The sequence below is a fragment of the Pseudopodoces humilis genome, chromosome 9 (assembly GCF_049639895.1).
Source record: "Pseudopodoces humilis isolate 2021_Gansu_Grassland_sample_001 chromosome 9, ASM4963989v1, whole genome shotgun sequence".
Lineage (NCBI taxonomy): Eukaryota > Metazoa > Chordata > Aves > Passeriformes > Paridae > Pseudopodoces > Pseudopodoces humilis.
In genome coordinates this window covers 31,305,843-31,377,931 of record NC_142208.1, presented here as the reverse complement: position 1 = coordinate 31,377,931, position 72,089 = coordinate 31,305,843, and the positions used below count along the sequence as shown (strand labels likewise).

The following is a 72,089-nucleotide window of genomic DNA, read 5'->3' as shown; positions in this document are numbered from 1 at the left end:
GCTGCAATTCTGGATTTTAGCATGGAAAACCTCTGTCAGTGTCCTTTGGTGGGTCCCAATTAACAGCTAGGAGAATCAAATCTCATTAACAAAAACACTGTGAGTAGAAAACTGTAGAAGTAGCAAAATGGTAGTTAAAGCCTTGGAAGAATGGGAGAAAAGAGGATGTAATGTTTTCTTCCATTTCACCAATCAAAGTGAATGGAAAAAAAAAAAATCTTACAACACTGGTTAAGCAAGTCCTTTCTGGGACCTTACTATGGTGAGAAAAAAGTTTCCCACCATCATCACATCACAGAAATGCAGCTGGTCCAGAATTAGCCCCTAAGAAAGGGATCAGCACCTGCAAGGCAAAAGGGACACAGACTTCACAGACCAAGGACGAGAAATACAATGAGAAAATTGAAATTACTCAGTGAGGAGGTCTAAGCTGGACACATAATGGAAATTTCACTAATACAGCAGAAGGGAAAATGAACAAACAAAGGCTGAAACTGGGCAGCACTCTAAGGGCAGAAATCCAAGAAATTGATAAGAAATTCAGGCAAAGCACAAACCCCCAACAGGAAAACTGCAGCACAGTGGGTTACCAAAGGGGTTAATGACAACACTGCCTTCTTCCACCAGTTTTTGGAAAGCTTCAAGGCAAAAAGCATCTGCTTTAGTGTAAAGCAGTAGAGAGCTAGACTGGGGTTGCAAGCACTTATTTCTGAGGAAACCAATAAAACAGAGAGACTGCTCTGCAACGAATATGACATATTTGATGAAAAGCAGCAAACATTCCTGCGAGTGATCAGGAGTTCAAGAGCAGTGGCCTGTCTGTGTGATGGTTTGGATGCTGGGGAATGTGCCAGGGTGGTAGAGATGCCTCAGGCAATAGAAAGCAAACAGCCAGAGCACTGAGAGCAAGCTGTTGCTGAAACTTGGGAAATAAATGCTTATTGAGGTTTTGTGAAATATGGTGGCTGCCACAGAGAGGGAAAGGGTTCATTAGAACCCTTACAGTTCATTAGAAAAGCAGGGGAATAAAACTTCCCATGCAGAGAGTAAGGACGGAATCTGAGAGCAGGCAGAGATCAGAGCTGAAGGGATCTCTGCGGTCCCTGAACCCCTTAATTCACCTGCTCATAAAGAAAAAGAACCTAATCCACACCCAGTTGGATCTGTGTGTCAGGAATGGAGGAACACATTCTGCTGCCTCCAAAGGCAAAAATTCTGAGAGGGAATGAAAATGTCTAAAAGTTGCACACCACTGGGGTTATGGATGGTACCCCTAAAAACAATTTAAAAAAAAAATCAAATTCGTAGTAGCTATTTTGAGCTATGCTTGGTGCCCCAGACACCCCAGAAAGCAACATGGCAAGTGGTATAAGAACAGGCAGGAGACAAAGACTCCAATAATGTAAAGTTGGGAAGAGCAGCTTTAGAAAATGCCTGAGCCGTGACACTTCAGCAGCCATGGAAAATTCTCTTGCCAGTTGTCAAATTGCTCTTAAGGCAGGGCCACAGCCCCCAGCAGAGCTGGCAGCAGCCTCAGGGCCCAGCGATGAGCCGGTGTGTGTGTGAGGAGCTCACCTGGCTGCCCCAGGGGCACAGCACACACGGCTGGCACCGCTCATCCTGGCACTCCCCAGGGACCCAGCAACGGAGCCGGCCTGGCCGAGCCGAGCCGAGCCGGCCTCTGGCCTGAGTGAGCCGAGCTGGCTGAGCTGAGCTGACCTGGCCGAGCCGGCCTCTGGCCTGAGTGAGCCGAGCTCTGGCCTGGCCGAGCCGAGCTCTGGCCTGAGTGAGCCGAGCTCTGGCCTGAGTGAGCCGAGCTCTGGCCTGGCCGAGCCGAGCTCTGGCCTGGCCGAGCCGAGCTCTGGCCTGAGTGAGCCGAGCTCTGGCCTGAGTGAGCCGAGCTCTGGCCTGAGTGAGCCGAGCTCTGGCCTGAGTGAGCCGAGCTCTGGCCTGAGTGAGCCGAGCTCTGGCCTGAGTGAGCCGAGCTCTGGCCTGAGTGAGCCGAGCTCTGGCCTGAGTGAGCCCTGCAGGAGCCAAGGCGGCAGCACCAAGTTCCAGGCTCTGCCTGGGCTAGGAGGGCTCTGACACAGCTGGTGCTGGGAGCACTGAGGGCTGACAGAGTCACACAATGGTTTGGGTTGGGAGGGACCTTAAAGCCCATCCAGTGCCACCCCTGCCATGGCAGGGACACCTCAAACTGTCCCAGGCTGCTCCAAGCCCCATCCAACCCAGCCTTGGGCACTGCCAGGGATCCAGGGACAGCCACAGCTGCTCTGGGCACCTGTGCCAGGGCCTGCCCACCCTCCCAGGGAACAATTCCTCCCATTATCCAGTCCAAACCTTCTCAACACAGAACTGACACAGGACACTTAAAAATTAGGCAGTTGTGCTCCTAAGTGGTGGCAGGAAAACTCATTCAAACTTGTCCGACACCTACATGAAGTTGCTTCTCATGACACACGTACAGGGTATTAGCCGAGGTCACCTGCAGTCCCCAGGGAGGCCACAGAAAATGCTAAATTGGGTTTTTCAGCAAGATCTCAGAGACACAAGCTTCAAGAAGCAGGGACAGCTACAGTGCAGGTGTCACAGCCAAAGCAAACGGAGTTTATCTCCCAGCTGCAGCACTGCTGATACAGAACACTCAAGTCATATTAGCAAGGATTTGCAGGCACCAGCCTTCTGTACTTTGTAAATGCTGGGTTTTATGAAGGCTCTTGATGTGTTTTACCTGAAGAAGGAGATAAAGGACTGCACCTCCTGAAAGGATTGAGCCCTGAGCCCGGTGAAAGATGGTTGGCATGTCCTGCAGGGATTCGTGCAGGGGAACAACAATCACTGGCAACATGCACACTGCTCAGAGTGCCTGCTAATCAGCTTAAGAGACACCCAAATGTTTATGATGTCTTCATTGCCACAGAGCTGATGGGATGAGGACACATCCCATGTTGAAAATGTAGTTTCTTACTCTGTAAAACACAGCTGACCTGTACCTCTGCTAAAGAAACCCTCCTCCAGGTTTCCCAAGTATAGTTTAAGCTGGTTTTTAATTATTTTTCATTATTTATCCAGATAAGAACATTTATTTTGGTAACAGCATCTTCCCACAAGGAAAACAACTCAGAATAACGCTGTGTAGGGTATCACCTGTGCAAGGCTGAAGGTCTAAACCTAAATCCATCCAAGTCCATCTCTGCTAGCCCTCATCTTCTATTTATGTGGAGGTTTTGCTTAATTCTCCATCAACCCCAGGCACAAACATGACTGAAAGTATGAGTATAAATACATGTCAGAATATGCAAGGCTTTAGGCAGCTGGTGTGTGTGTGTGTGCATTAAAAGCTCCTCTAAAAGGCAAAGAGAAACCTCCGGCACAAACATCCCCAGCAGCACAGGAAATGCTGATAACCACTGTCCCTGTGAGAGATGGATCCTTCCCCAGAGCATGCTGAGCTACCGGAACAGAGCAGGAATAATGACTCTGGCAGGGGCTCAGGATTCATCCTTACCAAAAAAAAAAAGGTACAATTTCCTATTTTTGGGGTGTTTGAGAATTTATAGGCGTTGTTTAATCAGAAAATTGTGGTAAGAACCGTAATGATGCAGTATTTTTATTAGTATCAAATATAAACCAATAAAAATTTAGTAATTTAACTCAGTTTTGATCCCCAATTTGGAGATGGGCTCACAGATGTTACGGGAAAAAGTTAACTTAGAATGTTAATTCTTCAGTGCATTGTGCAGATCTTCCTTGGTAGCTCATGAATCCAGAGCCAAAAGCCATTTTTTTTTCTGATTAAATTACTACATAAGATACATACCTGTTTTCTTATGTACATTACCAGGTTAATATTGATGAATTATAGTGTAAAAGACCTGCAAAAAACCACCCTCTCCTAGCAGATAAAAATAGCTAGGAAAAAATACAAAAAGAATTCTTCCCGATAGCTTTTGGAATTGGTATTTAGAAAATTAAACATGTATTTCTCAGCCATAAGAAAATCTGTGGGGTGAGAAATCCAGGGTCCAAATCCTAAAGCCAAAGATTGTCTCTTGGTTGACAGTTTAATCATCAACCTATCCAGAGTAATGTATTTTTGATATGAAAAAATGTGATAATTATGCTCTAGTCTGATTTCCCATCAACTTGAGATTTAATTAGAGCATACATTTTAGAAAGAAACACAGACCTGATGTCTTCAAATAGTGATGGCATTACTTACAATAATAATAATTAACAATGAGAAAATAGTAGGAATACTTCTTTTCACCTTATTTCCTGTTCAATTATTTGGATCAGACCTTCTACCAGGAATTCTTGGTCCAAGTTGGATTTTTATTTTAGAGATGCTTCAGTGTAATATCAGATTGTAGGACCTTCAGCCAGGTGCTACATAGTAAGGGTTAAAGATTCATGGTTAAATATTCAGAGTTAATATTTAACCTCAAACACCTTTCTAAAAACTTTATTATTTTTTTTTAAGCCTGTAGCCAGGTAAGTCTGTCTCTCTCCCAGCACTGAGGGAGGTGACAATGTGTGGCGTGCCAAACGTGCTATCTCTGGCAGGAAAGATTTTTGAAAGATTTTCCTGCCAGCAATAACTGAGCTGAGATGCTGCTTAAGCTGCTCTGGGATGCAAGAGCTGCCCTATTACAGTGATTGCTCTGCCACTGGTCATTAAAATTCATCAGTAAATATTAATGCAGGCTACTTAGCCACCTTTCCAAGTAACTGATGCATATTCTTTCTTGGGTGTTTCCAGACTTGTCACTCTGGGGACTTCATTTTCAGTATATAATCTGTGCTGGATAATTCAGGACAAATTAATGTAGAGGAAATAAAAGCTGATTGTACATTAACTGTTGGTAAAAACTCCAGAGGTACAGAAGCCAAAATTTACAGCTCCTGCCAAAACCCATCTGGTGCTTTTGCTGCCCAGGAGGCAGAATCCTCTCGAGCACAGGATGTCTGTGCTCAGTCTGCCCAGGGCTGCTCCTCAGCTCTGTGTTCCTCAGGGTCTTTGCTTTTACCTTCCTTCTCCAGAGACACGGGAATGATCTATTTTCATAGCACCATTCAGGCTTTCTCTGAGTAGGACTTACATAAGCAGGCTACAAAATGTGCAGTCATGAAAATGTCAGTCCTTGATTCTGTTTTTATGAAGTAATATTCCCTTTGAAACACTCTGTTCTGATGGTCATGTGAGAAATACCGATGGCACCTGCTAGGGCTGACTGGAGAAATGGAACATGCTTGGTTCTATGAAATTTAACATACAAGAAAAAAATGAATTAGAGATGTCTCTTTCCTAGTGCAGAGGTATTCAGACAGGTAGTTCCATTCTGCACTGCCTCAGTTCCTGGTATTTTATTTTCTCTTCATTTCAGGCTTTGCCAGGTATTTTACAGGTTCAGGGTCAGATTTCTTGCTGCAGTCACATTGTATAACAATATTGTACTTTACACGTTGCTCAGATTGTAATTTTGGCCAACATCTAGAGAGACAAAAAGAAGCCAACTTAACCATATTCTAAATGGCCTGGAGCTGGGAGCCAAGGAGTCATTACAGGACATCCATCCTGCCAGGGAGAGACAGATCCATTTGCAAATGAGCAACCCAAATTCAGTCTGCATGGTTTGAGGGATGGAAAAAGTTTGCAGGATAATTTATTAGTGTCATTGTCTGCAGCTTTCCAGATGTTCTTGTCCTGGAGCATACACAGAGGAGAAGCTCCCAAACACATCAATAAAATAGAGATGTTTTTCTGCTAGGAGGAATGAAGCTGGAAAAATTAAAGGTGTTCTTCCAGAAGCGATTTAAATTAATGAATGACTTCAGATCAAGGCCAGAGGGAGGGAAAATATCAGCACAGTCCTTCCTGCTTGTATCAAGGTAAAGTAGGTCTCTAAGCACTGCTGCATGTAAGGAAATAACAGAGGCTTTCCCATGGGATGGGGGATACTTCCCTGAATGTCCAGAGAGTATTCCAGGGATAGTTCTGTAATGCTCAGTGCAAATAAATTCTCTCTAAGTTGATGATATTCATGCAAACATTGTGTGAAATACTGCCACGCATCAGCATGACTCAAGTACTTTCCTTAGAATACACCACGTGAAGGAGGAAGGCATTTTCACTGGACTCCTTTAAACAAATAATTGAGTAAAGAACAAACCAAAAACCAGCTTCTGCCTGTTGAGGTTTAATGCCAGAAGAGTGAAAGGAAAGATGAGAGCTATTTTCACCCCTCAAGCCTTTTCATGTACTTTGGATGGTATCAGGAATCAATAAATATCAGAAAACATAGGTTTTAAAGGTGATTCAAGCCATGTTCAACCCAGATGAACATCCATCCCCACATGCATTTACCAGGTAGCAGAAAGGAGTGAAAGCCTATATTAGACCTTGAGTACCAGTTTGAATAATTGACATTAAGATTTGTTGAAATGGAGCAATTTGACTGACCTACTTTTGGACTGCAGGCTAGTTTACATCATGTAAAGAACTATTTTGAGTTTATGATGATGGTTTTAGGAGCTCTGTCATGCCTGCCAGCTCACCTTCCCACAGACAAATTCACAGAAAATAATGCACAGTATTAATGCCAGGATCTCTCATCTTGGCCTCCACTGATTTCAGCTGTGATCAAAGGATGCTCTTTATCCTAATCATCACATTAATTTTAATATAAACTTTCCATTGTCAGGTTTGTAGGCAGATAGCTGCATTTGTCCTAATCAGGGATTCACTTGCAGCTGTAGGTTTTAAACTTCCCTAGAGTAGTCTAAGTACAGAGTTGTCTGTTGGCCATAAAGGAGCCCAAAGCCCCTAAAACTCATTTAAGGGCCTGATGTTGATAGAAACCTGGCTCAGACCCCACTCACATGAGCCAGTTCCAGCCTCTCTGGATAGAACCTGAACTGCTCAGCTGTGTGCCCTGCACTGCTGAAAGCAAAAAAGAAACCATCATTTAACTGAAACAGTGAGAGCTTTGCAGGAGAATCTCACTTTCTCAAATAACCACCTTGGGGGAATCACTGTTTAATAACAGAGAGCAGTCACTGCATGCTACAGATACCGAAAGACCATTTAAAAAAAGCCTCACACCTAAAAGCTCAGCTTCTAGACCTTTTTCCTGTGTCATAGCCCTAGCTCACAGAAGTTCCTGGGGGCACTAATGCAAGGGTTTAGAAATGACCCAAAGCACAAACACACAATTTAGCCTGAAGAAAATACGGTGTGTTTCCTGAAAGCACATCACTGGACCAGAAAATATGAGTTGTGATGCTACACTGAGGGCAGGGATAGAAAAGAAAAGTGCCTGTGAATGTCTCTCTACTTCCCTGAACGTTGTGTGATTAGCTGCCCCCTTTGAACCTAACCTTTATTCCTTTAACAAACCCAGGGAGTCAATTACACCTCTTGTCTTCCTTTGAAACCAAGTGAAAATTCACCAGGACAGGGAAGTGGCAGAAAAGCTTCTAGTCTACTTCAGCTGACAACAAGATGTATTTTTGTCCCACTCTCTCAGCAGAGCCATTGAAATTCATGTCACGGGATGGTTTTAGATCCTATTGCACCTGTTAGTTCTGGTGTTTAAACAAATTCTTCACGATGCTGATGTACCTGGGTGAATATCAGCAAAGACAGAGCAGAGGAAAACAAACTCACAGCCCCTCATGTAGGATTGACCCCCCCAGGTTTGGAGGGGGTTGCAGATCACACAAAATTCTGAACAGTAATATTAATTATTGCACTGACTATGGCTATTTAGCATATTATCACAACCTAACAAGGCACTCCTGCTATGATTTACCTTGTAAGCACCTTTCTTCATAGCTGAATTTCCTGCTTTATAAATGCTTCTAATTGCATAGCCATTACCAGTGCCATTAAACTCATTAACCATGCTCTCACCACTGTAATTTTACAGAAAGATGACAGAAAAAATAGTGTAACTTTTCCTCTTTATTTCTGCAAAGACAGCATTATGGAAAAACATGTATTTACTTGCATAACCATTCTCTATAATTCCTGGGAAGTGTAGGTATTAAATACTATAAATATTAAATAAATACATGTTCAGTTGGCTTCTTCAGTATAACTACCCAATAAAAGTAAGGATGGAAGAGATTAATAATACTGATTGGTTACAAGCCAGTCCACCCTGAGTTAAAATCTAGCCTTTTTTAATGGCAGATAGGAGAACACAGACACTGGTTAAAAGAAAAAAAGAAAAAGCTGAAAAAGTTTCCTAGGTGATAATTCTGCTTCCCTCTGCTGCAGAAACCTCTGACAAAGCAAGGGCCATACAGAAACAAGGTCAATGTCTCTGCTTCCACCTTTATCCACAGCACATAAGCTACTCCACATTAAACCATGCAGTGCTCAAACTTCACAAATTCCCAGCAGGAACACACTCACAGCTGATTTATTTCCATTTACTTTGGGAAATCCCAAATACAGCAGAGGCTGCTTTTGTCACCTCATGGAAAATGTAAATCAACTTACTGTTAATGAATTCCTGTGGCACCTCTTCCTGCAGCATCCAGCAGCTCTCTGTGCCTCCCCTGCCAGCTCCCACTCAAAATAATGCAGCAGAGGCTGGGTTTTTATGGGAGAATCCTTCTTCCCCCATTAGCCTGAACTGAATACTTATATCAGCTGTGCTCACCCCTTTTGGGGTCAGTAGCACAGGAGTTTTCTTTCAGTATTTAAAAAGAGGAGACTCCAGCTGATGCTGAAAATAAACTGGTCAAAGATTAAAATGAAGCTATTTCCCATCAGGACAATTCACAGAAGCAGAGGTGTTGCATTGAAATTCCAAGGGAGGTTATTCAGACCAGAATGGAATTAGAAAAGAAGCAAATTAGGAAGGAACAATTCACCTACTCAAGAATAACCCTGTTACTCTGGGCATTTCTTGACATGAGAACGTTGGAAGCTTCAACAGAGCAAGGGTGGAAATCATTCTCCCACAGGCTGGCTAAAGTCTTTACATACTGAGATGTAACAAGAAATTATGTCTTATTCCATTAGCATATTCTTAAAATGATGAATTTTGTTAACACATGAAATTAAAAATATTTCTCAACCTTTATGAAATGGAATTCCTGTTTCCCAAACAAGCCTCAGAAATATGATCTCTATCCTTTTACTCGGTGCAATGATTTGTTTGAAGAAGCCAGCCCTGGTCTTTTCCATGCTCAGTGATACAGAGGATGTTTAAGTTGCTTTATCTTTGTTGAACAATGCTGCAGATATGAATTCCATCACATTCACTCCCTAGACAAGTTTGCACCTCTTAGATTAGAGTGACATTGCTGTAATGTTCTTTTCCCCTTCCTTTTTTACAGTGTTATATTGGTTTCAGCAGGAACCATATCTGAAACTTTCATTGTGCCTTCAATCTGCAGGACTGGGAATGAAGATTAAATGGGCTTTTGTATACACAAATGCTCTCTAATGCTGATAAGGGCTGATGTGAATAGAATACAGACTAACACAACAGAATTGTGAATTTAGCTTGCCTGGTGAAGGAGGTATTTTTCAACAGTCTGCTAAGTAGCAATAAATGATTTGTAAATATCCCCCTCAACAGAGTGGGGACTTCTTTCTCCTACTAACTCTGACACACACAAAAACAATTAATAAAAAGCTCAAGGAGATTTTTGACAATAATCTGACTCTTGGGAGCCTTCAGAGCCAACTACACTGTGTGTCCAGCAAGGGTCACTGGGCAAGGCCTTTGGAATAAATCAAATTTTCTCTGGCTTAGATCTCTTAGATCTCTTCCAACAATCATGTGATGGGCTTGGCTCTTAATTAGCAGCTCCTCTCAATCTGAATGATGTCAGGTCACTTTGAGAGTGATGACAACTAGAATGTTTTGAATTGTTGTCTCCAAACCAGGTGTGTGACAGGGCACTCACCAGCCCCTCACAGCATCTCCCACATCAGGTGTGAGTTTGCTCAGCCTAAAACCTGAGAAATGGGAAGAACAGAAATCTTCTTTTGCTCCAGCAGTGAATCAGGGGCAGAATTCACTTGAATTTGACAGTGAAAGTGCATTTGGAAACTTCCCTTTACTGGCTACCCTTTCTCATTGCAACACTTAAGAATTCTAAAAGCCTTAAAATTCTTTAAAACTCCCTTTGGCTTAAAAAGTGAGAAGTTGTGTGTATTGGACAATGGCAACCTGAGCCCTCCTGCTGGAGCCTGTCTGGACTCAGGTGGGCAATTCTGCAATGACATCTGGTCCTTTTTAGAGCTGCACTCCGTGTTGTGGGTGAGTGTTGCTCATATATGAATGCATTAATTAAACTTGGAAAGTCTAAGATGAAAAGGAGGAAAGACAGCCACCATCCAGAAGGAGGTGTGTGCATGTCACCGTCAATTCTCTTCCCCCTCTCATCACCTTGAGAGAGGCAGATGGAAAGAACCAGGGACTCAGAGGAGCTCAGAGAACACAGTGGTGTGGATTGGAATTAAAATGCACAATTACATCTGTGAACAAGAGGCCAAATAAAAGCCATAGATAATTACTGGAATAAAAACCAGAGTGTCCTTGTGCCCAGGCCCATCTACTCCTAGAAATTAACTTGTTTTAGACCACGTTAAAATCTGGTTGCTTGACAGAATGGCTGCTGCAAATCTGCCAGGGAAATTAAGAGCTTTTTTGGCAAACAAACAAAGAGACTCAGTCCAAAGGTTTAAGGTTTATGGAGCTGCTTCAATCATGTTTCATGCTTGACTTTCTGCAGTCCTCCTGAACTGGCTGAATGCATCACTCTCTTATTTTTACTAAGTATTGAGTGAGGATTTTCTATTTCATGCCCCATTCCTACCTTGCTGCTCAGACTGTGTAATGTGGGTTATCCCAAATCCCTCTTGCTTTTCCCTTTGCAAAGTTTTCTTTCAGAAAACAATAACAAACAGATCTTCACTTCTGTAGCTTCAGCATACATCTGTTGCAGCTCAGATGTTTTTATTACAGTTTTCTGGGATCAAACAAAGTCCAAAGTTAGGACCAGTCTGAATGCTGATTTTTTTGTTGTTGTTGTTCTTTCTGCAAGTTTAAGCAAAAATCCTGTAGTATCTGCAAAAAGAATCTCAGTTAATTCAGTGCATCATGAGTTACCCACCCAGTCTTGTCATTTTAACTTTATACATGTTGAGCAAATTTTAATCTAATGGCAAAATGATAATGTTTTTTCTCTGTTCATAGCAAGTTCCTGAGCAGGGAGTAATTTGCAGACCTGTAGAACAGGAGTTCTCTGTATAATAAACTGAATTAAACTGGGTGCATCCTAGTGAAAACTTCTAATTTAGTTTTAGCCTCTTAGGACAGAAATGTAGGCACTCTGTTTATCAGATGAGTTTGGAGTGTACTCCGAGATAGCAGGTGAGACTGTATTTTTTGTAAAGGTAGGTAAGAGTAATAAGAAATTTGATTTCAGATAATGCCTGTGGGTGCTACTCCTAACTGTCCACCACCACGGTCCAGCTTAGCAGTTTTAAGACAAATTTAAAAACTGGAGACTATGAGCAAAACCCATGTGAAGGCTTTGTTCCACCTACAGGATGTGATGTGCTCAGTGTTCCAGAGAAGTTGTCCCAAAGTCATTAGAATTTTAGTACCACAAAACAAATATATGGCTTTTTCATAGGTTTGGGGTTTTTTTCCCCACCCAGTTGACAGCAAATTATTTTTTGCCATGGATAGAAAGAAGGAAAATTAGGTTCTCTTTTCACATCAAATAATTTGTTCTCTGCACAGGAAAAAAAATAGAGGGCCAAATTAGAAAAAACAACAAAATCTGAACAAATCAGCACAAATACTCCTAACCCAATGCCTGAGATTTGCATTCACTGTGGGGACATTTTACTGGTCCCCAGTCTCATAGTTTCAGGATATCCCTGCTGTGTTTGATTTGATATTGCTCTCCTGTTCTAGTCCAAACACATTTGTTATTAAATATGGCACTTGCAGTGTTATTTGAGCTATGGAATGGGACCAGGGAAAGGGACCTGCTCTGTTTAGCTGGGTAACAATTATAGAATTTCAGCCTTGCAGACTTATACTAGACCTCTGCCTGGAGGAAAGGTGAAGAGCATTATTTTGGTTAAAGGAGGGAGGCTGCTCCATTTTAATAGCACCAGTAATGAATGTTTATGAGTAACGCTGTTTCTTTAGGGCTTTTTTGTGTGTGTGATGCTCTACATGGTTTATTAACAAAAATAACTTACTAAATTATTTTCTTCTCAAAAAAAATGATAACATTCAGATGTACAAACCCACATTCATGTGTTGTTTTATTGGTGCATTACAACATTACATTTCCTTCACATTGAGAAAGCATGAGATTAAAATACATTGATCCACAAAAATGCCTTCCCTACGCTGACTTTGCACTGGTGATTGTGGCACCTACAGATCCCTCCAAGAGTTTCATTCCATTAAGCCTTTCATAATTTTAATTATATTTTAATCAAACCTTTTACGTTGTCTGCTTTATGACTCTCGATTTAATTATTCCCATTAAAATGTGTTGTTCTTTCCTGCTTTTCCAAGATCACCAATTACTCTCCCAATTTCAGTTTTTATGCTGTATTACACTTCATGTTCCAATCCTTTAACAGCCACTACTCATTTGAGGGCTGTCTGAGCTTTTCCTCATCCCAAAGACAGATCATTTGTATCAAAAGCCATTAAAATACTGAGAATGTGTACAGCACAGTTAGAAAGCCCCACTCCATTTTGAGAATAAGCCAGATCTATATAAAAACATGCAAAATGCTCTATGCATCAGTATTAAATGTCTAATTTTGATTGAAGATATTTTTTTATTTATTTTTTTTAACATTTGCATATAACCTGGAAGACTAGGGTTCCTGCTGAAAAAAGGAGCTAATGGCTAAGCCTTATCCTGACTCTGGGGCTCTCACTAATCCTCCCACATGAACTAATAGAAAACTATATTTGTTCCAGAACTCTGTAGGACGGTTTAAAAACTTTGTAGGAATATTAAACCTCCATTGAACTCTGTGGGTTTCTAGAATAAGATCTCAACCACACCAGAGGAATGTTCTGTCAAATCCAGTGCAAATGCCAAATAATTTTGCTTTGCTGATGCTGGTATTGTGAATTACTGTATATTCACCAGGAAAACCACAGGTAAGTTTGACTGTCTCTGTTGTAGAGCTCAGAATTCTGTAAGTGAAACATCCTCCCTCTGACACAGTTAAGCTGTAGCAGCTTTGCAAAGTCTGGTTTCTACAGAACCTCCTGTGTTCACTCCTGTTACATTCTGTTCCTTAGTGTCACTTCCTATTTATAGTCATTTCCAAATATCATATAAGTTTATACACAGTACTCTTGTACACAGTTATTAGGTTTATTTTTAATGGGACCCTAATTTACTTGCTTTTTATAAAAATTCAAGTGTTGCCAATCAGGAAGCAGCTCTTCTCCAAAAAAAAAACCTCTACAAAGCTTAGCTTTGAGGAAAGTATATGACAAGCCTTACATAAAGACATCGATCTGTTTGAATCACAAAATGTCTACAAGGCCGATGCATATTCCAACAGGAACACAGAAATTATAATTACAATAATAATGGCAGCAGTCTCCTCCAGTCTGAAGCACCGTAATTGTGGTCGTTGATCAACATTGTCTTGATTGCTCCAAGAAATGTTCAACTGCCAGGGTGTGGTCTGGAATATTTTGCCTGCATTTTTCACAGGATACCTAAGGAGAAAAAAAACCTGGAATCTGACATTCTGCCATCCAAAGGTACATCATCTCACAGGAATGTGATGTATACTGCATAGTGCATACCTAACTAACAATCCTACTGATAATAAATTAACTTAGGTCACACACTTGTCAACCTTCTCCATACCAACAGCAGTTTGATTCAGGTGAGCTCCAATTCAGGTCCCAAGCCAACCTTGGCAAGCACCATGCCGAAAGAGCATGGTGAGCTGAAAATGTGGGATGGGATTAGTGGAAAAGCGTCTCCAGCCTTCCTCTGGATATTTTACAGTGCTGGAAACCACCACAAGCACTCGTGGTTGTGCGTTCAAAGTCACAAATTAGAATCTTTGCATTTCCTTAGATCACCAGTGCTGCAGTGAGTCACCACACAAGAATGAACATGGCACACCGAGATCCACAGAAAACTCTGTGTTTCTTTATCCTCCCAGTTTTAGGGGGTTTTAAAAGTCTGTTTGAAAGACTTCAGCTTGTTAAATGCAAAGGGTGTTCTTTCCTTTTGATTTGCTTTGACGGTAAATACTCCAAGAGTTCTCAAAAATTGCTGATGATGCAATACCAAGTTTCTAATCCATCCTGTCTGTTGTTCTTAGTTGGTAATTTTAACAGCATGGAATTTCTTGAACGTGAGAGTCATCCTGTGGAACTACAAATGCACAAGGCTTGGCTCTTACAAGCACTTCACCATCCACTCCTTTCACCTTCTTCATTAGTAGCTCAGAATGACCTTGGCAAAACTTGACAATTAATACAAAGTCCCACCAGCATGTGGAGGTTTTTGTTAACATCAGAAGGCAGCAAGATAAACATAAGGATGATGCCCCTAAATTATCAAATTACAGACGTTGAGCACCTGATGAAAAGTGCTCTGTGTACTCACCACTCATCAAAATCAATGAGTGTTGAGAATGACCAGGACTTTGTAGAAAATACTCAGTACTTCAGAAAATCTCTTTCCAGATCTAGTATATGCTCAGCCACATCTCAGAATTATTCTTTTAACCATTCTCCACATGAGATTGTTTTTAATAATGTTCTTTTCCCCTTCCCTTGAGTAGCTCTACCTGTTTGCAGTAGACTGTAATTCAGCAAGTCAGTATGGACTGAAAATTTAACTTTAAAATATGATGTTATGGCATTAAAAATAAAATACTTAAATTCCCTTTATAAAAAAGGAAAGAAACAAAAGAAAAAATGTACAGTAAGAACCACTGTTAAGAGACCAGTTTGGAGGAAATGTGAGAAGGCTAAAAGTTCATTCTGCACATTTCTCAAAGTCATACGGGACCTTCAGTTATTCCCTCCAGAGGCAGGCCAGTGGCATTGTCTGCTGTAGCTCTCTCTTCTTTCTTCACTGAGTTCTGATCCAGCAGGCTGACGTAAGATTTGTGACAGGCTGTATTACCCAAAGGAGGGTAGTGCTGTCTGTAGCAAATATAAGCAAAAATGAGGCCAATGATCCCTCCAACAAAAGCATCTGGAGAAAAAAAGCAACAAAACCAGAAGCACGTTACCAGGGAAAGAGCAGCCAGGAGTGACAATTGCAAATAAAAGACATTTGGTTGACTTGAAAGTGCTTAACACAAAAACCATGAGTTTTGAGTTTTCCTAAAGAATTTGGAACCAAATACCACAATCATACCAGACACATGAAATCAGTCCCTGGGGACTTGTGCAATATTTTGAGCACCCAGAATTGCAGAGGGTTGGCTGTTTTGGGAGATGAACACTGGGAATAGAACGGCCTCCACAGGGTATCAAACACTCCTGATGTTCCAGATTCTGATCATTTCTGATCATTTGTGGGTAGACAACCCATGGATCTTCTCCCACTTCCAAAAGCACACAGTTTAAAGCTGGATGAATTCTTACCAGAAGCATCTGAAGGGTCAAAGGCTAAGCATGCCTGTTAACTGATTTAATACCTTTTGAATATCTTTCTTTGATGTTTTTTACTATCTCAAACTCCTATCAGAAAATAAAGTAAGATAAAATAAGGCTGTTGGATGAGATATTCGCAGTTCTCACACTCAGGCAATTTTAAATTTTTTATGGAGGACTCCTTTCTGTTTCTGCCTCTAAAATACTCACCTCATCTTTTGTTTCATTTATAATCAACAAGAGAAAAATTTCACTGAAAATACACCCTCTGTGAAAGCCTCAGATTTAACATGCAGAATAATGAAGTGAGGCAAAAAGTACTGGTATTAAAATATTTTAATAAATTAAAAACGCATTTTATTTTAACAAGACCGATTCAGCACCACATCATCTGTATATACCTGTGTTCCTATTATTTCAATTTCAAAAAACCCAAAGTGTAATAAAAGTGGTGAATCATTGGATTTACTGGCAAAAAAGGGTAAATCAATACAAATTATTTTTGTCTAAAGTCTTTAAATAGAGATTAAATGCCCTGGTTTGTCAGTGTGATTTTTATTAGAACAAAGACCATGTGGTTCAATTTTTAATGCATAATAGATAGTTTGTAATCACCAGAGGAGTGAGATGCCTTTTATCAGGAATGGCTAGGGCAAGAAAACCTGAAAAATTTAATACTGAGATGAATAAATTTAAGAAATTTGACTGTAAGTCACGTTTGAGGAACAGGACTGCATGGAATGACCCAGGAGATGCCTTCTAATCCTATGTTCTCTTCCTCCACACAAAAGGACATATTGAATCTTTCATAAATTAATGTAACAGGGGCTCAAACAAGAATTTGAAAGGTGATTGTATGCAGTCAGTAACTTATCCTACCCACACTGGAAGCTGACTGATTTCATCAGCCTGTCCCTACCAAACTATAATGGTATTAAAGGTACTGAGAGCAAGAATTTCCACTGCACAGCATCAATCAACTTGTAAAAAACTTAGTTATTTTGACAAGATTAATTTTCTATAAACCTGTGTTGGGTGCAATTATCAGATTATCCTACTTTGACTGAATAGTGGTCCAGCTGATTTTTTATTTTACTTAACAATCAGGTCAAGACTATGATTACTATTATTAATCATAGAGAAACACCAGGTATTTTTCCAGTCCTCTTTAAGTTCCCTGAGATTTTAAGGCTTGCTGAAAACTTGCCCAGATAATTTCTTTCAAACCCTTTACACAAATTATTCAACTCTGGGCCTCAGCTTGGGCACCACAGTAATACAAATTCACTACATGATTTATGCCAAAGGTTTCTATCTTGCTGACCTTGCTTAATGGGGGTTAATAAGCAAAAACACAGGCAGCTCCTGTTTTTGAAACAAACTATTCTGTCTTTTGTTTGATTTCATGGTAGGAATAACTTTCCTCTTTTTATTTTTTTTCCCTTTGTCCATAAAGGAAAGATAATATTCTTTCATTCTCAGTTTTTAACTTTATTTTTTTCATACACAATTCTCCCTTACTCCATGAGTAAATTAACATTTTCAGAATTATAAGACTATAGAGGTACTTATATATTGGGAATTGATATATTAAGGAATTCAGGATTCACAGTGAAATACCCTAATATTCATTAATACCAATACTAAGGCCTCGAATATCATTCTCTCCAGCCAAATTGAAGGGAGCTCATAAAGTTCTCATAATATTAATGTTGTAAGAGCACTCAATGGATTTTTAATACAGAGACACTCCACTTCATCTCTCACCTGCACTGTGCTAAGTCATGGACTCAGAACTAATGGTCCTTTTTCATTTCCACAGCATAGTTGAGGCTCCATCACAAAGCCACCATAAATAATTTACCACAATTAGCCAACTCTGCTGAGCATAAAAGCCAAGGCCTGAGGTTCTGTGCTGTGCCCAGAGTGAACAAGCCCCTCCCTGGGGAGCACAGCTCTTTCAGGGGAAAGCAGGGGTCACCTGCAGGATAATGTCTGCACTGTTCTTGGCAAGAGATGAGTTTGCAGCTCCATCTCCTTAAAATTCAAAGGCAGAGCGGGAGCAGCTGTGATGAACCGAGTCCCGAGCCCTTGGGTGCAGTTTTCCTCCACCTCGTACAAAGCAAACCGTCATCCCCTGCCTCACAGCACACCTTTCTGTCCGTAAATAATTCTGGCAAGAGACAGTACACGCTGCAAACACGTGTTCCAAACTGGGGAGTAAACCTGTGCTCTCCTCATTTCCTCATACTCCTCCTTTTCTCTTCAGCAGCCAGCTCAAGCCAGCCAAGCATCATGTGTTTTTGTGCCACCCGCCAGCCTGGCCAGGCAGCACTTCGTGAGCAGCAGCTCCGTGCTGGAGGCTCTCTCCAGCCCCAGTGTCACTGAGAAAAGGAGAGCAGTGAGTCCTGAAACGAGACAAGGCTCTGCTGGAAACCAGGAGGCTCCTCAGAGAACATGTCAAGGCTAATGGCTGGTGATTAAGCAGCTGCAGAACAGCAGCAGCACAGCAGGATGAGAGACAGCCTGGCTGAGATTGGTTCTGGCTGCTGGGTGAGAAGGTGCTCAGGGGGACAGAGCAATGCAGCAATTCATTGAAATGATGTGAAGGAACCAACAGAATGCTGTGTCTTTGTATTGGGATTTGGGGTCAGCTTTTGGTAGCAGAGGGAGCTGCAGGGGTGGCTTCTGTGAGAATCTGCCAGAAGCTTCTCCGTGCGCAACAGAGCCAATGCCAGCCAGCTCCAGGATGGATCTGTCACTGGCCAAGGCTGGGCACAGCAGGGATGTGGGAGCACCTCTGGGATAACAGATTTAAAAAATTGGATACAAAATCTGGACAACTGCAATGGCATCTGGAGAGAGGAGTGAGAACACGTGAGAGAAACAGCCCTGCTGACCCAGGTCAGTGAGGAAGGAGGGGCGGGAGCTGCTCCAGGCACCGTGACAGCAACTGCTGAGTGATCTCTCCCTCAGCTTATCTCCACTCATGAACCTTTCACTGCATTTTCTCTCAGCCTTCCAGCTGAGGAGGGGAGTGACAAACCTGGTGTCCAGCCAGGATCAACCCACCACAGGGCTGGAAAATGGGAAACAGCATGTAACCAGTATGAAACTGAAATTTCAGGTAATTGAAAGGAGCACTCAGGACCTTGAGGGGAGTTCAATTTGCAAGGCCAGCAGTACAGTGCTAGCAATACCACAGAAAGCCAGGATGGCCTACATAACAGCATCAGAAATACCATGCATGGTATTTCTTACAGGAGTATAGGAACAAATAGGAAAAAAGTAATTACAGAAGACATGAGTAAAGCAAGGAAGCTACAAAGGTGGCTATAGAGAGGGTCAAGAAATGGTAAAATAAATAACTGATGGCAGGGTTTTCTGAGTTGCCACACATGAGTGTGTAATTGATGAATAGCACAGCCTTCTGCATCAGTTATGTCTCACACCTGAACTTCGAAGGACTCTGAGACAACAGTGACAGATGCAGCTGATCTGATGGGCACTGCACTCCAAAATTCCCTGCTGGGAGGGAGGAGAGGATGCTGTGGCAGAGTCCTGAAGCTCTGAAGGTCAGTGCTAGCTAATTAAACCTTGCTAGGAAACCCCAGCGTCAATCCAGGAGCAAGGAAAATCTACAGCACACCGATGTGTTTTAACTCACGTGATGCAGTGAAAAGAAAAAATAATCAAAGAAACACATGGCTAATTAAGAAAAAAAGAGTAGGAAAACAGGGTATGTCCATATCTCACCTTGCCAGTGATGTTTGTAGTCACACATCCGTGACAGGGCAATCATCATGGCACAGTAGAGGGGCAGAATTGCTGCACAGAGCCTCCAGCTCTTCCCTCGGCCGCTCTCCGTGAAGCAGTGCAGCTTTCCAGCCAGGTAAAAAGTGGTGAAGCCAAGGCCTGAAAATGCAACTGAGAAAGCAAAACACATCACTAGAGTAAATTGTAATTAGCATTGGTTGGTTGGGTTTTTTTAATTAAAGCAGTCATGATCTTGCAAACTTTTAAAAAATCACATTTTTGGCGAAGTGAATGAGAAAAGACATTCTCCAACAAGAACCATGACATACATGTATTCTTCACAGTAGTGGAGCAATGCAACCAGGCAAGGGAAGACTCAGAAGCAATTTGATTTTTTCTAATATATATATATACTCAGTTTTCACATAATCTGACATGTCTGCAAACACTGTGTTGCCTCTAGACACTCACCTATTCCACAGAAATTTAATTTTTTTCTTCCTTCAGCAATTTACCTTTTTCCTCTGGGGGAGACATCAGACACTAAATTAAACATTTAAGCAAATTTTTAACTTGAGTCACAAAAGCTTTTTCACGCTCCAACCTTCAGCACATCTTTCCTGATTTTAGACCTATTCTAAAACGTTAAGGTTCAAAGCAGAAAAAGATTCAGACAGTTTTCACTGTAATTGAATTACATTTAAATGAGATTTTTAGGTTCCATTACCCAGTTTCTATAGAACATGCACAAGTGGCAGTGACGAGAGAACTCATCTCCAAGTTTCTGCACTGAACTTCTTTCCTGTTGCAGTTCTTACACCTTCCAGACACTGGACAAGAAAAGGACTTGTTTGTATAATTTCATCTTCCAGATGAGTAAATGGGAGTGATCAAAATTAAATCTGTCTTGGATATGCAAATCAAATGAACTCCCTGAGAAAAAAAACTTTCCCACTCCAAAAATACATTTGTCTTCATATTTTGATTTTTCACCTCAGGTTATTATTTTTTAGGTGAACTGAAATCTGAAGGCAGCATTCCCAGGCAGAAGAATCAATTGCTTTGTGGTTTCATTTTCTGGCAATCTACAATACCCAGCAATTTAGAGGGCTTAAAGGAATATTGCCCAAACGAGGTGTTCAGTTCACACAGACTCATATTTAGGATTACTACCATTTAGCAGGCAATTTTACCAGCAATTGTCAGTGTGGTACACAGCAGCAGCAGTTTTAGCTAAAAGGGCTTTAGAGAGAAGCTGGTGATATTTTAAAAAGACTATTTCCCCCAGATTTGTGGGGTTCTTTCCAAGGTCTGCCACATTTCCAGAAGGAGGTGCTCATGGAAGAACATGGAATTCATCAGAATCTATATTTGTAATAAACACAAAGGCAGATCTTGCCTTAGGTGGTTGATGTGTTCCTCTAAATAAAAGGCAAAAAGAAGAGAGTGACAAACACTCCTCTAGGGGAACCCACACCTGACATAAGAGGGAAAAGAAATATATGATACTCTAATAATATATTAATATATAATACTAACATTGTGGCTGTAGAACTAGCATTGTGCAGAGAAGCCTTACACTGCAGAACTTCAGATCCTGGAGTGTGCAAATCCAGAAAGAGCTGCTTGACCCAACAGTCCCAGGGCATGCAGAATCAGCAGCCAAAACCACGGAATTAACAGCAAAGTGCTCTGGGATGTGGGATATCCATTATAAAAATAACAACAGAATTCAAGACAACTCAATTGCTGTGCACCCCATGCGGCAACTTTGCTTGATGGCTCTATTTTGAAGATGTCAGTCAAGAACATTAAGAAAAGCAATTCACTCTTCAAGAATCCTGGGCCTAAAGGTGACATTTACACTGAAGAATTGGTCCATCAGTAGAATATATTTGAGCACTTTTTCCTTCACCAGCTGGAGTCAATACATCATGAAGGAAATGCAAATACACACATGCCCTGAAGGGTCACACCCTGCCTACTGTCCTAGTAAAAATTATAAAGACAGATCCCAAGGATTCAGCAAAGCAATACAAAAACACTTCAAAGCTGCCTTTTCCAGAAAATAAATCAAACTCTCTTTATATAAGGAAGGGAAAAGCAATATAAAATACCAACCAGCCCTTTTTGGAGACATTGATGTAAATGAATAGAAGAAAATCAGTCTGATTTAGCTTAAAACAATGTCAGCACAAGAAACATGTTGATACAAATTCCAGACACAAATATTTAACAGATTTTAAATGTAAGATGAGAAAGGAATGAGGAAATTAGATATTTTTAACAATTTGTGTAGCTAACTCAAATTGAAGTCCTGAAGCCACAAGTTGCTGAACTCAGGAAAACCTCTCATGAGACAAGCCACGGGTTCTGTCATGGCTTATTAAAATGCTTTATCATTATTTGAATAAATAAAAATACATTAGACTCAATTGCTCTTTTTTAAAAAACTAATTCAGAAGGAACAAGGAGGATGCCAACATCTGGAGACACCACAGATCCCATCCTGACACCTGATTCCCTCCAGACAGGGGATTTAGGCAAGTTGAAAAACCTGTCTGTACAGACCAAACCAATTACCAAGCTGAAATGCATAAGGTGAGAAACTGTAAACAAGGATCTGATCTAAAGCACCCCAAATAAATTATTCATTTAAAAATGTAATTGCTTTTGTGAGTGTTTTTCTGAAATTTAAACTACCCCAGGAGGATCTTCAGCCTCTCAAGTTTTAGTGGATGCTTTGCTAAGTACACAATAAATGACTTTTTTCACATTAAGCAGTTTTTGAACTAAAGAAAACACCTCAGCTTGCTTAAGTGACATCAAATTCCAAAACAGCCATCCAGGTGGCCTTTGTAAGGATCAGATAAAATGATCCATCTCCTTGGCTGCAATGCCATATTTTTGCAGTGATTACTGTACATTTCCCAAATGCAAACCCAGACTGTTCATCACTGGAATTGCTTAGCAGCCTACTGAGGAATTCCAGCAGCTAGGGCTACTGCTGAATGCTCTCAGTTTCACACTCTTCAAAGACTGAAATGTTTATCTTTCTTGAAGGAAAAAGTATGATACCAAATGAGTGCATAAATTTTAATGCTGAAGTTCAATTCAAAGAGCATTTTATAGAAGTACAATTCCCAAAGAATGTTATGAGCTTATTATCACAAAATATTTTTTAGGTTTTTTTTCCCAAGTGGGACAGTCAATCACCTTCCCTTTGGCTTAGCTTTATTAATTTCTTTTCACAGAGAAAGACAGTTCAGCAGAGGCAACATGAAAAGCACATCACAAAATACAAATATATGCAGGGACTTGGGAAATAAAAATGAGATGTTGGAGACAGAGACATGGTAGAACAAAAATAGACTTCTATTATCTGAAAAGCAAGAGCATTAGTCATTAGATTGTTTTTGCACCACTGTCACAGTGAATTCTTATGAACTTTGGGGTTTTTTGGGGACATGTTTTTTATGTACCTTTCCAGACACCTCATCTCACCTGAAACTCCTCAGGTGGCCTCAGGATGCATCTCATTGCCACCAAAAAATGAGAGCTAAGTTTTAATTTGTTCAGTTAATGATGCTGTTTACAAAAAGTCCTAAAAGCAAACCTGGTCCACAGCCTACTTTTCCATTTCTGTGGGTAGAAACCTTGAAAAAATCCCCCTTCTCTGAGAACATAGTACAGAGAAGATCAAACCAGCTCAGACCCTGGAATTACTTTCAATAATTTCTCTTATTAAGCACAGTATCTAGACACAAACCTTAGATCACTGCCTCTTCATCCCTAATCGAAATTATGGCCATGTGGGCATTTATGAGATATTTAACAACAAATAATCCCTACCAAGGCAATTTTTTTTCTTTTCCAGGTCAACACTGGGAGATACCAAGTTCCAACCAATGGATCAGGGTTTCCTTCTTGCTTTCCTGCTTTGCTGTAATTACACCATCCTGGATAAGGATCACACCCTGCCCAACCTCTTGGCATTCCATTCACGATGCCAACTATTTGCATCACTCATCCAGAGATGTGCACATAATTTAAAACTTGTTTGAAGGAAATTGGCCCAAGCATACAGACTGGCATGTAAAATACAGTTAGAGGACATGCTGAGGAGCATCTCCATGGATAGAAACTTCACAGTGGAGGATCAGAATGCTTCTGTCAAACTCATGGTCAGCACTGTCAAAGAGTTTACTGGAATATACCAGTTTTAGTACTGCAAATAATCCCCCTAAATACTTCAAAAAGGAGCTAGGGAAACCCCAGGACTATGCCCAGCCTGAGCAGGATGGGTTATATAGAAAATCACTGCTTCTCTTTCCGTGGTGTGACACACAGCAGGAATAGGAAAGTGTTATTTGCTCCTGCAACATTGCAAAATGCAAAGCAATGAAGCCTGATCTATGCACCATCTGCCAGAGGAACTTTTCATTGGGGTTTTATGTGGAGAAGTAGAGTTTGGACAGGGGGAAGGAAAGGACTTTGTGCCTTTTTCACCCCCACTTTCCAAGTGAACCACGGAGAAAGTGGCTGCACAGCAGTATTTGTATGTTCACTGAATGCAGCGGGCTCCCAACTTGCCAAAAACTCTTGAGAGAGACTTTTAAATAACTCTTGAGAAAATCAGGGACTGGACAATTGGGCATCTTCATTCTCAGTTCAGTCTAGAATGAAGTTTGCTGTCTGAAGAGAGCAAAACTAGAGTTGGTTTCTGTTCTGGAGTACACAGTAGATTTGGGATTAATACCTTTAAACACACAAAGAAAAGAAAATACAATTTTTAAAAGTGCTAAATAATTGAGTTGTTCAGCATGGAGAAGAGAAGGCTCTAGGACAATCTGGTCTAGTGGGAGGTGTCCCTGTCCATGGCAGGGAGTGGAACTGGATGATCTTTAAGGTTCCTTCCAACCCAAACCCCACTCTGACCCTACATCCTTTGTGTAAAACAAATTCATAGAACATGTTGGCCAGGTAGGATAAATCCCAGTGAGGAGCCACTGCCTTACACCACCAGGGTTCCTGTATTAAAAACCCACCTTTTTTATTTATTTTTTTTTTTAATTCAGGAAGAAAGGAAAATATTTTTGAGGTATACACATAATCTGAACCTCAAACGGGCTCAAAAGAGTTGATTTATTAAGGCTGGAAAACTAAACATTACAGAGTTAATTTCACAAGCCCCTCATGAATTCCAAGAGCCCTTGCTGTTGAGTATTCACTGGTAATCATGTCAGAGGGGAGGAAGAAGCATTCAACATAACCATTCCTGAGTATGCTCAGAGTTTGAATTAAGAAGCCAATAAACCCCACAGGACTTTTTTTTTCCTTGTGTATCTAAGAAATCCATTTCATATTTCCCTGGATTCTTTTATAAAAGGCTGAAATATTTCAGTGAGACAGTGCCATACAGCTGTTAATTAAGAGATTTATCTTGGAAATAGGGGAGTAGCAGCCACTACTGCCAAAAACCTGTGGCTTGTAGCTTATTTGCTACTTAAAATACTCATTTTCAAGTGAAGGAAATATGATTATCCCCCATGAAATTGCTAGCTAAAGATAATTAACAGTTCAAATTTAGATACCCAACTATAATTACAAGTACTGAGGTAATATTTTATAAAAATTATCACAGGATAGCAAACATTTCTATTGAAATTCAATAATTTCTTCACTCTGAAGCACATAAATCACTTTCATTTTTCAAACTAATGGATATCTTTTAACATGTAAGAACATTTTCATTCTTAAAACTAATTTTAATTATTTAGTGAAAAGGGGAGGAGGAGCTACCTGTCCTTTCCTTCTGATGACATCATATTTCCCAGGCACCTTTTTTCTTTGTAGTGGCCCAGGAAGAAACACCACAAATGCTACATTCACTTAATTAGTGCTTCATCAGGCAAGTCTAGCGTGAGCATAAATTATATAATCAGCTTTAATATCATCAGAGAAGGCAACTCCTTGGGGATAATTTAACAGTAATGCTCTATACAGTGACAACCACTGAGTGGAGCAGTCAATTGTGAAGAGATAGAGACAATAAAATATTAACAACCAGCCAGCCCAGAAAAGGTGCTGGGATGTTCTGAGAGTTGTTGTAGAGTCTTTACCTGGCTAAGAAGATAATTCACACCCAGGCTGCTGTCACAGAATTTATAACAGGTTCAGAGAAGCAAAAAAAACCCAAGAGATTTCTCTCCTCCCAAAGCTGAGGAGGGGACTGGACAGAAACCTAATTCAGGAGTAATCCTGAGCATGCTTTCAGCCCAGATAAACAGAGTTCAGCTGGGGGGAATGGAACGTGTCCAAATAAATACAGCACTGGTCTGTGAACCAGTTATCAGGACTACAACTGTCAGAGGTAAATTCACATTTCCAAGGAATACCATGGAGCAGCACAGAGAATCAAGGCCAGATCCGTGGATATTCACATCCAAGTTACTTTCCTGCTCCTCATATTTAACTCCTACCCATCACCTGCCCTGCTGCAAGAGGCATTCTGCATAAATGATATTTTTCATTGAGATTCCAGCCACCTTGCCATACTAAACAATACCAGAAAGTGATATCATATCCTATTGTTTGACAGTATAAATAGCTTTTAAACATTGCCTATTGACTTTTTTGATATTTACATCAACTAGTAGTTCAATTTGTTTAGACAGGATCTTCCTGTGTTCATCTACACAAACTTACTGATTTCAAGGCAGTAATGAAGGCAGACAGAGAAGGGAACATAGAGAACAGAACAAAACAGAATATTTCATTTGGAAGGGACCAACAATTATCATCTATTCCTACTGCCTGACCACTGCAGGGCTGACCAAAAGCTAAAGCAAATTATTGAGAGAAGTGTCCAAATGCCTCTTGAACAGTGACAGGCTTGGGGAGCACTGCCCAGCTCTCTGGGAAGCCTCTTCCAGTGTTTGACCACTCCTTTGGCAAAGACTTTGTTCTAATATCGAGTGCAAACCTCCCCTGGCACAGCTTTGAATCACTGCTATGTGTCCTGCCACTGGATCCCAGGGTGAAGAGATCAGCAAAGACAGGCTAATAAAATGAAGAGTAAAATGTCATATGGTAGAGAACTTCATGCATGGCTGGCAAGTGATGTTTTAAATATTTAGTGATATTTAAATATTTTTAAATGAGAGTTAATGCGACTCAGCAGTCATGCTAAATCATGTTTAGTCCCAAGTGTCTGTGGAAATGCTATGATAGCATAAACATTGGGTCAATCATTCTGATTTCTAGTTTCTGATTAATTCCCTCAGTAAAATCATCCAGAGATTTCTTCTTTCCCCCCACCTCCCCTGTGAGTGATTTTTATTTTAAATACTTTCCATGCTATTTCATCTACAGATCCAGCTTGCACTGGCTCCCAACATGATTAGAAACCCTCAACATAGTCATTCTCCAAAAGTTCCTAGTTGCTTATATAAAATGTATGAACCAGACTGAGATTTCTAAACCCACTTAGTTCATGTTGAAACAAAGGAAAACTGAAAGTGTCAAAAGAAAATCACCAGACAAATCTGTCGTTTTCAACAAAGCAGTATTAGTTTTAAAATCATTTTGCATAAATATTTGTCATGTGGGTTTTGTTTGAGAAAACACTGATGTCATTATTTGCTCAGTCTTCTGCAGAAGAAGGAGGGGGAAAAAATTACCTGCAATAGCTCATGTTTTCTATGTAGAACTGACAGCATTAGCAAAATCCAAATGAGGCTTTTGCAGGTGCTTTTTTTTTCTTTCTGGCATAAATAGTATACTTGATTTCCTGCATTTATCTCATAGCTTTTATCTCAAGAGCCTTTTAATATCCCCTTGCTTTCAAGAGACCTAAATTAATGTTTTCAGAAAATGTTATGACTGAGATTCCTGCCGTTTGATAAATCAGTCAGCCACCTCTAAAGGAAGCTGCCTGGCATTTTAAGTTTATCATTCAATTTGAAGAGTTTTATTGAGTTATTTTTCTTTTGCTTATAGCAGAATTGTAGTTGGTACTCCTGATTTTAATGAAATAATTCTGGATTGACTCAGAGTTATTTGCATTAGAAGAACATGATCTTATGTGAGTCAGGTCTATCCCTTTTGCTGCTCAAATGGGATTTTAGTGTGCAAGGAGGATTTGGAGACTGATCACAACTAATTCTTTTGGGGTGGAAAAGACCCACCCCAACTTATAAAGGTGAGAGCTCTGTAGGGAGTTTCCAAGTCCTCATGGACACAGAATATTTGGGTTTGCTTCCAAGTAGCTCTAATATATGTAGAAAAGCCTCCTACATATTCTGATTTATTCTTACCATGGGCTGGAAGACCTCACCACGTGCTGCAAGGGCAGTTTCAAGGAATCTCAGTATTTGCCAGTACTGAAGTGAGACTTCTTCCTTAAAGATGGTCAGGAAGCGATGTGCCAGCCCCCTCTGAGTTCACAGCCTTCCATTTCCAAACCAAACTTGTGCTTTCTGACCCATTTCACCCCAGAGAAGAGCTGTCACTACAGTTCACAGATGGAAATTGATCTTTACATCTCTGGTGTGACTCAGAGTCCTTTTAACTGAAAAGGTCAGGCAGAAGAACAATGGTCTTTACTTTAGATACTGAAATCTACAGCAACAAAGTCTTCTGCAGCCTGTGAAACCAAGCATTTGCCTTAACCTTAGCTTACAAATTTTGCCTTAAAAGCTAAAGTTAGGCAAAAAAGAAAGGAAGAATCAGACTGAAAAGTAATTAAGCGCCTTCTCTGCACAGATGAAAGCAAACTGAACTGATATAATGACCAAGAAACAGCTGCTGGGAAATCTGGTTTATTGGAGCTGAGATCAGAGATTTACTGACACTTGCAGCTCACTTTTTTAACTTCAGATTTCTACATATTTCCATTTTGTCTGTAAGTGTAAACTATAGCTTGAAAGGCAAAGAAAATAATCTTCTTCACTTCTAAAGGGCCATTACTTTCTCAAATATATCAAGACACCTTCATTCATCAAGGAGATAATTAAAAAACATATGACAACACAAGTTACTGTTATTGTCCCCACAGCTTCTGATTGCATTCTTCATTTCAGATTTCTGATTGAATTCTCTGATTTCTTCAGCAATATTCAACAGCACTGTCTACAAACTTCTTTCAGCAATATAATAAAAAGAAGAAAAACAAAAACACCCACACAAGAAATGAAAGCTCTCACACAGCTCTATGTTAACATTCATTCTGTATAATATAAAATATATAATATTATATTATATATATAATATAAAATTATACAAAATATAATATTATATATTATAAATATAAAATTGAGATGCTACAACAAAATCATTTCTTAAAAAAACTCTATTTTTTTCCTTGCAAAAAGGAATCTCTGGACTCAAATATTTTTATTTAAAAAAAAAATCAATTACACAACTGAGCCAAAAGTCAACTTTTCAAAGTAATTTAAGTAACTAAATTGCAGCTAGAAAAATAAAAATCACATGAGTGTTTTATTTATTTTGCTGCCGATACAGCAATTTTATACAAGATATGTTAATTTTGAATTGATTTTATTCCCATAATGCCACCCAATCCAACATGAAATTATAAGTTAAATTATCTCTGCAGCCACTGTGCTAAAATAAATGATTTTTAGAGAGTTTGGCTTCCAGTCAATTGATGGGACCTTTCTCTCAGGGATCAATAGCCAGCAGGAATCTCCTGAAGCCCAACACAGGGAAATGCAAATTCCTGGAGTTGGGCAAGAACATCCCAACTCTGTTGGGTGGTAGCCAGTGCAACCTGAGGAGACAACTGGCACCAACTGAAGCACAGGAAATTGCATTTAAATATAACAACATTTTCACTGAAAGAGTGGTCAGGCACTGGAGCAGGTCTCCCTGTGAGAGATGTTGTGGAATCTTCACATTAAATCAAAACTCAACTGGAAATTGTCCTCTGGAACCTTCTCACCCTGACGCTTCTTTCAGTTGTGGCTGGAACTGCACAATTTCCAGAGGCACCTTTATCCTCAAAGTTCTGTGAATCCAACTATAAATTGATATAAACCAGACTAGCAAGTGATAATTCATTTTTTTTTCACAGCAGACACATCCATTTCAAGATGTCTGTTTGGGTATTGATGGGCTCAGTCTCCCCCTGACCACCAACACCCAGCAAGTACAAACTCCAAGGACATTAAATTAACCTCTCACCAAGTCACTATTTTTGCTTCAGTAAAAAGGTACCAAAACCAGTTCCATGATACTTCCTCTAATCTAATTCCTCAGCTGAAAAACACAGCTTCAATAGTTCTGGCCAATTCAGAAATAACACAATTAAAAATAGTCACTAAATAAAGCTGAAGCCAAAACTGGTAACTGCAATCTGCTTGCAAATGCTTTGAGCAGAATAAGAGCCTAAAGGGAGTTATATCATCAAGAATTAATCACTTCCTCTAAGAAAGCAAACAGGGTCAAGAATCTGGCATTAAATTCACAGAGGATTTTTGGTGTTTCTAAATAAATTGTGTTGTGTTACTATTATTTACCCATATTTGCTTGTACAAGGACTCCATTACTACAATCACAGCAGCATGTGGGACCTCTCCCTGTCCAGGATTTCATTTTTTCTTTTAAGATAAATAGCTCATTTTACTGAACAATATTTGAAGCAAGCCTGTGATGCTGATTTGCTGCTTACTGTTCTGATAAGCAACATATGATCATAAACATTTAAGAAACAAACATGAAGTTCTCCTGGTTTTGGCAATAAGACTCATTTATTATCTATTTTAACATAAGCACATACTACTTTTGTAGCCCTTTTGTTTGCTGTTGGTGGCCTGTCTTCATTTATACAGGTGAAAGCTGGGTCAAAGGTTCAGTTAGAATGCAATGGATCAGGTTTTTATTCCTTTGATTTAGAGCTCAGTATCCAAACCTTGGTATTACCAACCACAAAAGATGATCTGGATTCATATTTTAAGCCAGAATTCATTTCAGACAGCAACTGGAAAAAGAAGTGGACAAAACCCAACTCATAAAATTTGGTAGAACCAGTTTATATTTGTGCCATTACCAGGACATAAAGTGAAAAGAGAATTTTCCCCTTTTTCTCCTCCCTCCTTCCAGCCACCTGTCTGGTGATGTGACAACATCACAGGTAATTTACTGCTCATATTCTTCTGCTCTCCTCTGAGAACTCTTTAGAAGGGCATTGCAACAATTTTAAGCTACAAGTCATGAACCCTACGTGCTTTCAGAAACGTGAGCTCTCATATGGAAAACATGCTCAGTATTCCTGTCACCTTAATTAAACATGTTCTTGACGTGTGGTCAAGCAGAATCAGCCTTCGTTGTGCATGAAAAAACCCTGGTGGCTTCTGGGCTGAACATGTTCCCTGAAAAAATGTAGATGTATTCTCCAAACAAAGACATTTATCCAATTATAGCAATTACAACCAATTATAGCTAATTGCAATTTAAGACTAACACAGGATCTTGGAAGCTGACATTCTCCCTCATGACCCCACAGTAATAATACAAATTCCAAATTCTGTCACCAAAATAAACTCAGACCTCCCTGTCCACACAAATACCAGACAATCAAATGCTCACCTCTTGTATCCTGTATAAAGAGAGGAACATTGTGAAATCTTCCTGGAGCTGGCCAATGCATAAAGGTACTCAAAGTAACAAACTGTTAATTAAATGAACCTGATTTATTTTCCATTTTTAATTACTGAATATCTGGCCTACCTGGAATTGCTCCATTGGATACAAACCTGGAATTACAAGCATTTATTTCCCATGCACATTGATTTTTAGATAAATAACACCCCAGGACTTGTAAGTTCCTATTTTGTTTGTGGAGAGATTTTGTCAACCTGACCTAAATGTCAAAATGACATCAGACATGAGATGAAAAGGAAGAAATAAATTATGAAAAGCTGTCTATCCATCCCATTAGTATAATGTATGCCTGCAAATTTGGTGATCTTTTCAGGTCCCAGTTGTGCACATGACTTGTCCAATTAAATGTTCTGTGTTCATTCACCTTAATTTTCCTTCTGCATGTGTTGGATTCAGTTTATCTCTCTTTATCCACACATCACATTTTTCATCAACTGGTATGGTGGGTAATCATTACCAATAAAAGGTTTCTACTGATTTCTGCATCATTTGTTCTGTTTGTTTCATTGAACACAAACATTCTGTCTGTCTGTCCCTTTGGTTGCTCATTTTTGATCTTTTGCTTGCTGCTGATGTTTCTGTCTCGTTGCAAGGAAGGAAAAATACATCTGGAGAGGTGGGGATGCCATGAGGCCTCTCCTAGGCAGGCTGCACAAAGGTTCTCTGCAAGAGAAACTCTTCAGAAGGCACACAGGAAGGACACAGGCAGGAAAAAAATAAAATTGCTGCATTTATGATATTCATAAACATCAGTTTTGATGAACTATGGGCATAGAGAGGCTGCATGGTACCATCACAGGTGCTAGCTTTAAATTAGCATAAAACTGCCAATGGATTATAAAATCATGGAAATAACAAATACAGAATAAACAAACTTATATTTCAGCATTATTTTGGGTCAGAATAGCAACATTTGTGCCACTCAGGAGCACCTCTGAGCTACTGGACACAGTCAGGAGTCTGGGCTCCCTACAGCCAAAGGTCCATTCCCTCACACAAGATTGGCAGTACACTGAAAAAGAAGCAAAATGGGCTCCAAACAATCCAAAAGATCCAGAGATTTCTTTGATCCAGTGGAACATGCAAGTCACTCTTTGGCTTTACGAAAATGTCTGTGCTCCACACATTTTTCTTCTCTGTATGACCTGCACTCCTTGGCCCAGGGAGGTGAGGCCAAGAAAATCGTCTGTGCTCCAGGAAAGCAGAACTCTCCTTCAGGACAGGTGTTGGCTCTGAGAGTGGTAACAGGTTGTTCACAACATTTTTATGGAGTAAGCAAGGTCAGGCCAGGCCATCTGGGAGTGCCAGTGCTGTCACTCTTGATACACATCCCTGCATTTTGCACTCTTACAGCTCCCCATTTCCAGCACCACAGATTTTCTTTTTAAAGGCCTCGTCTTGCATGGGTGAGGTTTTAGATTCTGGTATAATAAAGCTTGTGACTGACAGCCTATCCTAGAAATGCCTTAAGAAACACTGTTTTGAAGATGAGAATGGCTCCTGACTGAAGCTTCTAGCCCCTCTTTGTGAGCTGCCTGCCAGCTTTTACTTGTGATTTATTTTCCTCATGGGTTCAAGTGAAGTGGGAAATACCAAATTGCTCTGAGCTACTTGTAACCATCATACCAAGAGAGGTACTATAGATTATGTCAACTCTCTTCCTCACCACTTGCATTTCTGCAGTCATGAAGACAGAAAAAATAATTCCCCAAACACTAACAGAAGCAAAAAAAGGAGCGCTTTTTGGTGCTGGTCCATGAATTTTACAACACACACTGAAGGGATGACAGAAATCTGAAGAGTGGAACTCCTTCACTTTACCTTGTAACAATCTTGTGCTGAAGGAAGGGAGAAAAGTGTCAAGAAAAAATTTTGGACTGAGATTAAGGAAGAAAAGTTTGTAAATACCTACACTCTAAGAAGACAGGAAGGACAGCTTTTAAAACTGAGCTAAGAAAAAGGAAAATTATAGCAGAATTTGCAAACAAGAATTATTATATCCCAAACACCCTCATTGCTTCATAGGTGAAGGAAATCAGAATAATGGTGTGCTTCCCATACCACTTTTTTGGTTTCCACTCTTTATACTAATGAAGCAATAGCAAGAAACTAAATTCATGATCACAACTATTCTTGATAAACTATTCTTGATAAAACTGACAATTTTGGTTATAGAAATAATTTTGCTACAGAAAAGAAGGGTTAGCATTGCGTGATTGTCAAATTAAATGCTTTCCTTTTCCATAATGAGACTAAAATATGTATGGATTTTTAAGGCTTGTCAGAGACTTAGATATTATAACATCAGGCTTCAAACAGCTAAGCAGTTCAAGCAGCTGCAGAATTGCCTCACTCCAACAAACACTTCCCAAGTGATAAAAATTACTGAATATATAATATCTCTTCGTTCTTATCACATTTTAATAAAAGGCTTTGTGGTGGGAAGCACAGTAAACTCAGCCATGCACTAATCTTATATCAGTGATGGAGAAAGCTGCTCTCATAATTTTGATCTAAATACTCTGGGACCTCATTCTGCTCCAATAAATTTGGTGTGAGCTGCAGCACCATAACTCAGTGCTTATACAGCCAGTGCCAGGTGAAAGGAAAATTCCAGGATTCCTTCTGTGCCTGCCCCACTGGCTTGGAATTAAAGCTCATAACATATCCACAAGCATCTACTACTCTCTTATTTATTTATTTCTGTGACTCAAACAAGAATGAAAGAGCAAAATCAGCTCACAATTTCATTCATCTCATCATCCACCTTGTTTGCATTAGATACTTCTGCACAATTAGGCAATTTGAATTTATCACTTTCAAAAAAATTCATAGATACAACTTACTGGTTCTCAATTGTCAGTTCTTAGAACAGCTGACAGCAACAAACATTACTGGCCAAAAAACCCCAAAGAAGCTTACAGTAATGAAGTTATTTTACAGATGAGAAAAATAATTAGACATTACATAAAATACACTAGAAATCTTCTCAAAACAGAGCAAGGAACCTTTGCAAACATCTAAATTAGTCAGACTAATTAAACCAGAGAGATGAATTCTCAAAAAGCCACCTACACATCTGTCAGGACACAGCACAGACTGGGGGTATCTGATCAAACCATGAGACCTAGACTGAGAACCACCTCAAAGCCAAAAGAAGAGTGACTGTACTGTCCTCCTTCATACTCCTCTGGAATAAAACAAAATTTCACTATATAGACAAAGGTCTGCACTGGGGAGCAGATGCCCCTCAGAACCAGTGTTCTGTAGCCCTGAATATGCTTCACTCTGCTGACAGTCCTGCTATGACTCTGAGCCATCTCAGGTGGTCCCAAAATAAGGAAGGGTCACAGGCTCACAATTTTATTTCCAGAAGGAAATTTCTGACTTTCTGAAAGTGAGAAATTCAGACTCCTCCAGCAAAAATCAGGTTCACAATCCAGAAGAAAAAGAGCAACCCCAAACCACAAACAGGACAGCTTTTTTACAAAGGAGGCACAGTGTTTAAGTGAACTTACAGGAAGAGTGGATGCTTGGAAAGCTTTTTCTGCCTTCAGAGACCAGGTCTGGATCACCTGTGCAGTGCATTTCAGAGTTCATTACTCCATCTGGAAAGCAGCGGTAAAAGAAATCGGGACGCGGTCTACAAGAAACACCATGGATATTAAAAATACAAAAGCTGTAGTAACAAATAAACCTCAAAGTGATTATTACATTTACTGCTTATTACACACATGCAGGTTACTCTTGCCTAGAGTGATTTGTTTTAAACAGAGTGAAGTGTAATGACTCCCAAATTTTCACAGGTCTTGCCAAAACACCCAGCTCAGAACATCCTAAAAACATCCACCAAAATCTAAACCAGCCTTGATGCTGTCTCAGTGCATTGAGAAAGACCTCTGAGTTTCTCCTGCTGTGAGCTGGGCCTGTAGGTGTGACTGGTGTCATACTGATCCTGAGCCAACAAACCACGTGGAGAAGAAAAGTGAACCATCACAGATCCAGAGACAAGCTGACAGCAAAATACTTGGCTTGGAGTGCAAGAAAAATGATCTTATACCTGTCTAAAGAAGAGGGTGTACTCTTAATTATTTTAAAAGCACCCATCAAATTACTGTCAGGCCATCAGTCCTGCAGCAGAAAGGGTTCATCAGAAACCAAACACAAATATTATTTCCTCAATGCTGCAAAACATCCCAACAAAAGCAGCACTGGACTCTGTCAGAGTATGAATTTAAGTCAAATGTGTATTTTTCAGCTGAAATTATTCAAAATTTTGATAAAGAGACAAAAAGTGCCTAAAAACATATTTTCCAGGGAGTTCTGTTTGCCAGATTTTTCTGGGCCCTTCATTGAAAATAACGCTGCCCTAAGGAAATGTTCGACCTAGGGATCCATTCACTGCTTAGCTCCCAGGTTTGTCTGATGTCACCTGGACACAGAACAGCTGATTCCTGTTTAATCAGACAAGGAGTGCTGGAATCTGAGCTCCCACATGCTGTGACTCTTCCCTCCCGTTTAATGAACAGATTTCAACTCCTCTCAAACCCCTCTCGTGTCTGGACCTGCCAGCGACTCAAACAGCGCCATGGACCCCTGCCTCCGCGGGATGTCACCTAATGAAGCTGTCCAACACCTGCACCAGCCCAAGGACAGCTCCACAGGGTCCCCCTGACTCCTCGTGCTCTGGAGCAGCAGCTCTCTATTTCTGGGGATTTGTTGTAGCAGTCAGTCTGTCTCCATTTCTCTCAGCAGTTAAACCCATCGTTTATAACATGACAGGACTTACCTTCCCACTATTAATTTAATAGTATTTGTGCAGACACCATTCAGAGCTAGAGCCAAGGAAACAGCTACAAAACAGAATGAGCAAACAGAACAATAAGTACCTTAGTACCAAGGAACAAATTGCAGCATTACAGCATTTGATTTACTGAATTAAACCTTTACTGGACTGAAAACTGAATGTTTTTTGGTTTTTTTTTCAGCCTACTGTTTTTCTTGTTAGCCAGACTAAAGACAGACCTCAGACCATCAGAATAATCATGACTTGCTTTGTTCTTATTTCCCTGCTCCAAGCCAGTTTTCCTACCATGCCATTTGCAAAAGTCAACAAATGGGAAAAAATTAGAGAATTAAGTACTGTGGGTTTGCAATTTTTGGGTTTTGTAATTTACCAGATTAAACTCTCATGTTCGTTATGTCAAACAGAATTCCTGTTTAGACCAATACACAAGATATATAGATATATCTAAACACATGTGTGTATATATATATATATGTGTGTGTGATCCACTTAAACACTTCACTTTCAGCCTAAAGAACTACATTTTGGGTAGAACTACAATTGGATGACTTTATTTCTCTTCCAAAAGGATTTGGATGTTTTGATTAAATATTTCAGTGTTTTCCCCTTATGTTTGCTCCCATGATTAACAATTTTTTCTAATAAGATTGGGGAACAAGAAGGAACTGTCATACCAGGTAAGACTTAATCATATTTTCTATTTTTGCTTGCACGCCAAGTCCCTAGACTTTCCAAAGAACCTCATCTCAGGCCTGTGGAGATCTTTGCCTTGATTTCACTGGCTCTTGGATCCTGCACATGCACACATTTTAGATTAAAACTGATTTAATTTTGCAGTCCACACCGTAGCTCTCTGTTGCAAGCCAGGAGTCAATGAATTTTATTTCCCATCTGGAAAAAAAAAAGTCTGATTTCCAGCAGAACATTTACAGTAATATAACTTTGATTATGACAGCCACATGAGCTATTTTCTCCTTGGGCTGCTGCCCCAGCTGCTGCACTTCAGCAGCACTCATCCTGTCTCCATAAAACCTTTGCCTGAGGATATTACAGATCATAAAAATGTGTTATAGGATCTATTTTTTAAAGCTAAAAAAAAAGTGGGACCTTCATCAAAGCAAAAATAAGGGTTTTCTCAGAATATAACAATAGCTGCCAGCAAAAATAAAAGAACAAGTCAATCCTAGAGACACCCAAACTGTTAAAAAAACTCCTCCTCTTTCAACACCTCTGTTCACAGTGACCACTCAATCCCATGCTCTGTTTTTCCACTCCATCATTTTGTCTCAGTTTTTTATGGAAATTGCATGGGGAACTTTTCCATTATGTCAAATGCAGATGATCAGCAATGCCACAGTACTACACTCCCCTTCTTAAAAAACATCTGCTTTTGAAGACAGCAAGTAAAATTCAGTCTTTTTGTCTTGATTGTTCCTTGTACACCTGACAGAGCTGTGCCTTCACTGTTGCACATTCCTCACAGTGGCAATCCAAGCATCAAGTGACAGTGTGAATGTAGGATGGTAAAAAAAAATTCTAATTAAAAAAAAATGCTCTATTTGGTTTTGTTTTCTTTAAGAAAGATCCCTATTGCCCATCTAAAGTCATATAATCCAGTCAGTAAGAGATTCAGGCACTCCCAGGGGAAGGTTTAAGGGCACCTAAATCAACTCCTCCTTACTCCAGGTGCATTGAATCCCCTTCTTTGCATTATGAGGGGCAAAGAATTTTCATCTCTTTTTAACCTTTTCTCTCCTCCATGCTTCATGCTTAAAGAAATCCACCTTTTGGGGCAATCCCTGAACATTCTTTATAGACATTTATGTGCCAGATCTCAACTAATCAAAGGCCCACCACACCTAAGAAACCTTCACATCACCAGGCACTGTTAGTGTACAGTGCACTTGAACAAAAATGAGCCACAAGAAGTTCCACACTTATGGCACATAAACAGAACATCAAGGTTGTTGTTTCCTTAGTCAGGGTAGCAAGAGGAATGCTGGGGAAGCTGGTGACTTTTCTCCTAAATGTTATAGAGGGAATAACAACAGAAGGTAAAACAGCAGGAAAAAAATATTGTCTTTTTAGAACAAAAAGGTGAAAGTGATGAAGAAACTGAGCCTGAGCTCCTTTCCTTCTTACACAACAGAAAGTGAGGCTCAGAGCTGACTGTGTTTTATGAATGAGGAGTTATTTCCACTGAATGGACTTGTCAGTAAAGTATCACTGCAAGACATTTCAGAACTTACAGCAAATGACTGGCAGCATTCAAAACAAACCTAGGATTGTTTCATACTTGTGTGAGAGCAGCTGGAGAAAGAATAATCTATGGGAATGAAGCTTTTTCCAAGGCAGATACACAATGCCATTAATATCCTATCTACTTAAGGCAAGGCAGAGTATTTCTTTGATTTTACTATATAAGGGTCAATAAATAAAGTGTAAATTAGCCAGTAATACAGAATTTCAGAATTGTGCACATTTCGAACATAAGGCCAACAAAAACATTTGCAGTTCTTAGTGCTTCAGGGTTTCCCTTGCCAGTGAAAGTGCTGAAGCAATATTGGTCTCTGGCAATATCTATCTAAAAAGGATCTGAGCATGTATCACTGGAAGATTTCAAGAGATAGGCACAGCCAGAATTAGCTGGAACAGCTTAAAACTTACCCTCTCCACTGTCCTCTACTCCAATTTTCTGCCTACAACTGTAATTAGACCTCACCCATAGCACAGCCACTACTGCTCACAGTCCAGGATTAAGTGCACAGCTAATTCCATTGGCAGTTTAAGATGAAACAACAGCTTTCTAATTAGAAAAACTGAGCCAAGAGCAGAATTTTGCAATGGATAACAGTAAATTCCAGGAGAAGATCAGAGAAAACAATGAGAGGAGCAATTTCCTCCACCGAGTAGCTGAGTCGCACAGGACGTTCCAGTCAAAGCCTTAATTTAGAATAGCTGCAAGTATAAATAAGAGGTAATAGATTGGGTGTGACTGAAAAATATGCACCTGAACAGTCTCTCAGATAGACTTGTCTTTGCTGATCAAATTCCAGCCCTTGCTGGCTAGATTGTGCAATTAGGGCACAGAATTTGTACATCTAGAAACACAAACTCAAAGGTTTGTATGAGGTGCCTTGAAACTGCACTGAAAACTACTATAATGGGCTGTAATGGAGACAAGTTTTCTTCAAGGCTTGGATTACACTTGGAATCAATCTCTGAGAGCTATCACACACTTTTCCACCTTGAAGTATGACATACATTACCTAAGAAAGCCTCTTTAATTTCGGTCTTGTCTGTTCGACGGATTATTTTCACCACGAAAATGACTGCTAGTGGCGTGAGGAACGAAATTGCCTGTGAGAGATAACAAATACCGTGTGTGAGAGCATCAATTCCTTCTCAGCCCAACTGATTAATAATTAGCTGCAGCCAGCTCCATTTAAACTGAAAGGCTGAATGATCTTTATCAAACTCCTGACCTTAAGCAAAGTGGGACAATTTGTCTTTGCAACTACAGGGTGACGAGCACATTAATATTCCAATATAGCCCTCAGCTGTAATTGATCTGTAATTGCCCAGAGCTGCATTTAAAATGTCAGCTTCTCCAATGAAAAAGTAACAGTCCATAAGGTTCACAAAATTCTGATCCATACAGATTTTGGACATTTTTTCCTCAGTGTGCTGTGGAAGGCAGCCCACCCATCCAGGCTGTGTGCTCAGTAAGACCCCGCTCAACACAACAGACTGCAGCACCAACCTCGTGGCATTTTAAAATGCTCTTTATCTTACTTTCTGTTTTCTTTTCAACTGTCATGCTTGAATGCATTGGGAAGATTGTGTCTTCATGATTCTTTTGTTTACAAGGGTTTGGATGTGGAGCAAGCTGCTTTATTCTGTTCAAACCCAGAGAAACAACACCTGAGCATCAACAGATTCAGTCACTGCTTAAACAGAACCTTATCCTGTAATTGTAAAGTGCTGAAAGACAGGAATCCTCCTACAAGGAACCTGAAATGGCATCTCTGCCTCAGTGCACACACTTTATTCTCTTAAAAAAAAAAAAAAGTGAAAATTACTGGTTGAGGTTTCGGTTTGTGTTTTTTAAACAAGGCAAAAAATGAGCTGCAAATGGCACAAGGGGTACCAGGTCTTAAAATTATGCTTTCTTTACTGAAACTGAACTGGGTCTTACTTCTTAAATAGCCCCACTGACACAAAAACCAGACCAGACATATATTATGGCAAAAGACTCAATCTTCTTTTTATAGCACAGATTAATCCTAGACCTCACTTGATGATTTTAGACAATCCGAGTATGGAACAACACAAGAGTGCACTACATTTGTTATTTTGGCTGTGCATCTTGCACCAGATTGTCCTTGCCTGCATCTGTAAAATACTGTCTAATTCAACAGATTAAAACACAGTCTGGACTCTGTTCCTCTTTTCTACATTTAGGAAGGCAAGCACCAGAATTTGTGCAAAAAGAGGAGTCAGTTCAGCTTGAAATCTCCCCCTAAGTACGTGTGAGATTCAAGTTTGGATGCCACTGCTACCTTACTGCTCCAGAAATGTTCGCTTCTCTCTATCCTCATCAAGAATTTAATTTCTGCTTTCAGAGACAGGTTGTGAAATTTTTAAAAAAACCCCAAGGTTATAGAAAATCCTAGAATTTCCAGTTTCATTCTTAAAATAAGGATTGCCACCAGCAAAAAAAAAAAAAAAAAGGAAAAAAGAGAACAAATATCTGCATTCCAGTAGCGAAGAACATGTAGAAATATATCCAAGGCTGACAGGCTTATAGTGGTGGTTTAATGGAGTCAGAAATCTTTTGAATAAGCAGGGGCAGCAGAAATTACCAACAAAGAATAGCATTCAAGTGGCAGCTTATTCCAAACCACTTCCCCATCCATCTTCAGAAATCTGGTAAAACTGCAGATTTCCTCATATTTTACAAGCATGTGATTTTTTGAGGGAGATGAACTATTCATTTTCATGGTGTATTGCTGCTCCTTACACAAAAGCATTAGCTAGAAGGTGCTTTTTATTCTGCAGCAAAATGCACACACAAAGAGATTTTGGCTTGTGAAAGACTCCTTTTTATTTATTTTGCAAATAAGTTTCTCTATGGCTCCTGTCTAAAGCAGATTTGGCAACATTCTAAAGAGCAATACTCTCCTCAGATGCACCACAGCTATGTTTCCTTTTCCAGCAGTGAAATATCCCAGCATTGCCAGGCTTTTGTCAAACATGGACAAAAATCTCTGTCATTTATTATTCATCCTGGCAAGCCAGAGATGTGCTGAGGTTATAGGGATTCCCACACACTTCCACTCATCCAAGGGAAAGCTGGAAGTTACCTGCACTTTCCAAGACAAGGAATATCCATTGATGGAGACAGAACCAGGCTCAGCTCTTTCCAGTTTTTGCTGCCCAAGAAGAAGTCAGCTTTGTCTAATTTGGATGTGTATTCACAACCTTTCTCTTGAATTCAAGTCTCTCACAGCAAATAAAGTAATCCAGCAATTCATGAAGTCTTAGAGATTGCTTTCTGATAAAGCCATATGTTTTAATATCAGAGTACAGGAGTGGCAACAAATTTTTTCCATAATGAAATCAATGCTAGAGTCAGATTTTACTTCTTTTAAATTTAAAAAATAAAAAAAAAAGAGTATAGAAATTACCTATTTTTTTTTAATTTAAGGAGTTGTTCACTGTTTAAAATCTGAGCCAGAAAGAGAACACAGGCCATAGAAATGTTACACAGAGCTGCCTCAAAGTTCCACCCACCACAGACTTTGCCAAAATCTGGGGCTATGGGAACAGGGGAATATATTATAATTATATCCCAGAATTGTGCTTCCCAGTGCCTACTGCTCAGGGAGCAGGAGGATGGACTAATGATTATCCCAACTGGTTTCAAAAATAGTTTCACCACTGCAGCAAAACCCTGTACAATGATTCACTCTTGGTTCTTGAACTCCACACTTAGATCAGAGAAACCATGTAGCAAAGTATTGCTAAGCATAAGGAAAACTCACACAATTAAATTCAGTCTTCCCCAGCACAACAATTTAATGTTTGGCTTGGGGGTTATTTTGGTTTTTTGTTGTTTGATTTTTGGTTCTTGGGTTTTTTACACAGCTGTCATCCGTTTCAGGAAAAAACATATATTCTCATCCATCCAGGATGAAAAAGCCCAAAATAGAGCTGCTTCTTAATGCAATATAAATAAAATATTTCTTGTTTATGAAGGCAAATTTAAAAATCAGGCCTGCAGCCTCTGTCTTAGAAGGCTGGGATATATGGTCACCTCAAATGCAGGAGGTACCTTTAAGCTGTTCCTTAATTAATTTTTTTTTTATAACTGAAGGATTAAGCATTTATATAAAAAAGCTGAATAGAAATGATATAGCTGATTTGCATTTAATCTGAACTCAAGTTTAAAAAGTAAAACCCTGGCCTCACTGAAGACTCAGGGAAAGATAACTTTGAGGCAGCTGTTGGAAAGACTGAACTAATACTTTTACAGCCTGAACTACACCCACAATTTCAGCATTTCTGAGGTGGTCTGTCTTACTGCACTCTTATATATAACATAATATATAATAGATATATAAATAGTACATGATATGTAGAGATCATTATGGTTGTTAATCATTGCTAGGGAAGTTTATCAGAATTATGAAGTTTGATAACTGAATTCAGCCATCCCATCTGCATGTGCTGAGCAGGGAAGAGCCAGGAGAGCAGTGACAGCAGGGCAGCTCTCTATATATTTTATATTTATATTTATTATTTATATTTATATGTATATTTATATTTATATTTATATTTATATTTATATTTATATTTATATTTATGTTTATATTTATTATATTTAGTGTTGGCAGAAGCTAAAACAAAGGATTTGCTTTTAGGGGAAAAAAAAGAGGTTATTCAGAGTCCAGTATCTCAGTGCCTAACACGCCTAAAACAAATTGGATTGCAAAATTTAAGCACTTAACCTTATAAGAGCATGGCAAGGTTTTGTCAGGTCATCCAAGCAGCTGATTGAAAAAGCTTCTCTACTCATTTCTCTCACATCCCTCTCAGCTAACACCACTTTCAATCCTAAACTGAAAAATCAACATTCATAAATTCAGTCATCTGATAACGCTGCTTTTTAAAGACATCCCATAATTTGCTGCATTTTGGAAAACATTGGTTTGGAAAAGAATTGCCTTTAGGATTAAAGGAACATCCTCTACTTGTGAAATGTTTCCTACTGCTTAGCAAATGAAAATTTCCTCAGTTTACAGCCATCAAATAACCCCCAGGCTTTAGTACTCACAAACATCAGCCGTGTAGGGATGTTGTCTGATTGCACCAAAGGATTTTTGTACAGCCAGATCTCCTCTGGCTGGATCACTCGCTGGAATGGATCCAAAAATTCTGTAAAACTGAAAAAAAAAATACAAAAAATACAAATTTTTCACAATTTGAAGTGATGACCAAAAACCCCCAGAAGAGTTTTGCTCACTTCCCCAAACTCTCTGTCATAGTATGCATGAATTATCCTTGTTAATAAATTGCTACATTGCCATCCTACCTCATTGCATTTTAGTAATATGAACTTTATAAATACACCCTTCAGAAAATGGGTTTTAAAAGTCTGCACCTTTGACGTTTTTCTACAACTTTATAAAAGTTCTATGAACACCACTGTGGAGAAAAATTTTTTTTTGTGGGAAAAGTGTGCAAATAACACTGTGAGATTAAATAAATCATGTAGTCATTTACTATCAGTTTATAATCATGTAATCCAGTCTTTTACTCTGAAGAAATTACGTAACAAAAGTAAAATATAAAATGCCTTTCAAATGCCAAGATTCAGACTTTGAAGCATGACAGTTGCATTTGCAGGATCACAAAGCAAAAGAAGCAGCCCAGAAAATTTCTTCTACTGATAGAAAAAAGATAACTTTAGAGAATATCTCCAGAAGAGACTTACTCCAAAAACAGGATGGGCTGTCAAGCATAAGAATCTAAGTCTACCAAAAATGTCTCATTCTACCAAAACAGTTTTAATTTCATTATTATGTCTATTAAACCTCTTATAAAACAAAACAAAAACAGAAAACAAAACAAAACAAAAAAACCACCCAAAAACCACACTAAAAAACTTCATCATTCTGTAATTAAGTTATTTTGCAATTAAGAACATAAAAATAAAATGTTGAGGTCCCAATGTTCTGTAGAAAGTAATTTGTGTGGGTATCTTTTGTCATGCACAGAAAGAAAAAGCAGGAATTGTGATCTTTGGCCACAGCAGGAAGTTTCAGAAGCTTTTCATGACTTAAATTGTCTCACTTCATTTAAACCGTGCTCCTTTTCCCACAGAGTCCTTCAGTGCTCTTTAACTTTTCTTGGCTTTGAATTAATTTCAGACAACCTGGGAAGTTTGGCCTTTGCTTTCCACTGCTAATTTCAGGTCTGGATGATCAGGACTCGAGGATTGGGGGTTGAGGGAAGACACAGGGACCAGTTTTCTGCAGATTGCTCTCACCTGATAAGCCCATAGAGCCAAAACTCAAAGGGGTGTAACTACCCAAAGCTTTTTATACTGTAAATTTTCCAAAGCCAAGGGCTTTACACGTCTCCAAACCCAGGTTTTACATCAGGCACATCAAATGGCTTTGCAAAGAGAAAAAACCCAAAGTAATTTGCAGAGCAGAGTAAAATTAAAGCACACTCACAGATGTAAGTCTCCCCAGGGAGGACAAGCCCTCAAACCAAGCTGGGTCAGCAATTCCCAAGCAGGAGCAATTCCTAACCCCTGTGCCCATGGCAGGGGGCTGAACCAGGGGATCCTAAAGGTCTCTTCCAACCCAAACATCCTCTGACCCCTTTACCTGGCACAGAGACTCTCTCTACCCACCATTCCAAAGAGCCCCACTCAGCTCCTCTTCCTCTCCTTTCCTAAAGGAAAACAACCAAGTTTAAGGAGCAAAGAAGGTCAAGCACAGCTTGTCACTTGTAAGAGTATTTGTGTTTCCTATGCTGGCCCACATGGACAACAGATTATTCTGGGAGCTTAAGGAGTTTGGTTTTGCAAGGGAAATATTTATTGTTATACTCAGCTTCTCCAAACCCAGAGTCTGAGCCTGAGTTCAGAAGAATTCACCAAGAAGGTGAATTTCAGAAGTGTCAAAACAATTTGTTTCAGTGTTTTCAAAATGAAAGCAAAGCTTTTTTTAAGTTTAAAAGACAATTGCTCATATGGAAAATTAATTTTATAGTTTACAAGCTAGAAAAATAAAGGTAGACTACTAGACAAACGCAAGGCTTTGTTCCAAATTTCAACTGAGAGTCCTAAAGTATATTATTTGAAGCATTTCTGGTCACTGCAGAGAGCAAATCACACACAAACATCTGTGCTGCAAGGTGATCAGGACACACCCATTCACCAGTGCACTTTTGGAAAATTTGTCACATTTGATCAGAAATGTAATTAATTTGATGTTAAGACATTTGACATTATGAACAAATGCCAACAGAGTTAAAGGTCTGGGGCTCTTCTTGATCTTTTGTTTCCTGCCCCTCGTGACATAACAAAGGCAAAATTATTGTTGTTTAAATCTGAGGAATTAAAAAAAATCAAGTTCAGTTCTCTCAGGAAACACTAGGACACTGCAGATACATACTGTTACAAAATTTAATGCCTTTAAGAGAAAAATAACACATGCTAAAGAGATGAAAACGTAATAAATAACATAAATAATATCTGATTTCAGATGAGGACTGATTTTTTTACTAATATATACTCATCTGTACTCATATAAAGAATGAGTAATTTCAACAAATGCATTAATGACTGTAATTATTATTATTATTTTATGCAACAGCAGCAGTTTTGTATCCACTATATATTAAATCTGAATAGGTTTTCATTCCTTTCTTTGACTTGTGTTCTGAATATGTTCCCAAAACTGTGTTGAAATTTAGTGCAAGATTATGCAAAAAAACCCAAAAAACAAACAAACGAAAAAGTTTTCTGAAACTGGCCAAAATCATTTCAAACTCACTTTTGAAGGAAGAAAAAAATAGCTGCAGAAGGCAGCAGATGTCTCTGTGAGCAATACAGAAATAGAAAGTAAACAGTTAAAGGAAAGGGACTGTAAAAAAAGAAATAACTTTTTTTTTAATCTTCCCAAAGAGCTCAACTGCTAATTAAATTTTTATGCCAAGACTCATAAGAGAACAATTCTCTTCTTTTTTGAAGCATCACCAATGGGTGAGTGGATATGAGATTTCACTAGCTTGAAGGCAATTCCCTTTGTACTCTATTAAACAATCATGAGGACATACTGGTTTCTAAGCTGCCTGACACTTGGTGATTTATGTTCCTTTGTCCCAACCAAAGTACAGCCTATCACTACTCATAAGTCAGCACAAGCTTGTTTAAAGAACTAGATGTTATGAGAAATTAATGCAGTCCTTGGACAAAGAAAACTGGTTTTGATCCTTTTGTGTTATGGCCCAAAGTACAACCTCAGCCATGGAAGTGTCCCCTGGCAGCAGGTGGGCAAAAAAGCTTCCTTTGTTTTAGTACAGAAAAATTAAATCTTGGCTTTTTGGTCTTTTTTCTTCGTTTTTCCATATTCACCCAACATTTTTAACAGCTTAGCAAGATCTCAAACTCTTCAGCCTGATGACACGTCTTTAAGGCATAAAAGGATTTCCATTAACTTCGAGAGCCTTTAACTGTGTCTTTCAAAGCAGCCCAAGGGAAAGAGGGGCCCAAATTCCATTAAAAACATCAGTGAGCAACAGGTGCCCCAGTCCCTGGGGTTGCTTTGGCCGTGCACACGCTCTGCTAACAGCTCCACATGGAGTAAAAACGCTGCTCTTTCCCGAGGTCTTCGAGGCACATTAACTCCATTTCCATCTCACAGCCTGCAGCCCTCCAGGATCATTTTGTGCCAGCACCACATCACAGCCAGAGCCAGGTAACAGCACACTAAAAGTGGTTTTATGGTGATATGGACTAATAACTTGGGGTTATGTTTCTATGAAACCGTTCACTGATAGTGAAGGAATCAAATGCAGCATAAATATCCTCACACAAGTTCTGACTGGAGCTTCCACTGGGGTTTTCATTTCCCATGAGCAGCAGCAGGATATATATATATAGGATATATATATAGGATATATAGTTTGGCACCTCACCTTATTGTTTCCACCACTGCCTGGCCCTCAGCTGCATGAATCACACAGCAAGGGTTAAATTTCTGCCTGGCCCTGAGCATCAGCTAAAGGCAAGAGAGGGGAAAAATTGGGATTTGTTGCCTTTTACTTTTTCTCTCACAGACAAATCTTGTCCCAAATAACTGAGAGGACAGAGCAGTACACATGGGATTGCAAAGCACCAGGAGAAAATGAACAGGAACTTGTGATTGTGACAGCCAGACTTTCCAGACACCTAATGAATGACCCTCCTCTTCTCTAAGCTTTGTCTGTTGATAAGCAGATTTTATCCTCAAATGGCTCTGTCTGTGTGTCCCCATTGGGGAAAACAACAAAAAGATAGCAAATCTTCATGAACTTCTCTTATAAATCACCTCTGGGGGCTTATTGAGAAAAAAATTGGCTCTGACCACTATTCCTTGCTTGCAGAACTCTGTGTGAGCAAACACTGTTATCTCTCCCAAAAACACAGGTTAACTGTGGTTGGGCTGCTGGAACTGCATTTTGCACATTTTTGCATGGATATTTCCTCTAGTATTCCCCAAACTAGGTCTCAAAGCTCGGAGTAAAAGCTTGTCCAATGTACCTGCCATGTGCAATTGTGCAATCAGTTGCTCTGCAAGGCTGTGAGCGGTGTCAGTGGTGCTGAAGTTGGTGAAAGTTGGCCTAATTACAGAGTATGTGCACAATTCATAAGTCAGGACTTGCTTCAGGGGCTTCCCACAAGTGATCCAGGCTAAAAGAACCCAGAGTTTGCATCAGCTGGGTGCATTGAACACTGCTCACATCACCTCGGCTCACATTTGAATTCAAGACTTCAATTTACCCTTTCTGAAACACACTAATAGTGGGGAAAGCATTCATGCCATCTTATCTGATGTACCTGGAGAGAATAACTTATCCCCAAGCCAAGAGAAAACAGGTTTGTTTACTGCTTGCAGATAATATTATGGAAAAAAAATACCATAACTTCTTGGAGGTTATTTTACAAATTCCTGCAAAAACAGACAAAATATGAAAATCTTGAAACGTTCTGTGTCTGGCATGTAAAATGAACAAAACTGAAGGAGAAGGGATAGTGATGAGGGGAGATAAGAAGCAATGCCTGTGGTTTATCACCATGATTCTGCTCTCCATGGAGCTGGAGCAATTCAGGCTCTGAAATGCTGCTGTCTGTGTGTGTCAGCATGATGAGATAGCTTTGTGTCAGCTCACAGGTTAGCACAAGCAAAGAGATCTGAGCCACTTCATATCTAAAGGAATTTGGGAAATCCACAGCTCCTCATCAAGGTTACAATATATATGGCCAAGACTCAATTATGTGTGATGAGCAAGGAAGAAGCTGGCATGAATTCAAAATACAACTTCAATAATATAAACTCTACTTGGATAGAAAAAGAAACATTCCATGTTAAGGCACAACACTTAACAAGTGCCAAGAGGTTTGATGTTTCCTGCCATGGTTTTACAAAGCAAGGTAGAGCAAACATTGCAGTATCAGTATCAAAGTAACTCTTAATTTTGCAGTTTACCTACACAAACCAAGCATGCACTGCTGATAAACACCCAGCAATAGCTTTAACTTCTCCATAGAGATCAAAAGGAGTTAATTTTAAATATATACCCAAATTTATTCTGCAATAGGTACTGAATGCAAAAGAAGTGTTCCCATCAGAATAGACCTAAAGTTTTATTGGTTCTTTACAGAGTTTTATGGAAACATGTTACTGTAAATATAATTTTTAACTGCATTGAAACAAATTAAGTACTGTACACTCACACAGAAACACCAGCATCAACAAATTATCCCCTTTTAACAGCTAAAAGCTTTTTATTTCCCATACAATGCCATTAAGTGTATACACCTACTAGTTCTGATTAACAATTTGAAATCCCCATACAGAGCTTTACTGGGACTGATAAAGACAAAGGGCACAGGCAGTGTTTTAGGGGTTTTTATTTAATGTCACTGGCAAGTAGAGGACTGGTTCTGGAGGGTAGCTTTGGCTTCAGATGAATCAGTATGACTTGATGGAAAATATTTCTGAATACTTTAAATTAGCTAGCAATTGCAGTGTGACATTTAATTAGCACATTTGCCTCCATTAGCCCTTCAGATATACAAGAAATCATTTTGATTAAGAAAAGATTGAAAATAAATTCTGATGTGCTGTTAAAATACACACATATTACCACAGCTGTCATATCTCCCTGAAGTGCTAAAAAAGGAGAGTTTCCAGTATTTTCCTTCAGCCTTACTGATAGGTTTCCCAGATTTGCCTTGCATACCCACTGATTTTATAGATTTATATCAGGGTATAACTTCTTCCAAAGATGAATGACTGCCCTCTGTACTCTCCTCCTCGCAGCCAACACTGCACCCAGCAAGGAGGCAGCAGCTGTGGAGCCTGGGCTCACTTAAAAGCTCAGATCTCAAACTAAAAACAATACAGACTCACAACAGGAGTCCTGCAGCTTATGAAATCACATATAAATGAGATAGATACTTAGAATACCTAATTTGAAAGAGCAAACCAGCAATCTTTTCACAGTGCTGAAAAAGAAAGAGCAGCCTGGAGTGGAGTTTCAGAACCTAATGTTAGTTTTCTTTGCACTTAAATTATATTGGCCCTGTTTTCTCAGCCCCTGGCACTGGAGCACTCTCTAAGTAAAAAATTTCCTTCCTGTGACACAGAGGAAAGGGAAAGGATTATCTGAGCATGCATAAACAGCACAAGAGGTTAATGTAGCTAAGAAGCTGTTCTTGTGCTTGAAGTCTTGAAAGATTCCAAAAACTTCCAGTCCATTCTCCTTTTTAGGGGCTGAGCCTTTGATGGCAAGTAGAGCTAAATATCACTGAGCCACTGTCAATCTGGAAAATTCCCATTCCACGGAAATAAAATGGGTTTCCAGGTTTTAAAGTATTTAATTAGCTTCAATACAGCATTTTCACCATCATATCTTCCTCACAGAAGTGGGATATTTGGAAATGAGCAAAGTGAAAGGAAGAAAGCTGCACTGCAGCTTTGACCAGAAGGGCAGGAGACAGGAGTGACTGTACTGAACCAAAATGGCAAAAAACTACTGCCAAATGAGTCAAAGTCATATATTGTGACTTGTTTTTAATTTTTACAACTTCCCTTGACCCAATATTGAAAGTGATCTTTGCAGCTTTGCTTTCTGGTCAGCAGAGTATAAAACAAACCATTCTGAAACAAAAGCAGCTTTGCTTTGGCATTTTGCTGCTCCTGGGGTGAAAGAGCTGTTCAATCCTTGTGATCCCTGCTCACAGGGAGCAGTGCTGCCCTGGGAAAACAACACAAGGAGGTCAGAGCTGCTCCCTGTGTCAAAGGGCAATTCTTCAGGCCATCCAGAAATAATCAACAGTGTTAGTTTTACAGAAATAACCAATATCAGCCAAGTGAAAACTATTGGCTCCTGCTTTCATTGCATTATCTCTCATTTTATTTATGAAAAAAATATATTTATGCTATTAGTTGTTGCCTCTAGCCTCTATTTTTATTAAATATACCCTATGATATAAGATATCTCACAAAAAACACTTTAATGTGTGTTTGGGGAGGAGAAAGTGGAGTGAAATGAAATAATGAGTTCTGCAGCCATTAGAAGTGTCAAAGCTGGCAGCTGTACATTATCCTAAAGTGAAAAAACAGAATTCATATTACAGGCTTAAATTAACTAAGCACATGTCTGAATAATGAACCCAAACACACTGCAGACAGTCAAAATTTTCCTCTTGATGTTTTTAATGCTTATTTTGATTACATCTCAAACTGTTTTCAGTCAAGCTCTCCACAGTTCCCTGCACAACTACACAGCTTCACAGCAAATTGATGGAGCTGAGTCTGGTAAAGTTTTTTCTATTTTTTTAATTATTATTATTAATTTTTATTTTTTTCATATCTGCATGTCACACACTATTATTGATTATGTTTGGACCCGAAATGAAAGCTGGGGTAAACTCACAACCTTGCTCAGTTTCTCTCTGTGACAAAAGCTCCCCCTCTCAATTATCTCTGATCCTTCCTCATTCCTCCTCCTAATGATATTCCAAATAAAATCCAACTATATTAAAATCACTCAGTCCAAAACCACTTGTGTGAGAACTACATGTTCCAGAGTATTAGTAATGATTAAAAAAATATTATATATTATATATTATTACATATTAATTTTATATATTATATAATATATACTATATTATATAGTATATAGTATATATAATTATAATTATATATTATTATATGTGATATATTATATATGAATATATAAATAAGTATATATAGAAAATAAATATGATATGATATGATATGATATGATAAAATAAATATAATATAATATAATATAATATAATATAATATAATATAATATAATATAATATAATATAATATAATAAAGATCTAGTAATGGGGAATAGGAACATCACTTTTTGCATTTTGCAGCACTCACTGAGGTCCAATAGCAACAGTTACACTCCTGGAAAGCACCTTGGACAGAGATGAACAAAATTATTAATGGTCTCTCTGAAATGCTGTGTTCTCCCATCAGTGAGAGCTGGCAGCTAATGGAAATAGAACTTTGCATCAGGGGACATTCTCCTCTGTTGTTCTCCCTTTGCAAGGCTCCTCAAGGCTTGGCAGGGAGCCACAAACCCTTCAGAGCTGGAACATTTCTGAGCATTTCCACCCCCACTACACATGCTAAAGAAGTAGTAAAACTTCTCACCCAATAAAGGCTAAAATGTCAGATTGCAGAGTGAAACACTGCACCTGATCTAGGATTTCATTTTCCCACAGTCTGTTTTTAGCAGAATATTTAGCACACAAACTTTGGCAGGGCATTGCCCTGCAGAGGGGACCATCAGCTTCTGTTCAGGGCTTGCTGAAGTATCCTCCAAGCAATTCCGAATTGGTATCTCTGTTTCCTTTCCCACACATCAAGATGAGTCAAAAACCTCTCAAAAGAAATTTCACTTTAAACTTTTACCCCCACACTGGGGCACTCTCAGGCAATACAAACCTCAGTGCACTCAGTGCCAGCTTACAGGACCAGCCAGTCTGTCTCCTCACAGCAAAGCAAAACTTGATGTAAAATACTCCTAAAACACTTCAGTGTAACTTCCATTGTAAAACTTCCATACATGGAGACTCTGCCTATCCTGGGGCAGTCTATCCCAGTGCTCAAAGTCCTGAACAGCAGAATATATTTCCCCACACTTAACCTGAGTTTCCTTTGCTACAGATTTAAAAATCTTTCTGCCTGATTCCCAGAGGATGTGAAGAGCAGCTTGCTGTCTTCATACACCTTTATGGAGCTGCTTACCTGTGAAGATCACTGCCATGTCTCCTCAGATCTTCAGATTAAACAACTGAATTCTTTCTACCTTTTACAGAAAAAAAAACACAAAAAGTTTTCTATACCTCTCTTACAATCTTCCTCAGTCCTCCTCCCCAACTCTCTGGAATTCACCTGAATAATTAATCTCAATCAAATACTTATTATGAAAACACCAGTTGTTATCCTGTTACCTACCCTACAGTAAAACAATTTCCACTTATTGCATTCCTATGCAATTGTAATTCAAATTCAGTGGTATTTTAACAAGGAAAATATTTAGCCATTCAGATAGCAAAACTAGAAGTGTTTTGTAATGCAGAGAAACAAACAAATACAATACACAGTGACTATAGCAGTCTGATTTAAAATGAATTTAAAAAATCCCAATCTAGTTTTCTACAGAATCATATCAATCAATTACAGGTTTGGGTTTTTTTTCCATATCAATGATTTGTGGTCCAATGATGACAAATTTAACATTTAAAGGCAAGGGGAAAATGTGAATGGAAGGTACTTTAAAGTCCATATAGTCATGAAAATCTTAGTTCAAGTGCTGGAACGGATGACAACTTTGTCTCTTCCATGCAGACAATGCAATTGCATCTCCTATACAGGAGCTGTTCTGGCCCAGAAACAAGTGAAGCTTTCCTTGACCATGCAAGCCCTTCTGTTCATTAGTGGATCACAACCAACACTTTAATTAGGGTCATGAGTGCTGCCTTTAGCTTTCTGTCCTGATCCACTAATCCTTGCAACACTCAGGCATCCCCTGTTCAGTACCAGCACAGCCCACACCACACCAAAAAATTACAAGACACACTAAATATTATTCTTAATTCATTTTTAGCATCAATAATTCTGCCAGCTGTTTCCAAGTACTGGCTTTTCAAAGTCACTGACAGATTGGGAGACCATAAAGATCTTGATTTACTGTTCCAGACATGAGTACATTCTCAGCAGTAAGACTATAATTTTTATTAAATTCTTTCCCATAAGAATCACAGTTGTGCCCTACCTTGACTGTGCTTAGATCAAAGTGTAAGAATTGATTTATTAAAGAAAAATTTTCCCCCCAGGAACCCTATCAGTACCATTCTCACTATAAAACATCCTCAATCAGGCTAGAAGCAAATAAACACAAAGTGCCAAAGCCTGTGAGTAAATGGGATTCAACAACAAGATTCAACAAGAGACACAAAGTCACCATTTACTCCTCAAAAAATCTGGTGCAGATGCTTTGGCATTTACAATAACATCCTCTTTTAGCATGTATTCAGCTGTGGGTTTAGCCATGGAGATCAACTGTAAATCCTATCTTATTAGCAGGACAATTAGAATTCCTGCTATTAAATCCCCTTCCCTCTTCCCGTCCTTTCACTCCCTCTTTCCCCCAGACTCAGGGAAGACAAATGAAGTAACTCAGTTCCACAACTTACAAGTATTGATACAACAGTCTGTAAAATCAGTTTGCCTTTGGCACAGACCAGAGTCTGCACAAAAAGACAGGTAGGCACAATTTCCCCTGAATAATTGTTATCAAAGTCAGTAAAATCCTAACCTATTCCAATAAATAAAATACAAAAGCAATGGAATCAGAAGTTTCAGCTACCTGAGACACCAAGCAGCTGAACAGCAGGATGACCCTGAGTGGATGCTGCTTCATCACTCCCCTCCTCAGCTGGATGGGGGAGAGAAGATACAGTGAGAGGCACCTGGGTCGAGGTAAGAGCAGGCAGAGATCTCTCAGCTGTTACTGTCACAGGCAAAACTGATTTGACTGAGGGAAACTAGTCTAATCACAGTAGGAAGATGAGAAAATAAAATCTAAGCCTTAAAACAGCTTTCCCACCCTTCTCCCCAGGCTTAATGTTGATTTTTTTTTTCCTCCCTCCTCCCCTGCAGTGGTACAGGGGGATGGGGAATGCAGACTGAGATCATCACAGCCACCAAAACCTGGCCATAAAACCCCACAGCATCAAGTTTCCCTGTGAGCTCTGTGGTAATTCATACACATGAGGACAGGCACACAGTCATTTTGTTCTGTGGCCATATGACACCAGGAATAATTGGTATTTAGGGCCTTTTGTTGTCACAGTAACCTGTCAAGGACACAGTGCCGAGCAATGTTAAAATTCAGGTTGCTTTGTGGTGTATCAGGGAGTTGGAGGAGCTCCATGCCATTCTAGTTCTCCCATCACTTCAAAGGTGTGACCCACTCTGCTGAGCACTGGAACAAGTCTGCTGCTCAGTGTGCAACCTTTGATAGGTGCTCTCAGATCCTGGGCACCAGAAAAGCTCTTTTCTACAGCAGGTCTTTCCCTTAACTCTTCATTAACCCTACTCACTGAATTAGACTTCAACCTGCAAAACAATTTTTTCCCTCACTTTAATAACATGTAAATTAGGGTTTACAATGATGCACCTATTTTTAAGCAGGTTAGCAAACATGCTGGTGTTCTCATTTCCTATTGTCATTACACTTTGTGAAACTAACACTGAGAAAGCTCCAAGAATGTTCAATGTGTCTGGCTACCTGACGACAAAGAATTTATCAATTAACTGAAGGATTAGGGTGAGAAAAAGCAGCATTGTCCTTGTTTTCCTGATGAGAAATTAGGCTACACAGAAATGAAACCCAGGACTGTGAGGATCAGAAGCCAAAAGTCAGGTTCCAAACAAAGTCAGAAGTATGGGCTATCCAAATCGAGAACACACAGAATCACTAAGAAGTGGCCAAATATCTACTTTGAAGCATTCAACTAGAGAGCCAAGGCTTTAAAGGTGCTTTGAATTCTTGGTCCAACCTATTTGTGTAAATTCACAGCATTTGAGTCAGAATGAGAAAATAAATCTTGGTGTCTCAGTCTGGTGATTTCTTCTCAATAACATCTTGCTTTTGCTACCTACAGTCACAATTTTCAGTTCAGTCTATCCTCCAGAAATCCCATCCATATGAGAGAGAAAAGGCAAACACAATCTGGGAGAAGAGCAATGCAAAGTGCAGCCCTGTAGAATTTCCTCTGGTAATTGATTTTCTGTGTTTACAAGACAATACACAGTATCATTTATAAAGGCAACATATGCAGGTTATCCAGAAGACAACATCCCGACAAAGAAAGCTACTTGAAAGAGCTTTGCACACCAAATTACTCCATGCATATTCATAACTCGATTAAAATATTAATATTGTAAACTTGTAAGAAACACAACACGCCCAGAAACAGCTTTTATTTACTTACACCAGAAACTGAACATGGCACACGCACAAAGGATGTCAGCATTAGTCAGTGCTCTAAACTCACACGTGTGCAATATATATCTGTATATTAGCCTGCAGATAAACATTGATTCCCAAGGGAGGCTGCTAATGAGACTGTGCTGTGGGGAAGATATCCAATTACTCCAAACGACATTTATATTTTAATCACATCACATGCACTGAAGAGCTCGAGGTTTGATGAAACAATCCTTGAAAGACTTTGCCTTTTTAATCAATTAGCTCTCTCAACATCAGTGATGTGCTGTTGACAAGTCCTTGGGATAAATATACAACAACACACGCAAATCCTCTCTCCCTGCCAAAAGTGTGGCCTTCTGAAACAGCTGCAAAAAGTTTTCCTCATAGAAGACACCTAAAGCAGAACACCGAGAAATAAAGACACCCCTCAGGTTCATCCTGAGCTACCACTCAGTAAATTCATTTTAGGACAGATGAAAAACTTTGTTTTAAGGGCATCACTCCTGTGTAAAACTATCAGACTTGCTCACAAATCTTTTTAGAACTGGCTTATCTGAATAAAACCAAGTCAGTCAAAGCAATTGGCTTTCTTCAAGCAACCCATAAGTGACAAATGCCACTGCACGCAAGAAGATGAAATTCTGGTCATTTTTAACATGTTTTAGCATTAATCAGGCATTTTAAAATGCTCCAAGTCATAGAAATAAATATAAAAATGAAGAAAAACAGGGCTGCAAGACCCTAATTCAATCATTCTTCAAATTAGCATTGGATTTTTCCTGTAAACAAAGTACATCCTCATGGCTGTTCTATTAAAAAGCCATTTCTACTTCTGAGAGCTTACATGACAAACCTCACTTAAAAAATAAAACTCAGTTCTGTACTCACAAATATTTCTTAGTAAGTAGAAACCTAAACAAACATATGAAGTGGGAATTGATCAAAGACGAGATTTGATTGGAAAATATTTGAAACTTCATAATGTCATGGACAAATTAGAGTGTGAGAATTTTCTCCACCTTGGAATTAACCAACCACCCGTGCTCCATCAGATCAGTTCAGCCCAATCAAAAGGGGCAAGGATACATACCTTGAAAACTAAAAATTAATTTGATAGTTAAGAAACCGGGAGAAACTGTGGAGCAGAAGAGAAATATCATTATGCTTGCAGTTGGTAACTTGAAGTTTGAGAGCTATTTTGCTGGAGGTACTCAAAGAATACCTATTTAATTTTGCAGTAAAGTGTGTATTTAGGTGTATTTTTTACTGCAACCACTTGTTTTTGGGTTTTGACTCTTTGTTGTTTGGAGTTTGGGTTTGTTGCCTTTTTTTTTTTAACTCCTGCTTCTCAATTTCAGGCAGACACAGCCTTTCTGATAAATCTGTTCTAACTAATCCTTCCTTCAATACTACTAAATCCTGAGGGCTAAAATGCCCTTTAGCACAGATCTCTGTGAAGGCAGAGAAGCCTGAGTTGCTAAATTTCAATACCTAATCTGGTCTTTAATTGCTAAGTGAGCTCTCAGCAACTGCCATGAGCACAACACCTAGAACTGAGTCAGTTGTTATCATTATCCTCCCTAAATGGCTGCTGAATTCAACCAAATCAATACCCAACTACCAAAAATGTGCATTGCTTCTAAGGGTGCCCATCTGCAGGATAGAAGAGATCTTATATAACAAGTATAGGTTTCTGCCTTTGATGGAATGACTGACGTTGATAATTCTGGCAACTGGAGGGAAAAAAAAATGCCAGTCTTAAACATAGAAAACATGGCTGTTCTTGAGCTAAAATACATTCAAATTGGCAATACATTCAATTTCAGCAATCATCAACAGAAGTTTTCACACCTCCATTTTTTATGAAATGACATTTATTACCAAGCAAAGCTCCAGCGTGGAATATGCACCTTTTTCTTTTGCATTCTCTGGTACAAAATATGTCAGTCTATTGCTGTGAGTGATATGAACTGTTAGGTGGAAGCTCAAAGACATCTGGGAGGCACAGATGGTTCAGAACTCTCAAATAGCTGTGAAACCATTACCTTCAAGGTCAGGCTTCTGTCGCTATAAGGATTGGTAATGACACAAAGCCATCAAGACCTTTTCAGAAAGAGCTCCCTCTCTTCTGCCCAGCTCCTCATTTGCTGGCACTCACCACAGAGCTGAGCCCAGACCCAGCCTCAGCTCATTTCTGTTAATGGCATTCCTTTACAAGGCAGGTGGAACCTGTACAGCCTCTTCATTCCTAGAAATCTCTTCTGCAATAGAGCTCAAGTTGCTGCTGCCTGGATTCCAGTCCCAGGGCTTCCAAATTCACTCCTGAAAAGAGCTCCACTGAACTCGATGTTCTGTAAAAGTCTTTGCACTGGCTGTCTATAAAACCACGGGAAGCAGAGTGTTTAAACCTCTGCTACACAAAAGTTTCAAAATGTGAGTAATTGCCACTTTAGAAAACTGAGAGAACTATTGAATATTATCGCAATAGCAACAGATTACTTCTGTGCTAATATTATCTGAAGAGAAAAGCTCTTCTTTTGGTCAACCTAGAGGTTGTATTCCTGCAACCATTACCAGCAAATAAAGGGCAGCTCTTCATGGAACTAAACACTGACCTGAATTTGGAACACTTACCATGCTGAGTACTTTCAGATGTCAATGAATGTTCTGAATGACCTATTGAAATATCAGAATTATTCCCCAGAATCCCAATGAGGCAGGACTTGAGCTGCGTGAAAGTATGAGAATCTCTTCCACAGGCATTTGCCATTATGGTGACTCTAGCAAGAGCTTTTCTGTTAGCTACCCCTCTCCAGAGCATTTTGGAATTCATAAAGAGTGGTGAAAATAATGGAATCTTTTAGAGAGGAAACAAAGACAGAAGAGAAGCACAACCAAGAAATGACTAATTATGATGGCTCATGATTTACATATCATAGTAACAAGCTACATGAGGAGATCTCCTGCAGGGGTGGTAGAGGTGATGAATTATGCACACAATCATAAAGAGGAGAAAGGTTCTGATGTAGCATCAGCTCCTGAGGTCTTGCTCAGCCTCTAACTCCACATATTCCAGGAAGGAGTTCTGTTGACAGGAATGGGTCTACCTTCAAAGTAAGATGCAACTGAACTGACAGATATCAAAGGCACCTCACAGGGTTTTGTTGCAAATCAAAAGATTAGCATCAATATTCAAGAGAAATGAGCACTGAGGGAAAAAAAGCAAACACCAGTAAATTGGACAAGTTATTAATTAACCATGAGAGGTTCAGAAAGAACCCATCAAAGCATTCAGTTTCACCAGGTCTAAGTCAATAGCTTAACAGATGTCCTATACTGCCTGCCCTGTGACCAACAGCATCCATCCCCAGGAAAACAAACCAGCCAACAGCAAAATCCCATCCTGGTTCTGTGATATTCCTGAGAGATCACAAGGACTGAGAACACTCATCTTTAAACATTAAGCAATGGAAATGCAAACTTATATATGAGTGGAACTTTTTCATTGTTCAAATGCGTGCAGAACACAAGCTGCATAAAAGAAAGGGCTGAAATAATGAAGCAAAATAATGTATACCTGCTTTCTCCTAAAAAAAAGGCTGAGAGAAAGAACGGTCCTGCGGCGACAGCTGCACATCTTTCAACAAACAGATTTTCATGACTTTCCTCCCTGCCCGAGAGCGTGCGGAGGAGCTTCCCAAATCCCCCACGTTCCACCCCACACTCAGCCCGCGGTCCCTGCTCCGCTCCAGCACCGGCGCTGCAGCTCCCCGGCCCCGGGAGCTGCCAGAACCAGCTGTTGAGGCTCATTCACAGCTCCGCCAGGTGAGACTTTACCCCACAAGCTACAACCAGCCCAACGAAACCACCAGCACACCTCTGAGGCTGCGTTGTTTTGGCTGCCCGCTTTTTGCACACTTCTCTCACAAACAGCAGCTTCTCCAAGAAAAATTCCGCTCAGCTCTTCGGCAAAACGCCGGGGCTGGGAGAGTTCGCTCAAAGACTCACCTCGGGAAAATATTCCACCCCCGAGCATCCCAGAGTGGGGACCGGCGGTGCTGCCGCTCGCTCGGGCATCCCGAGGGGATGCCCCGGCTGGGTCCCCTGACCGCCAGAGCCCACCGGGCGAGCCCCGCTCCTCCATCCCCGCACCTCTATCCCCGCACCTCCATCCCGGTGCGAGCTACCTCCATCCCGGGGAGTGCGGGATGGAGAGCGTTGGAGAGCGGGGATGGAGGTTGTCAGAGCAGCACCGGAGCAAAGTTGTCGCGGTGCCGCCGGCCGCCGCTGCCCGGCGCTACTCACACGAAGACCCCGAAGAGCAGCACCCGTATGCCGATCTCGATCGCCAGCTCCCGCATGGTGGGTCCCGGCTCTCCCGCAGCCCCGCGGCGCCGCCTCTCATGCCCGGGGGCAGCGGGGCAGCCTCAGGCCGGCCGGTCCGGAGCTCCGGAGCCCCTGCGGGCAGAGCCCGGCCGGGCGCAGCCCCGGCCCCGCCATCCCTCGGCCGCCGCGGCTGCCGCGCTGGGCGGGCGCGGCGCTGGAGCGGCGGAGCCGAGCGCCGGGGGAGGGTCCCGGTGACTAACGCGGTGTCCCCGCTCGGGGGGAGGGTCCCGGTGACTAACGCGGTGTCCCCGCTCGGGGGGAGGGGGCCGGGGATCCTGGGGATTTCCCTTCCCCGCCTCCCCGCCCGCCCCCGCCGCGCTGCCGAGCGGAGCCGGAGCCGCAGCCGGGCCCGTCCCGCCCGCCCCTCGGGGCCGCCCTGAGCCACCGCCGGCAGCGGGATGCTGTCCGGATGCTGTCCGGATGCTGTCCCCGCCTAACGCGGGGAAGGGGCGCCATGAGAGAGCTTTGTCTGTCCCAAGCAGCGCTCCCCATCCTTCTCTGGAGGGCCGTGAACCCATCGGTGCGAGGGGCTGACATCCCAGGGCACCCCCGCCGCACGCTGGGTTGCGGCTCCGACCGTGGGCTGGCGCTCCGGTTCTCTGGCTCGTAATGAAGCCCCGCGCTTCGAAAAGATGGAGAAAAATAAAAATTATAGATGGGGCCGGCGGGAGAGAGCATCACCTCCGCACACACAATAAATAACATCAGGTGTTCACAAAGCATTGAACCTCCGGCACGGTGTGCGGAGGGAATCACGCACCAGACAGCCCGTGCTGCCGCTGGGCTTGGCCCATTCGCTTCATCTTTGCATAAAGGATTAACAGCGTTTGAACACGTTCTGCTGGATGTATTTATGTAACAGGCTTTTCACCTGTTCACACATCCATTTTAACCCCTTGTTAATGCAGATAACCCAGTGTGTTACCCCGGTATCCCTTGGCCAGATTCTGCATAATATGTGATATTATAGCCTAAAGATGTCATTAATTCAGTGCCTGTTCATTCCCAGAGATGAGTTTAGCTAAACATGCAGAGGTTGTGGTTATATGGGACCCCAAATTGCTGGGATGGGAGAAAGGCAGCAAAACAACCAATGACTTGGTTTACTCCTGTGATTCCTCCAATCCATCCACCATTCCTCTCAATGTCATTCTCTGAGCTGCCCAAATCCTTGTAATGTCTTACTCTACTTTTGCACAGAGTTCATTTAACTTCCTCCTGCTTTAACTTGCTAAGCATGGAGAGACTCCCGAACATCTTTAGTGTAAGGGAGTTTCAACCTTAAGTCATGGAATGCAGCAAACTAATTCACATTTAAATGTATTTAATTATCTGCTTTCGTTTGAAGGGGTATGTCCTTCAGGAAAGTGTTCATAGCTATTAATGCTGCACATAGCTGCAAAACAGCCATCAGGACTGCAGCTGGAATCCAATCCACTTTAGTAGATGATTATTGCTGGAGAATTAATGCCATAGAGGCTTTGTTAAACCTATCTGCCTAATATATGCACTGTGCATTAAAGGGAAGCCTTGAAATCTGAATTAACTACTAAGTAGTAAAACTTTTATTGACGGTGTTTTTGGAAGAACAGAGACGTAAGATTCTGTACCAAACTCATCTACAGAGAAGTACACCAGTGCTAGATTTGTTGCAAGGAGTATGACTGAAACCCAGAGAACTGGGGTGTGTGACTGGCATTGGAGAGAGCACTAAAAATGTTATTTGAAAGAGATCTTTCTCCATTGCACATCTTATTTCGTTAATTTTCAGACAAACCTCAGTCAACTACTTCTAGTCTGGATTTTAAAAAATGTGGTTTGCTCTCAGGAAGCAAAGCTAAATTGTGAAACCTCCATATTAAACTGGTGGTGGTGGTAACCCTGGTGGATGTCACCTGCCTCTGAGGGCACTCAGTTGGTCTCCTGCTGTCAAATACTTGTACTTCCTCTGGTTTGTGCTCCCAATGACTGAATGTGTACCTCCACTCTTGATAGGTGTGCACAGGAATAAACTTTGTTTTATTAACAGGCAGAAATAGCTTCATATGTTATGTGAATCAGGCCAGTCATGAAACAAGGAGTTCTAGTTACAAATGAAACAAGATTTGTCCTGCAAGGATCTGCTTGCAGTGTTCTGGCTCTCCAACATGTATCAGCTGAGGGTGATTTATGAAGCATAAATACTTCAGACTGTTTTTTTTTTAAAACTAGACCCAGCTTGCAGCTGGCTGCTGAACAAAAACTTGCTTTGATTTCTAATATGAGCTGTAGTGGTAAATAGCAAGAAAAAGATTTTAGGCTGCATTGTGGAATTAAGCTACAACCCAGCAGCAGGTACAGCACAGCCACTGCACCACAGCACATTCTGAGATAAACCACAGTGACCCTGGGAACATCCCAGGTTTTTATTCATCCCATCCCTACATCAGGCACAGCAGGTGCCCTCAATGCTATTTCTGTTTTTGAGAGTGACTGGAGAGGGGAGAGAACTGATCCCACCCCGATGGAGGCAGCTATCGATCCTGTTAGGTGGCGAACTCGGGTTCTCAGTACTTTTCTCACAAAGATTTCTCTTTGAGCCACCTGCAGCCAACTTTCAGTCCTCGAAGAGATGTTCACAGCCAGAAAGAGCAGCACAGCTGACCTGGCTTTTCTGGAGATTACAGCCTTTTGCCAGGATGGGTGCATGCTTCTTACCCGCCTTGGGGCAAAATCTTGCAGCTCATGGTAAGGAGAGCTTAAAACAAACTGGATTTTTCTATCAAAGCAGGTAAACTTCATCCTGCCAAAAGGCTGTGGAAAATAGCAAGCTTGCAGCAGAAGGGACATGACCAAAAAACAGGTGGTAGTAGCACCTGAAACTCTGAAACCAAGCAAGAGTCTCAACACATCACATAAAAGTAGAATAATTTTGTATGTTTTAAGAAGGATTCAAAGGATGTTGAGTAAAGTTTCTGTACATTTCATAGTTCTGACACAAAATCAGGAGCAGCTTGGCAGACAACTTTCATTTTGGAGTGATTTGCACTCAGATTTTTCACAGGACATAAAACTGGGGTGGGTTCAGATCTACTGAGATCAAATACAAACATGTCTGGATGAACAACACTTCCAGTTTTTCATTGCCTGAGTCCATAGACAATCAGATGCTTAAGCAAGAACTTCTGGCCAAAGAAACACTAAAATCCAGCCTGCCATGACACCAGAGTAGCTTATTATTCTTTAAAAATTACAGTCCACTAAACAACCTACTTATTCTTTCAAAGTTATAAATGAAGGGCTATTTTAGCTGTTTCTTACATTGTCTTTATTTCTATCAATATATTTTTTTTCTTTTTACCTTTTACCACTTCTTTTGCTCTCTGAGTATTTAGGTCACAATGGGGAAAAGCCCTTTTTTCCCTTTCTTTCCTGCATGCACATTCCCTGTGCTGCACACCCAGATGCAGTGCAGAGCCCTTGGCTGTAGATTCAGCTCTAAAGGAACCCCAGAGTCACGGAGGGTTTTGTTAAAAGAAAACAGAGTCAAAACTGAGATGATTTTATTTATTCTGTACATTTCCACACAGATGCATATGGAAATGGGAATTTCCCACTATTAATTTGGCTGCTATTCCACACACATTGCTGCTGGTCTCTTCCCTATTGGTTCTCTGATGGACAACAGAAACTTCAGGCAATAAAACTCCAAAGGAATTTAAAACCTCAATCAGTATGATGCAGCCATGCACATCTTAATTGCCCTGGATATCATATTTAAACCATTTATAACAGCAAATCCTTAATGTTTCTGTTTAGTTACTGTGCTTGTGCCTGCAATTGGCTCCTGATTGTGCCTAATTAAACAGTTCTAAACATTAATGCATCAGTGAGTTTCATGGAATTGTGTCAAATATTTCATCTGGGAGTTTTTTGGGGGTGAATGTATGTGCTTGGGGCCATCTGGTGGAGCAGAACTACAATGCACTGGAGGTGCTGCTGCCATCCCGGGGCAGACTCACCTGGCCATTCCTGGCATCCCAGACATCCCTGGCATCCCATCCCTGCAGAACAGCCAGCCCTGGGCTCTCCACTATCTGCTGCCCGCAGAATTTCTCTGCTGAGCCCTGACTTGTTTCAAAATGTGTCCTTTACAACTCTTCTAGACCAAGAATTGACATCTTTTCAGCCAGCACACCACTGCTTCTAATAATCAGCATCTTGGGGAAATTTGATTAGTCTAAACAATTAAATTCATGTATACATGAAACTGAGATAAATTATTTATGAGCCAATTGACATTTGCAGCACTGGTGCTGTTAGTACTCAATATACATTGTTATGGGGTTACGGTTGTAAAAGTATTCATGCTCCCATAATAAACTTGTGATAAATCCAAGTCTTTAACCTTTACAATATTTAGTGCTCTTGTGCAGTGTTTAACAGGAGGCTGTGACCTAAAGCAGACATCTGCTGTCTTTAATCTTGAGTAACGCTTCATGCCAAGATTGGCCTTATTGACTTCAATGAAATAGTTGTGTAATTACTTATTTTCTCTTTTTCTTTTTTCTATTTTTTTTTATTTTTTTGTCTTCTAAATGTAGTAGAAACTTGCCAACCATTGCTGCAGCCATTTCAAAGTGTTCTTGACTTGAAAGGGAGCATAATGATGCAGGATAATTAAACAGAAGAGGTAAAGGGAAGGACAAGCTCTACATGAGTGGGGAAAAACAAAATAAAATGGCCAATTGTTTTGGACAGGAGTGAACTGCAAAACAAACAGTCCAGAGTTTGAACATGGCCTCTTGGTTTAGTGCTGGTAACAATAAAGGACTGTTTGTTCATGTTTCCCTTGGATTCTTGGAAACCACTCGCCATTTCTCCTGGATTCTGTGCAATAAACAAACCAGAATTTTGAAGCTGCTCACAGCAGGAATTCGTTCTAACCCAAATTTACTGGAAATAGCCCCAGGAAGGGTAAAGTAGGGGGAGACAGTGTATTAATACAGTTTCAGGCTGCATTCCCCTTCAAGCATGCCATTTGTTGCTCTGCCCCAGGAATCTCACACTGTGACTGCGCAGGATGTGCATCCCCAGCCCTGCAAGAACACTGAATTCTGGGGCTGTGCTCACTGCAGTGCTACCTGAGGGCTCTGAGAGCAATGTGCCAGGGCTTTCCCAGCAGGAATCACGTCTTGCTGATGTTCTGGGGGCTTCCTCAGCCACTCATCATGTCAGTGATTTGTAGGAGGAGAAAAACAGGATTTTCTGCTCGATGAGAATGAGACCAGTTTCTAAGTTGTAGCTCTGAGCAACTGCAAAAGCGATTTTCTAACCCAGGAAACAACACCCGGGACCTAATTCCTCTCTAAGTTCTGTGATGCTGTGAAATTGGGTGCATTGTGGCAAAAGGAGCATTTTCTTTTTTTCCTCACATCAATAGCAGGCTGAAGTGCCTGGTCAATAACTGCAGAAGTGGAAGCACCCTTAGTTCTGTGGTTAATTGGGATACATTGACGATGTTTTGTCAGACCCATAGCACAGGTCAGAGGAGAGCTGAAACATCCTGATTGAGAACAAATTTCCATGAATGCCACTGAAGGCAAATTAAAATTAGGCATGAACCCTGCCTGCTGTTTGGAACTGGGATAGAAAAACCTTGTTTCCCAACTTGAACCCTGGAATTCATTCTTGGCTCTTACTAAGTCATAATTTATGTGCTTATTTAAATACCAAAGTAATTTCTGTCTGGCCCATCTAGCATGATGTGGGTTACTGTCAAATGAAGATACTTGGTTTAATTTGTATCATTTTCAGTATACAATAGAGGATATATTTTACCAGTGCTCAAGAAGATGAAGGGCAGAGAAAGCATTGAGGAGTATTAACTTCTGGATGCCTTGGAAAATGCATTCACATTTTCATTACTTGCTGAAAGATAGGCTTGGTGCTTATTTTTGCACTGTGACAGCCTCATTTTCTTTGCCTTCTATATTATCTATATTTAAAAAATCAGCAGCTCTGCAACTTGAGTAGGCTAAGGAGCTGATTGAGTCTGTGTGTGTGTATGTGTGTCACTGCTAATTTTGCATATTTTGCTGCAGCTCCTCAAAGTAAAGACTACTAATTAATTAGAGGGTGATTGAATCCCAGCTTACACCACCAAGCAGTCAGTGCTCCAAGCCAGTTTTATCATTAATGTTGCCTAGCAGGGGGAGTGTGCAGCATTCCTGTCATAATCTTACAATTTTGGACACCAGCAGCTCCCTGAGGTGGCAAATCCAAATGCATTTCTCTAGGTGAGCCAGAGATTGCTGACCATATCTAAGTGGGAAATGATAACAGCTGTTGATAATGATGAAATCCAATCTCAGGCAGCTGATTTAGATTAATTCCCCTGAGCTTGGTGCCATCAGCCTGGATGCTGGTCACTGGTTATGTCACCAATATTTAGGTTTCATTTTATGAGGCAACTTTGTCTCCTCTCAGAAGCAGAAATAAGGAATTTCTGTTACTGGGCAACTTCCCCTCAGAAAGCCAAAGGCAAATATTAAATATTTATTTGACTTTTTAAACACATTATGCAACTTTATGCATTGATTTATAAATAGAGATAATTGAACAAACTCGAGCAAAATCAGCTCATGCATATTTTACTTTTTAAAACTGCAGACAGATTTTAATCAACTGGCTTTAAATAATGAGCTTTTATGCTGTTTGGGGGTAGAAGGAAGCTGTTTAACATCATGCTGCACCAACACTGCTGTGTGTAAATATTGAACTGCAAAACTACTTTTGGCAAAATGATGCTTTTCTGCTGGGCAAGTACCCACAAAAGGATCCTGTTGTGGGTTCAGCCACAAATGACATGGTTTTGAAAAGGATATCAACTCAAACTAAATGAAATTGTACAATTCCTATAGAATTCCTTACTGACCAAAACTAGTTCTGTGCATTTATCAATGTGGGGTCACAAGGGCAATCATGATTAGCTAATTATTGTTGGGGTTTAAGGAAGAACCAAATAATAAAACAGACTTTCAGCCCCCAAATAAAACAGACTTTCTGTTGGAATTTCCTTTTAGTGGAAGGTTTAACATGTTCTGTGCCCTAATTTGTTCCAGAGGGAATATTTAACTCAACCTCAGTGGCAGTGGGCTACAAGGAAGCAGTAGGTTCTTACCAGAGTTGAGTTCAAGTCTCTTTAACTGGGTTGGCACTGAAATTACAAAGATATACATGAGCTAAAATGCTTTAAAATCTTCAGGAAGGCATTTAGTTAAGCACACTGAAAATTAGGGAATAAAGTTCTTTTTTTAATTTCTATTTGGTTGACTTCCCTGATTATTCAGAGGTATACTTTTTTTCCATTTCCTACTGATTTTTTTTTATTTAAAAGAATAGTACAAATAAAAGAGAATTGCTTCTTTTAGAGAAAGATGTGAGAAAACCCAATATCTTCAAGTGTCTATTTATACATTTTTGCTTGAATAATTCATCCTTCTTTGGTCCCCAGTGTAGTTAATGATAATTTTTAAATGTGGTGGGTAATCAGTTTTGCTAGATTTGTGTTGGATATGACAAAAAAGGCAAAATAAGAAATACATTAACACATACACATCTGATTACTTTGTAAGTATTAAATTTTTTAAAATAATTTTTTTTTTTGGATCCTCAGTCTTCTAATTTTGTTTTCCAGTCTTGTAATTTTTGACTCTTAGAATTCATATCCTCATTCTTATTTCCTGCTAGTAAAAAATACTGAGTATTTTCTAAATAGTGGACATGAACTATCCATTATTTGTAAATACCAAAATGGAAGGTTAACTTTAGAGAAAAAATAAAAAAATAACTTTCCTTTTTTTAGGTGGTTCCAAAACTGTGGATCTCCATTATTCCTGACAATCATTAAATGTGGACATGTTTTTTTGGGAACTGGCATTCCATCCAAGTTTCCTACACTCAGGTGGAATAAATTGAATTAATGCATCCTTGGAGCCAAATAAAAAGTTAATTTATGCTTAGTCTTCACCCTCTGTCAATTTTTTAAATCTCTTTTTTCATGTTTCTTCTGATTTTCCCCTTCTTCCTCATTCTCCTTTGCTTTGTTTCTTCCTTCAAAGAGTCAATACCTTCCCCCAGCCCCATTTTCTTGCTGTTTCATAATCAAATTGTATTTACTGGACTGCAGTTCAGGTGTTGGTGGAGAAAAGGGATAAATTGCCAGCTGATGTTTCAATGCTGCTGTTAACATAGTTAATAGGAGTCATCCTCTTCATGCTCAAGCACTGGAATGGAGACAAGTTTAGATTTACAGTGGTACAAAAATATCAAAGCATTCTCCCATCAATATAATCCCAAAATAACCTCAATTTCTCATTACTTCTGAAGGAACTATGACTTGCCCTCATTTGTAATTTTCTGCAACTGTAGAGAGCAGTTGAAAGGCTCTGCCTCTAATTCAAGCTAGAGGCAGGGAAAAAAGGAGTTCTTTAGATTTAGAGTTGCAAACAAAGGTTTTAGCAGTGGAGTGGAGAAGGCCACTTTTGAATAAGGGAATAATTTTTGATTTGTTTTAAAGCTGCTTTCAATCCTTGGATTTGGGCTGAAAATTCCCATGAATGCTTTCATCACCAGGTCCTTTAGATGCTGGCACAGAAAACTTGTTTGGGTTTATGATTTCCTTGCTTTTGAAGGAAGAATCTGGGTATATCAGGAAGAAAACATCACATGGTATATTTGTTATGATGTGAGGGTATAGATATTTATTTTTAATGAAAAGCTGCAGTTTTTAACTGCAGTTTGACAAGCTGCTCATGGCACACCACTGAGTCATCAGTGGACTCTGAAATATCAGAATGTTTCCACCCATTAGTGCAGTTTCATGACACAACAATTGGAAATTTTAATTAGTGACTTTTTGAGAAGGGCACTAAGATCTGGGTTTACAAGGTTCAAATTTAAATGTACATAGATGGAGAGATAAAAGAAGCATGATCTCATCTGACTTTAAACTGTGAAAATATAATGATGGAACTTTAAATATAGTGATGGAAAGATCTAACAAATATTGTAGAACAAGTACATAATTTTATAGGTATAAAAGGTACATTTTTTTTCATCTGTGAGTACTCACAGGTCGGGAGCACTGGATATTTGCTCAGAATTTTCCTTCCAGTAAATGAGGGCACAGTAGTTTTCTGCAATTGTATGAATTTCACAGACCTGGCAGAAAGAGAGATTTGTAACTTTGTTTTACCAGGGATGATTTGAAGGGGAAGTTCTGTGCTGGAGGACTTAAATCTTCCAAAAAATTGAGAGTGTGCTGCCTGTTGTGGTAATGGTGATCCAAACCATGGAATCACAGAATCATTTAGGCTGGAAAAGACCATTGAGCCCAAAAATTAACCAAGCACTGCCAGGCCCACTGTTCACCCCTGTCTCAGTCTCAGGTTGGAAAGGAGTCCAAGCACAAGTTCCTGCAGGGGAGAAATCCATATTTCCCAATTGTGGCACAGAGCTGCATCTCCTTTTGAATTTTCTGTGCCTTTCAAGGCATCCAAAGAATCAGAGCAATATTAAACTTCTGTCAAGAGAATGGAAAAGTAAGGCCAAAGCTTCAGGAGTTCTCCTTCTTGACAATAAACCTATTACAGAAACTTATTTTGTATCTAGAGACGGCACATAAGGCTCAGGAAATGTATGAGCAGCCAGTCTGGTTGTTTAAAGTGTCTGAATCACTCTCTGAAGTGTAAAGTGCCTTGAATAAAGAAATGCCAACAGAAAAATACAAAGGAATCAAAATCAGGTATTTCTTCAAAAATCGTAGCTCTGTAGAGATGATAACGATACATGCAGATAAAAATGAGAGTGAGAGAGTGAAAAAGGCTTAAGTTCAGCTCCTGAACTGTAACTGGATGTTTCCATTATGCTTTATAACTTTAATTGTGTCATTCAGCTCTGTTATGAAGCCCCTTCTGCATCAGTCTGATACTTTTGATGTTCAGGAGATTAGACAGAGACAAAACCAGTCCTGTGCACAGTGGGCAGCTGTGTTACCAACACCTTGCAGTATTTACATCTGTATTTTAAAATTTAGAATGCTTTCTTTACTCAAAATTGTTTTGTTTTTTTTCAAAACAGCTAGGAGATGAAAGGTACAAAAAAAAAAAAAAAGCTCTTTTTCTTTTGAAGAAAATATTGATTTCAAAGGCACAGAAAGACATCACAGTCTAAACTGAGATGAAGATAACAGCTCCTAACCAAAGCACCATGGCCTAACAGCAGGAGTTCTTAGTAATTATTAAAAAATTGCATAAATATTAAAGAACATTAATATTACAGAATGTATCATATGCACTCCTTTGCATATATATTTATTGTGAAAATATTAAATTGTTGAATGAATCAAACCTTGTCATGCCATATGGGAAAGCTACAAATTATTCCATTTACTGTTATTTCCTGCAAGATATCTGTACTACAATAACTGCCAGAGCAAACATTGTAATATGTGCTCTCAAAAACTTGCATTTCATATCACCACTACAGGAACAAAGGCAGCAATGACATTCAGTGCTATTTCAAACCATAATTAAAATCCTTTCAAATTAAAATTCTGTAATATAGGAAAAAAATCTGGGTTCTCTCCCCAGTAACTGATGTGTCTTCAAAGTAAATTAAGTACCTTTAGTGGGAGTTGGGGGTTGTTTCAGACTCTGTCTAGGCTGGTTCATTCTAGACTGAATGTCTGGGAGAGCACTCATTGTGTGAGTTTTTAATTTAAAAGAAAAAGATCAATAGATGAGTATCCAGTTTATGGATTATTTGGGTTTTCCTGCCAGTTTCATCCAAATAAAACTCAGTTTCTGACACAATGACAGCATCAAAATGTGGCAAAGGGGAGTGAGCTGGAGGTTCTCTCACAAAGCTGGTGCTAACACCCAGCTTCAGGCACCGAGCAGTAAAAGGTTCTGTGCCCACTCAGGCTCTCGGTTTTCCAAACCCCAGGGCAATTCATCGCTCCCCCAGGCTGCCCAGCAGATTTCCACTGCCTGGGCACATTTCACACCCTGGTGCTTTGCTGATTCCATCCACTTTTCCACAAAAAGCAGTCAAGGGACCAGAGGTGATGGACAATCCAACAGAGCTTGTTCATCTACTTCTACAATCTTCATCTACCACCATCTACTCCTCTAAATCCCTTTTCCGGTATTTATCTGTTGATCAAATGAGAGTATAAAAGCTAAAATAGATGTCTGAGACAGCTGGAGTGATGATTTGAAGACTGTGGAAGACAAATGTTTCTCCTCATTTATATTTGGGCTTCCTATGCTTTGTTTTTAGAGTCCTTCAATTCTGAGAGCAGAACCCTTTACTATTTCCATCTAACCTTAGGCAAACATCTTGGTTAGTGTCTGGCATTGCATCTGATCCAAAAACAGAATAACAAAAGAGGAAGGGGTTCTGAAGAATCTGTTGATCATCTAGTTATTAAAAAAAAACAAAACAAAAAAAACCCAGGAATGTTTGGCCAGAGACCTGTTTGAGAATGGCATAAACACCATCATTATCTCCTCTGCAAAAGGGAAAATCACACTTAAGTGCAGAGAGAGGTTAAAGTGACAGGTCAGAAGTGGCCCAGGAGGGAAGAGGGAATCTTTCAGAGAGGTTTAGCTAAAGCCCTGGGATTTAGGGTCCAAATCCCTGGAAGAGGATGAGAGCAAATGCTGCTCTAATGAGCTCTAATGCCAATTATAAATGGCATCCTCTGCCTGGTCACGAAACTACATGTGGCAGGTGCAAGCATCACATGGGCTTTTTAAATCATCTGGATTTCTTCCACAGAGGGAAAAAAATACATCCCTATTACTTCTTTTTATGAGATCCACCTCTGATGCCTTCTGCTTAATGATCAGTGAAGTAGAGAACATCAGTCAGTGCAACAAAAAGGAGCACAAACAAGCCATGTTCCTTGGCTGATTTGTTT

At 40.0% G+C, this 72,089-nt stretch overlaps 1 protein-coding gene across 4 annotated transcripts; it reads right to left on the bottom strand.

Moving 5' to 3' along the window:
• Nucleotides 1–12,288: 12,288 nt before the first annotated feature.
• On the bottom strand, nucleotides 12,289–60,237 carry PLPP4 (phospholipid phosphatase 4). 4 transcript variants are annotated; one of them, XM_088059581.1, is made up of 8 exons: nucleotides 60,041–60,237; nucleotides 43,244–43,352; nucleotides 39,174–39,264; nucleotides 35,887–35,950; nucleotides 34,616–34,740; nucleotides 19,413–19,583; nucleotides 15,064–15,252; nucleotides 12,289–13,748 (listed from the first exon to the last, which is right to left on the bottom strand). In XM_088059581.1, the coding sequence occupies exons 1-8, from the start codon at nucleotides 60,094–60,096 to the stop codon at nucleotides 13,738–13,740; spliced, it is 816 nt and encodes a 271-aa protein (XP_087915707.1). In that variant the 5' UTR covers nucleotides 60,097–60,237; the 3' UTR covers nucleotides 12,289–13,737. The 4 variants fall into 4 exon arrangements, with proteins under 4 accessions (XP_087915707.1, XP_005520860.1, XP_087915709.1 ...); XM_005520803.2 differs by having other exon boundaries at nucleotides 12,289–15,252; XM_088059583.1 differs by lacking the exons at nucleotides 39,174–39,264; nucleotides 60,041–60,237 and adding an exon at nucleotides 59,923–60,000.
• Nucleotides 60,238–72,089: the final 11,852 nt, after the last annotated feature.

Coding starts and splice junctions, on each gene's coding strand:
- PLPP4 (XM_005520803.2), bottom strand. CDS start 60,096: ATGCGGGAGCTGGCGATCGAGATCGGCATACGGGTGCTGCTCTTCGGG. Junction 39,265..43,243: donor TCCCTACACGGCTGATGTTT/GTGAGTACTAAA, acceptor TATCTCTCACAG/GCAATTTCGTTCCTCACGCC. Junction 35,951..39,173: donor AATTAAAGAGGCTTTCTTAG/GTAATGTATGTC, acceptor TCTGTTTTGTAG/CTGTTTCCTTGGCTCTAGCT.